The sequence below is a fragment of the Astyanax mexicanus genome, chromosome 6, assembly GCF_023375975.1.
Source record: "Astyanax mexicanus isolate ESR-SI-001 chromosome 6, AstMex3_surface, whole genome shotgun sequence".
NCBI classification, from domain to species: Eukaryota; Metazoa; Chordata; class Actinopteri; order Characiformes; family Acestrorhamphidae; genus Astyanax; species Astyanax mexicanus.
Window position 1 is genome coordinate 13,502,329 of NC_064413.1, and position 65,863 is coordinate 13,568,191.

The window sequence follows — 65,863 nt, forward strand, 5'->3', positions numbered from 1 at the left end:
ACTGACATTTCTTCCGGAGTCGTAATAGTAGAAATGAAAGGAAACACGATGAATTGTGCTGCTGGGATACATCACCTCAAACATAGTCAAGAGTGCAGCATTTTCTTCCAATGACATTGTGGCTTTTTTAACTGGTGGAAGTAAAGTCTCCAAATTGTCACTGTACTCGTAATTACCAAGTATGGAATCATCAGAAAGATGACTCAGGGTTTCCAACTGTTTAGATGTTATGACTGCCTTGAGCTGATAGCTTCCATTAAAAAAGCAATGAATGTCACCAAAAAACGGATCACTTAGTGAACATTTGCCAGCAACTTGCCAGTCAGTCAGCCATTTCCTCATCATGCAGAGTTCTGAGTCACGGTTGTTTGAATGATAATCTCCTAACACACCATTGGCCCTCTCAAAAGAAAAACACCAGAACCCATGCACTGGTCCATAATCCTATCCTTAAATGGAGGTGTAAATGCATATTCATGGTACACCATTCTTTGCCATATTTTCTTTCAAAGAAATTGCAAAATAACTTTAAACATCGATGTGCATCTTCTAGGTCATCATTTTGAATAACCCGACTGCAAAGTACTTTAGTGGCCGAGACAAACACTTTCCAAATGTTGTAATGTTCCTCACTAATAATATCCTTCAGTGCAAACAATGAATATACACAAACCCACATTTTCCACTGTGATGCTGTGAAACCCTCAAAAGCTGCCTCTAACTTAGAAGGAATACCAGAATCTACATGAGAAGGAATTCTCATGGCATCAACACGGGACTGGAGAGCAGAAAACCCATCTTTTGAGATCACTCCTGTCTCCCTCCAAACCTGCATTACACGTTTAGCTGTGCCTTCCAGCAAGTTGTGCATAGGATCAATAATGTGCATACGAACACAATCAAAGTAAGGCAGTTCCTGAAGAGAACTGTATCTAGCACCGTACAAGGCCTCAATTCTTTCTTTCTCAGCTTTGTTTTCTGCTGCCCTTGCTTTTTTAGCGTATTCACAATGGTCTCTATGATTCCGTGAGGGCCAACTTTCATCATTAAATCCTGCATAGCACACTTTGTTATCTGAAGTTCGTAAGAAATCTTTCAAACACTTGCTACAGCCTTTGGTGGCCATGTGGCCCAAAAAACCTCCAGTTTTCCTGGCTGCTGGTATATCACTTGCCAGACAAAGAATGGCTGCACGGTATAGTTGCTTCCCCATTAGTGAACTGTCCTTAAGGTACTGACCGTGCCACAGTTTGCACAGATCACCAACAAGTACATTTAAGAATCCATTTATATGCTTTTTGGGTTCATGTGGTCCAGGGATTATTCCAGCTACTATTATGTTTTCTTCTTTGAATCGCTCCTCTCTAGGTAAATTCATCACCACTAGATACATGACACCAACAGAATCATGAATGCTTTTATACGGCTGGAACCAGTCAACATTGAGCATCAATCCCATATTATTAGCTTCTGCTAGGAATGGCCTACCCTGGACATACATAAACTGTTTCCAAATTTGCCCATCATAAACATCCGTGTACATCCCTTCTTTTACTTCTCTTTCTCGCCAGCGTTCACATGATTCAATGAATCCAGGCCTCTGCAACATGTCCTCTAAAGATTTTGATATGCTTCGGTAACAAAATGTCCGTTTTGGGTACAGAAACTCTCTTTCACCTTTCCCAATGACAGTTTTCATCAGCAAAGCACCACACTGTTTCCGTAACTTTTTGTGTTTGTGGCCTGGAAAGTCAACATGAGAGCATTTTGCAGATTTCTTTCGAACAATTTTACCCCTTCCATCATGTATGTTCAGAACTGCATTCTCGTGACTGTAAACTGAGCTACAAACGGGGCATACTACATATTGAGCAAAATCATCTCTATTCATGCTCAGTCTCTTGCGAAACATGTAAAGAGAAGATGGAATGCTTGCTGCAATGCGTCTCATTGGTTCTACAGACAGAATAGAGGTCAAAATTAACATCACATGTCTAAGAATGGTTAAAACTGATTCGAATGCTCTGTCAGAAACTGTGAAGTGTGACTTCCACCTTGCAAGAACAAATAAAAGTCCTGTGATGAAAGGTATGTGGTCATCTTGCTCCATCTTGTCATCAGCAGGTGTGAACACACTGTCCTCAGGTTCCTCTTCACTCCATACCTCCATATCATCCTCCACCTACATAAAAACACATTACAATTAGTGCTGTCTGGCGATTAAAAAAATAATTATTAATTAATTGCATTCCTCACTTTCTACAAAGCAAATATTTTAAACTGTACAATTCAAATGAATTTTAGACAAGGAGCAAATAAATTAATAAATACCTGGCATAGAATTAAAAGCGCTCTGTAATGAACTTAAAAAGGGTAACAGATGCTGTAAATACTGTATATACTCTCTTGTATATCTCTTAGAATCTCTTAGGCCATTTTTTTAAATATATATACATGTTTGTTTTGAATGAAAATCACATGATTGTCATACATGTCAGAGGTTATATTTTAGAAATTCTAGGCTCAAGTATGTCTCAAGTAAGTTAGCGGCACATTAAAATCCATATTAAACATAAAAACGACACTGAAGTTGTTAAATGCTTGCTTATTTGGTACAAAGAATACCTAACTTGGTTCTGATTATTCATAAGTTCAAGATTCCGTTTACCAGCACAGGTCTTATTCTCATCAGCCTCGGAATGTTCTCCGCTGGGTATGTAAGGACGGAGAACACTCTTACACTGTGTGTTCTTGCTCAGAGTCCAGCTGATTTTAGCAACATTAAGATCCAAACTCAAGATGAATGTAGAACATTACATGGTGAATCTGGTACAAGCGCTGGTCATATTGGTCGTGACAGCGGGAACGTTGTTTAAAACACGAGCTAACAGGAGCAAGCAATCGTTTTTCAAAGGAGGATAGGTGAATCACGGTAAATATAATATTTAAGCTTTTATTTCAAAATGTAATAAATAAATAAAATATTTAATTAATTCAATCTACTTTTAATTAGTAACTTATTCAATAATTTATTCATAATATTGTCACAAACAATCCTACGTACCAAAAATGCCAGATAAAATATATTTGCAGTCATTGAACACACCTCAATAAGTGCAACTACTTGAGTGTAGTTGTGAACCCAGATCTTATAAGCCACTAGATATTAATGTCTATGACAAGTTTGTGTAAACGTCTGACCACAACTGCATATTTGCTTTTGCAGTCTTTTTTGCAGACCAAAATAAAATGGCTTAAAATGCTCTGCCTGGAACTATAATGTCCTTCTATCTTGCAGAACAAATAAATGTAATGAAATTATATGTACTTCACTGTCATGTTCTTGCTCCATCTCATCATTAGCATTAACATCAGATGCAAGGGTGCTTTCCTCAGGCTCATCTTCATTCTGTGTGTCGTCATTCTCTACCTTGAAAAAAAAATTAAATAAGATTTATACACTGCAGCTACCGTTGTTACTTCAGATGTTAACGTCAACTCCCTAAATGACATTACCTAACAAATTCAACTGTACTTTAATCATTTTTTATTTCCCACCAAGTTCATGTAATCTGCAAAATATATGTAAATATCCTCTATAGAATGGTTTCCAATTCAAGAAAATAATGTCCTACAGGCACACATTGTGCGATTTTAGAAATCGTGTGCGTTTCTGACAGCTTAATCTGCATGTTTGAGGGCGATTTAGAGGAAATGACTCACATGACCGCTCACCCATGCGACTAAAATTTCTGGCTTGTCAGACATCCTTCCTCCCCTCCGACTGCTCATTCACAGCTCGTTTGGGCAGTTAATCAGACATTGCTTCCTATCTCAAATTCTCACAAATTACGCACAACGAAGCTAAAATTTGGCCTGATTATAAAAAATCAGTCGCATCCAACCATGAAATTTTAAGCCTGAGCTGGTTGGTTCCAAGCTAACATGAAGAAAATACCAGACACATTATCAGCACTCTCAAGACAGATAACGTTGTGCTTAATCATAACAATAACAGCATGCATTCATGTACATATTATACTGTAAAATGTAACTCAAATTTACCTCAGACTCATAATTTTCCACTGCTGAACTCTCAATCTGTGTATCTGACTCCACCTAGAAAAAAAGAAACAAAATCACCAACAGCGTACAAAGGCCCTAGGTCTGATGTAATAAAACTACTATGAGATTTTTGGAGATATATATTCATTCTTACCTCCTTTATTACTGTGCTGCAATGTGGTGTGTGTCTAATGTTTTCACTGGAGAGATCTTGGTGACACTGTTTATAAGACAAATATGAGAAATAACATAAATCATCCACATCACTGGATAATGTTGTGTACAAGTGGTTTGAAATGCTTAATGCATGAAAGAAAATTATATTTCACTAGTGCTGGGCGGTATGACCAAAATTATAAATCACTATTTTTTCTATATTATATCGGTTTCACAGGGTTTTTTTTACATGCATGGCGTGATGTATTGACTTTCGTTGTATGGGTCATAGTCTATAGTTTACGACCCAGTTTTCATATTACTTTGCATAAATGTATCCAAAAACTACTCACTTCTCATTCTAGCACTTTCCTTCTGGTGACAGAAATACAGCTGCCGTTGGTTGGTTAGATTACAGTTCTTAAACAAATTAAGATAAACTAAGGTTAGCTCCACCATGGAATCCTAAAGTTAATTCTAGTGATGCTAGGTAGATAACCTTGTGGTGAAAATGGACAGGGAAAGTTCTGAACCAGAAGCTGACTGCAGATTTGTAAAGTTGCAAAATGAAACGGATGCTAAACAAATGTAGAAAAACTATGTAATGCTTGCACCTCTTGTATGAGCCCAAAACAGGCTGTTTATGGCTCTCTGATACTGACTGTGGGTTTAATAAGGTCATTCACTGGGCTCTAAGCACTGAGACTGGTTAACTAATTTAACTCTAGCCAGCCCCGGTGAGCTGCGGTAAGCGGCTAATGCTAATACTGCTCCAGCCTCAGCACTGGACAAAATATTGTATATCTAAGCTTACTGTAAATAAATGGAAGCGCGTTACTCGCCCAAATAAACAGTTTTCCGAGACCATTTTAGCCAACCTAAGCTATCTAACCTAACCTAGGTTAGCTAGCTAGCGTTAGCTATCTCAGGTAAGTTAGCTAACCTCTGCCTTGTTTATCCCAGCTGCACAAAGACCACTGATATGAACGAGAACACTCAATTTTTTTATTAATTGCCCGTTCCTAGTAAGCTAACCTAGCGGCTGTGATAATTCGCCGGCTGTATGACAGATACATTACCAGGCTAAAGTACCTAGCTAACTAGCTAGCTAGCTTACCTGTTGAGTAGAAAAGTGGCCAGCTCTGTATCGATCTTACCTTGTCAAGTGCATTTTCAGAGTATGTCAGAAGATTCCTTTCGTCCTGATGTCTATAATATGTAGACTTTGATACATAAGAATTGCAGTGAGGGCAAAATTTCTGTAAATATTTTCGTTTACGGCAAGAACTAGGAGAAGACATCACTGCGCGCAGAGAGAGAGAGAGAGAGAGAGAGAGAGAGAGAGAAAGCGCGCGCTGCGCACGAGAGAGAACTGCGCATGCGTGTCACAAGGCGCCAAAAAAAATCAAATTAGAAGGGTTTAGGCGGTCTCTGTGCGCTAAACTGTACTTAGGTAGAAATCACTTGTTTTATTATTTTATTTTTTATTTTTTTATTTTATTATTTTATTTTTATTTTATTATTACACATCCTAAAAGTTAAATGCGCGCAGAGAGAGAGAGAGAGAGAGAGAGAAAGCGCGCGCTGCGCACAAGAGAGAACTGCGCATGCGTGTCACAAGGCGCCAAAAAAAATCAAATTAGAAGGGTTTAGGCGGTCTCTGTGCGCTAAACTACTTAGGTAGAAATCACTTGTTTTATTATTACACATCCTAAAAGTTAAATTTTTAAGTTTAAAATTAATATTACTCTGAAGTATTTATGCTAGAGATGGAGCAATCACCATCTTTTCGACGCTACCCTCGCCCTTCCTCAGTTGGGCCAGAGGAAATGGCAGCGGCTTGGAGACGCAGCTCCCGCTACCAGGAGGCACCCACCCTCCGATCTCCAGGTCCTCCATGGGATAACGTTAATTCTTCGGATGGTGTAACATTGGATGATGTTTGGAAGTAAGTATACATATTTAAATAGCTAATAAAGGTTAATATTGCGATTAAGGCGCAGTATGTATGTTAGCTAGCTAGCTAATTAGCCATAGCTAGCTAGCTAGCCCAATACATCAAATGCAATATTGAAGAGGACAGAACAGAAGTGTCAAGCAATATAGCTACAAAATCTAAATATACAAACAAACAAATAAATAAATAAAAATAAAAAATTGAGTATATGAATATAAATATAAATTTCTAAAAGCTAGCTAGCTAGCCAATTTGTTAGCTTCCATTAGCAATAACTTACTAGTTTCCACAGTAAGTGTTCCTGCCAAAAAAATTGCTGGCTGGCTGCATTAAATACAATATTTATACTACAGTTTAGTGAAAAAAAAGATCCTGTTTATTATTTAAAGAAACATAGACAGGGCTAGGTTGTTGTTTTTCCGTTAGCTAGCTAGCTAGCTATCAAGCTAATAACAGTACACAGAGTAACATTAAACAATATAAAATCTGGTATTTCTGAAATCGTAAATAGCTACCTAGTTAAGCTATCTATAGTTGTCTGTTTAATGTCACTGACAGTTTAGTTAACCAGGTTAAGGGCTGACATAATTTATATAAGCACTGTTATATGTAAATATGTCATAGCTATATGTATGTATGTAACCTTATGTATGTATGTATGTATGTATGTATGTAGCTGTGTATGTAGCTAGCTATATAGAACTATTATTATTATTATTATTATTATTATTATTATTATTATTATTATTATTATTATCATGCATCATTATCATCAGCACATGTTAATCTAATGTAACTTACCTTGCTCCCTTAATGCAGATCCCTTTTTTTGGTCATTTTCATGCGATTTGCACTACTATGCTATCACACTGGATATCTTAAGTTTTACATATAGCACAATGACCAATCAGGGCTTAAACTGAAGTAGACACTTGGGACAAAACAGTAATTCACTTTCAAGAGGGAATTTTCATTATTTAGGATCTATTTGAGAACATTATATGCAGAGGAAAATGTAAAAAAAAACAAAAAGCGCCTATTATATTTTGAGTTTATAGTGTGTGTATGGATGTTGGTGATGATTAGCCAATCATTCTCTACATTTCCTGGTTTATTAGGGTCTTGTCAAACAAATTACAAAATTTGAAAACATTATTTTGAAAGCCTGGGAAAGAATACTGCATTATATATAAGGTGTCCACCAGGCGTCACCAAAGGCTTCAAAATCTCTCCAGAGCGCCCCAGTCTAATGTAGAGATTAATCTGTCTCTATAAAACAAGATTTTAATATTTTTTTGTTTCTTTGTGATAAAATAAATTAATGTAAGTCCATCTCAGGGTAATATTAATATTTTTTTGATGAAATGACACATAAAATCACAAAAAAACAGGCTGTTTTCAGTTGGAGATTTCTGGCGACTGGATTCATGTAGATGGCTGTAAATTTGCATGCAGGTAGTTAAAGTAGTTCTAATGAATATGAGAAGGTTAGTTGGTCGGTATGTTTAGAATATTTGACGCTTTTAAGCATTCTAATTTACATAGTCAGAACGGGCCCGCCGGCGGGCCCGCTAGAGGGCGCTTCTGCAGTAAGAGGTTAAAGATGCTTGGATGATCAGGGTGAAGATTAAAACTTGTGGTGTTAGACTCATGTCCACATTTTCTGTCTGTCACCACATAGTCAATTAACTATTTATTGCTATTTAATTCATTTCAAATTGCTAACTTGTTGTTATTTTAAATAGAGTCATGTCTGGGATTGTGACAAATATCCAAGAGCTAAAGGAGGAAGTCCGAAACAATGGAAGAGCAATTAGGGAGATGGAGGAAAAGCTCGATGGAGTCCTGTCTGTGAGAAAGAAACATGCTTCGTGTAGTGGCGTAAAAGTGCCTGGGGGCCTTTCTGTAAGTGAGCACATTATTAATTAATATTATCTATTATCTATTTTAATTCGTAGTCTAAGGTACATTCACGTTTTATGTATGTTTAATTCACTTTTTTTTTTAACCATAATTAGGCTGCGGTGCGACAAGTCCACAGACAGCTTGGGGAGGATTTGCAGTGGAAAGTGGGACCCAATGACTGGTACACATTTTGTTTATGACATGTTTTATGCAAGACTGAAAATACAGAAAGTACTGCAAACATTTCAAAGCACATGACTTTTTAAATTTGATGGACTATGCAGTATTCCTAAAGAAAGTCAAAGTACATGGCTGAAATGACAATGCTAAATGTTTGTTTTGATTTTGGCTTATTAAAATGCATACTGTCATTTAGGGCTGAACGATTTGTGCAAAATATCTAATTGCTGTTATTGCGATAGTGAATAAAAAATGCTTTTAGCCCAAAAAGACCAGTGTACCTGCTTCAACTGGCTTAAGGTTTGAACACAGCAGATTGTCAGTTGCCATGGTGGTCAATCATAATTTTTAAATAATATATCAATATAACAACACATTTCAGCCCCAAATGTACCCATTTAAAATTGAGGATACCCTTTTGGTTTAAGTAAATTTGCTGTGTATTTCTCAGAAAATGGAGCTCAAGGATGTGTTTCCCTAAACATTGTAACTTGTAAGTACTTGTAAGCTGCAAGTACTTCATAGCTTTAAACATGATTATTATGAGCATTTTCCAAAATGTATTTGTCACCTATAACCTTGAGGGATAAGAGAAACTTGTTGTATTTTTAAGTGGCTTTGACATAGAGCGCATATGTTCAGTAGGAGAGCAACTTTAGTTAGAGGAGACGTCTTTCATAATGTATATGGTATAATGAGTTTGTTAGTTACAAAATGAAACGCCAAAGAATGGCATTAATTGTGAGGATATTACATTCTGAATGTTTTTGGAACCCCACCTAAGAACCCCATGGCCATGTGAAAGAGTTTGTTTAGGGTTTTGTGATGATGTAAGGGACTTGACAGTTATCACAGTTTTACAATCAAAATTTTTATGTTTTTCAGCTTCAGGTCAAAACACAATGAGCAGGTGACAAAGTCAGTCACTGAAGCCATTAAGGACTCTGGAGATGCCTGGGGTCCAGACAGTCTGTTGAGAAGTAAGTGTGTAGAATATTGATGTATAATTGTAACTGAATATTTTTTATTCCATATTTTAAAACGTAATTAAACAAATTATTATTCATAATGGGTAATAAAGCCTTACTTTTGCAGTAAAATATATTACTCTAATAAACAAATAATTAATTTGCATCAATTATGTTAAATCTAAAAGTACTTGTAAACAGGGAATTAACAAACATTTGTAGAACATTTGTATAAAAGCATAGAATACACAAGGTTGTGTGCTATCATGAATATCATTAAAGCTGTGACATAAAAGCAGGGACCAAATCATTTCTGTGATGTTATTCCTGATAAAACACAACCTGATTGTCTAGTGCTTACAATTCCAGTCAGTTATTAGGTTATGTGTGATAATAAATTTTATGGTAACCTATATGTTTTGTTTGTTTTATTAAGAGGCATGCAACAGATACTTTGAAAATTTAAAGTCGCAGAAGAAGCTTGACCTGGAGGGCACAACAGATGTGAGCAAAAGGAAGAAAACCCTTACTAGTCGTCGTGACAGGGTAAGATTTTCCTGAATGCACCATAGTTAAATCAGATTACAAAGACCACTCTGAATGTGAACTTTTTATTTGGATTAGATACATCATTCGTGTTCACACAAACTCCCACATTCCAAAAATAAATATAAAAAAATAAAAATACAAAAATACAGTGGCCAAGAAAGTCCACCACAGTGGAAGTGGAAAAACGCACTGCATTATCGCAAAACACATGCACCAGAATGAAAACACCAGCACAACATTAACCAAACGTGCTGCAAATTCAGACACAACCTGTATAAACAGATAGCACATTCAACAAAACCATAACACCTGTAAACATTAACTGAACACGCTTCAAATACAGAAAACTCTAACAAACTTCCAAAACACACACAAAAGCCTCACAACACAACGGAAGTGTTTCCAGGGGGACGCTGAAAAGTGGACAGAACCATTTGAATGTGCTACTTTCTAAAGGTGGAATAAAATGTATAAATGAGAAAGTAGCTGACTTAACTTTAATTAATAAACATGTAGCATATTTAGTTCACCAACCATCACGTAAAATATCATTACTTTTTTTGAAAATCGAATTTATGGGGGCACACTCTGTTTGAGAATAAGGTGTACATCTACAGAGAAACACTGCAGATTACACTCAGACAGGGCGATCTGAGAGGAAGGAAGCCTTCTGCTGTCCCTCTCAGTCTGACATGTTATGTTTCAGCACTCACAGAATATGCATCAAGTCAGCTTCGTATTCAGTTTTAGTTTTTCCCAGTCCACCTTAAATGTTCCTGCAGCAAATGTTTACGGTGAAACAGAACTTGTAACAGGAACAAGTCTTATTTTTGCCCGCAAAAGCGCTGAGTTATCCGAAATTTGGGCACGCAGGTACAGGCGTGAAGTGCGTGCTACGATGGATTCACGTGTCCGTGTAAAGGTCCTTGCCGGACTGGATGTGAAAGACGCCATTCATTTACATGCGTTCATTTTCTAATTCTGACGTGCCTGTTTTTCATATGTTAAAACCAGACTCTGTGTGAAAGCCTTAAAATAGAAATCTCTATTGTGAGGATCATGTCAGAAATAAATCCCCTCTTTCTGCAGTATCTGGTTATATAGCAACTTGGCAGTAAAACGGACGTTTACAAGAGTTGTTGATCAGACACTGACCCAGGCTCAGTTTATCAGATATTAAATAATTTAAACTTAAATAATTTAACTGAATTTTTTAAATACATGATCTTTACTTATTAGAGGACATGTAATGTGTGTAACGTGTGTGTATGTGTGTGTATATATATTATATATATATTATATATATATTTTTTATATACACTCTTAATGCCCTTAAGAGTAGTGGAAAAACCTGGTTTCCTTCACCTGATGGTGTACAGCTTATTTTTTTTAAGGAGACATTATCTATATAATTGTTCCAGGTTTCTACAATAGATATTTAATTGAACAAAAAACCTTTGTTGTAATTTCTTTAAGGGTCAGTTTAATAATTTATGTAACAAACTGATACCGTGATAACCGTGATACCGCGGTATTTTCTGAGACGGTTATCATACCGTGAAAATCTCATACCGTTGCAACCCTAGTTTACACTAAACCATACTCTGATTTACAATATATAAAACGTCCCTCGAGCCAAATACAGTGGAATATATTTAATCTTGATTAATCTTCCGTTGTGTTGTGAGGCTTTTGTGTGTGTTTTGGAAGTTTGTAAGTGTTTTCTGTATTTGAAGCGTGTTCAGTTAATGTTTTACAGGTGTTATGGTTTTGATGAATGTGCTATCTGTTTATGCAGGTTGTGTCTGAATTTGCAGCGCGTTTGGTTAACGTTGAGCTGGTGTTTTCAGTCTGATGCATGTGTTTTGCGATAATACAGCACGTTTTTCACTTGCACTGCGGTGGGCTTTCTCGGCCACCGTATTTTTGCACCTAAAGCACGTGATCCACTTTGCAGGGTGGACCAGTTTGGACTTTTGAACTAGAGCTACAAGACCTGTGCGTCTCATTGAACATTGCCATTGAAATTGGTCTGCGTCATGCTACACAGTAGGTTGCACAGGAATTTTCATCCTCAATGCAACGTTCTATTGAATCAGTCAGGTTTTTACATATGCAATAATAAATCCGCATGGTACCACAAGCAGTACATTTTATACGCACAAAAATGCCTTTGGGTCTGTTGCTAAAGCGTGCAACATGCATGTAGCATGGCGGTTCAACAGTTTATTAAAACATTTTTTGTATTTAGACAAACAGAACTCCCTCACTTGACGCGCACATATAAAATACCATGTTGTAGAAGGGTCCCAACACCTCATTTTTGATTTGTGCATGTTTATAATATGAACTGCATGTATGAAGGGGTTGTCTTCTCATTTAAAAGTTTTTTTGTTTCCTTAAACTTTTTTGTTTTCTCCTAACATAGGTAAAATCTGTGGTTTGATGAGACAAAGTGAGCAAAGCTTTAGACATAAAGACAGCACATATTCTACTTAATTTATTCAGAGTTTTAAGTGAATAAACAGCCTCTTGAAAGGTTATAATCCCATTGTTATTCCATAAAGTAATACAGAAGAATAGTATAATAATCGTTTATTTTCTGATTTAGTGTCGATGTTACTCATATGCTATGTCTGTCTTTATTTCAGCTGTTCAAAAAACGAGTGAAAGTTGGCCGTGAAATTCTAAGCCAGGATGATTTTGACCATCTCCTTAATGCAGATCCCAACTTCATGTCAGATGAGGAAAGTGATGAAGATGACAAAGGGGTATTCATCGTGAAACCTCCAAGGTGGAGAGAAAAGAGGCTAACCGCGATTGTGCAGCAGTGCCAGCAGGTCTTGGATGAAAACCGTCGAACCGGTGTCATGCCATGCACTAGCCGACCTAGAAAACATGAGGGATTTTCCGCCCGAGAGGCGCCAGCGGCACAAGAAAAACAAAAATATGTGGAAAAAGTTTAATTTAAAAGTAAAAAACCGACTGAATATTAACCAAAAAACAGATAAAACTTACTTTTGCTGGGACTGGGACTGCTTGTGTTTTGAGACTTTGCAGTGCGTTTTTGCACTTGCAGTGCGTTGGGCTTTCTCGGCCAAAACAAAAATATGTGGAAAAAGTTTAATTTGAAAGTGAACACCATGGAAAAACAAAATAAAATAATAAAAAAAAACATTTTTGAAAAAAAAATCCATGACTGGTTTATTTTGTCTGCAAATAATATATAAAATGTATACTGAATTATTGCCATAGTAACCTATTTATATAATATGTTTGACATACATGCTATAGCTTACATCCTGTACCAATAAATAAAAAATATATAATAAAAATAAAATAAATAAAACAATTGTCTAATAAAGCCATGAAAACATTCCTGATATGAGGAGTCAGGATATGTGTGTATATGCCACAGTATCCTGTAAAATACGATGTGGTTATTTCCGGAAACGAGACATGTCGTGATAGATATACGGATTCCTGATATGTCGCGTGTAGAAATGTTCCCATTCCGGACTTCAGACACACTCCGTATTTGGAAGCAGTCCGTATATGCTCCTGATATACCCGGAAATGCACAGAATTTGAAACTTTCCGGATATAGATACCCCCAGATACGCTGTCTTTTTGCGTAGTGAGGGCGAAAGTTCCATGTCCCGGAAGGCTGCGGTGGCCGGGGGCTGGGTCCCCGCCCCTGGCGGCTGGGTGTCCCCAGCCCCGGAGAGCTCCACGGAGAGGAGGTCGAACTCACTCCCCACCGTGCTGCGAGGGCGTTTGGGCTCCCTGTCTCGGTCGCCCCCCGCGTCCCCGGCGGGCCGGACCCTGGAAGGGCCCGGAGACGATCCCGTGTCCATTTCCTCCATGCTGTCAGGGATGCCGTCCTCCGCCCAGTCCACAGACTGCCGGGCACTGGGGAGGTCGAGGGCCTCCAGGGCCTCGGCCCAGTTGAGGGGGGTCCAGACCCCATGACCGGAGTCAGGGCGCGCTCCCAGGGCGGGCTCGTCGGCGGTGTCCTCCGGGCCGGGCTGGGCCGCCGGATCTCCCGTGGCCGGGCCCTCCAGGGCCGCTCGGCCAGTCTCGGGTGGCGGGCGGGGAGCTGGGACCGGAGTGCTGGCTGCAGGCGAGTCCCGGCGCGGTGGAGGGTCGGAAGGACCCGCCGCATCCTCTACCGGCTCTGCCAGACCGGCCGCCGGGCCGGGTGGGGGGCCGGCTAGAACGCCGGCAGCCTTGCTGGGTCCCGGGCGGTCTTCGGTACTGCCGGCCGTTGGCGCCGTCCGCTGCGGGCAGCCCCGGAAGAGGTGCTGGTCGCTCCTGCAGATACTGCAGGCCTTAGGTGCCTCGCAGTCTACCGCGGTATGGCCGTCCTTCCCACAGAAGCGGCAGCGCAGTCCCGGGCACGCCTCCTTGGCGTGGCCCGGGCCTCCACATCGACGGCAGTACAGAGGCTGCCCCGGGTAGTGGAGGAAGCCGCGGTGGGGCCCGATAGCAAAGCTCCCCGGGGGGTGCAGGAAAGCCCCCGGGGCTGCCGGATCCGCCCGGAGCCGGACCTGGAACCGCCGCTTCCCGTTCCAGATGCCGTACCTTCCCCGGAGTCGCTCTCCCATCGACACGGCGCTGCAGTACCTGGCCAAGAAGGCGCGGATGATCCCGTCCTCCACGTACGGGTTGTAGAGGTGGACGGTGATAGGCACCTCTTCCAGGGCGAAGAGCGGGGAGAAGATGATGCCCCGCAGCAGGTCGTGGTCTCTCAGTCGGCTGCACCCCTCGAAGAAGGCCGAGCAGTCCAGGTAGGTGAAAAGGGTCACATCCAGAAAGCCGGCGCCAGAGAAGTCCTGGAGGCAGAAAATTTTGCTCTTTTCGATGCCCAGAAGCCCCTGCAGGACCCTCAGCACCAGCCAGTCCCAGCCAAACCGGTCCCTCACGTCCTGGGGGGCGTCCTTAGCCAGTTCCACCCTGACGGTGTTCTTAAGCCGCACCACTCGGGCCGGCATGGTCGCCTCCTCCGCCATCCTGCTCTTTTAGGCAAGTGCAGCCCGTCTTTAAAAAGACAGATACTACACTTGATCTTAGCCAAAAGGCCGAGAAGCGATAACCCGAATATCGCCACCTGGTTGCGGGGCCCTTCTTTTTACTATGTAGCTACTAAGCGGCGAAGCCAACAGATGTCCCACCCATTTAACGTCACCCTACTCTAGCCATTGTTCAAAGAGGTCTGTCTTTTACCATTATTCCTTTCAAACTTTTTTTTTTTTTTTTTTTTTTTTACCGTTTTCTTTTGTCATCATTCCTTCCTAGTCTATTCTTTTTTATTATTATTTTTTATTTATTGATTCATTCATGTTTTCATTCTCTCTCTCTCTCTCTCTCTCTCTCTCTCTCTTTTTTTTGGTACTGAAATGAGCAGCTTCGCTAAAAGCAAAGCTTTCAAAAAATAAGCAATACTCGTCAACGTTCCCCTCCACGGAAATCTTTAGTAAAAGGCGAAAGATTTATACGTGAATGAAGAGAAACCCGAGCTATACCCGCAACCCAACAAACCCCTCCGAGGTCCAGAAAGGGCCGAGGCAGCTGGAGGAAGGCAGGGAGCAAGGGCAGATTGAGAGGGAAGACAACCTTCAACTTTTTTGTCTTCTCCTCCAGTTAAAACGCACGAGTCCTGATGACGTCACACCTGAGCGGGACGGTTGTCCTTGCCTAAAGAGCAGAAGGGGACACAAAAGAACACAAAGAGACAAGCCAAACAACATATCGAGTTAAAGAAAAAAAAAGTTAAAAAAAAAAGAACAAAAACGGAGGGAAAACGGAAAACGCGCGAAAAAGACCCTCCCCTGCCAGCGAGTACAGAATTAAATAAATAAATAAATAAACAAACAGAAGAAGAAAACAACACAAGCATGCATGGGTTCACTTCAAAACACAAGCAGAGAAAAAACAAGACAGATCACAGGAACTGACCATCCCCCGATCAATTCCAGCCCTCTTGAGCACTTAGCCAACGACCCAGTCGTTTCTTCTTTCTTTGCACCGCTGTAAGGAAGGTGCACCGCTCCTGGAGGTACTGCAATACCAGGTCGATGCGTGGAGCAGAAGGAGCAAGCTCCTGTTCTGGCTCCCTGTTCTAAAAATCCATTTAATATGTAGCCCTCATATAGAGGGCATATCAGATATTAAACTGATAAGAACAGATTTTTTTTTTCTTTTTATCAGCCAGCGCGTTTATTTTTCATTTCCACAGGCTATACAACCATTTACACATTTGCAACCCACCACCAACACCCCAACATCCATTCCCCCAAATCCCCAAAGAAAACCAACCCACCACAAACCACAACCCACCCTATCCCCAACCTGCCCAAACAGCCCATATTCAGTCTACCCCACCCCCCACCCTGTCAGCGGACGGACGGAGCGGACGTAGACCCCCACCCTCCCCCGGAGAGAGAGCGAGAGGACCTGCCCGCGGATGATCATCCGCGGGGCCACCAGGGCCTCCCCATCACCGTCGGGCCCGCAAAGCCGGACCTCTCTCCCCTGCCCCCCACGCCCACCCTGATGATCCCTTCTCCGGGCTCCCGCCCCGCCTGAGAGACCGTGGCGTACCTCGCCTTAAAGGCGAGGAAGAGGTGCCTCATGTCCGGCCGCGGCTCCGCTACCCTGAGGCACTCGCAGCGCGTGCCCCAGAGCACGCACTTGGCCACGGAGACGGCCGTCCACAGAGGCCTGGCCTCTCTGCGGGGCACGGCGCTCAATCCATGCCCGTACAGAATCATTTCCCTGGTCGGGACGGACCCGGCACCGGTCGACCTCCACCATCCCGAGACCGCCACCCAGAAGCGAACCGCGACGGGGCAAGACCACATGGCGTGGTCTACGGTCTCCTCCCCGCCGCAGCCCATCGGGCACGCGGGGGTGTGGCTGATCCCGTGCCTGTGCAGGCGCTCCCTGACCGCGAGGCGGTCGAGGGCGGCCAACCAGTGCAGGTCCTTGCTGGCCCCGTCCAACCAGCAGGGGTTGTAGGGCCGCCCAACGTAAGTTGGGCGCCCTCGGCGGGCGTATCGTCGCGCCCTCCCCGGCTCCGTCCCGCCACCCGCGCGTAAAGGCGCCGGTGGTCGAGCACGGCGCCGTCCTCTGTGCACCACGGGTGGTCCTTCACAAAGTCGGCCGCCCTGGCGTAATGCCAGGGTCGGTCGACGGACCACGGCGCCATCCCGTTCCAGGGGATCGCCCTTCTCAGGGCGAACCCCAGCCAGAACCTCGCGAACAGGGTGGCGGGGTGTCCTCCTTTGCCCTCGACCAGCCTCGCCAGGAAGGCCACGAACAAAGTCGCGGCCTTCACCGGCGCGCAGAACACCCCTCTACCTCCCCTGGCGACCGGGAGGTACATGGTCGTCCTAGCGACCTGCTCGTACCTCCCGCCCCACACAAAGGTGAAAACGCACCTTTCGACCCGTCTTCCCGTCACGAAAGGGATTGGGAAGACGTAGGCCAGGTGGTTCAGGCCAGCCAGCAAGTCCGAGTTCACCACCAAGACCCTGCCGGACAACGAGAGATCCCTCTCGCTCCAGCGCGCCGCCCTGACCTGCAGCTTTGCCAAAGTGACATCAAAGTCCCGGTCCTTTCCCAGGAAGAGGGTGGCGTCGTCGGCGTAAATCGCCACCTTCGCGCTGAGACCCCTTCCTCCTGGGATGTGCAGGCCGCCGAAAGCAGGCTCTCGTCGCAGCCGCTCGACCAGCGTCTCGATGTACAGGACGTAGAGCAGGGGAGACAGCGGGCACCCCTGTCGTACCCCTCCCTTCTGCTCGACCTCGGCCGAGAAGTGGCCGTTTACCCCCACCTTGCTGGTGACTTCTGTATAAAGAAGTCGTACTAGGGCTAGGAAGCCCGGGCCCACGCCCATCTTCTGCAGAACTGCGAAGAGGAAGGCGTGGTTAACCCGGTCGAAGGCCTTCTCCTGGTCCAGACTCAGCACCGCCAGGGGCACCCGGCGCTGCTCCGCCCAGGCAATGGCGTCTCGTATGAGAGCCAAGTTCATACTGCCTGTGCGCCCGGGCACCCCGCAGGTTTGATCCGGACGGACCAGGGAAGCCATGACTCCCTTGAGGCGTCGGACCAGCACCTTGGCAAAGATCTTATAATCAACCGTCAGCAATGTTATAGGCCTCCAGTTTGCCAAGTCGGTCCTGTCTCCCTTCTTGTACAGAAGGGTGACATGCCCCTTCCGAACGGAGGGTGGGAAAAGTCCCAAACCTCCGGCCTCTGCGTACATGTCCAGCAGTTCCGGACCTATCAGGGGCCAAAAGCTCCTGTAGAACTCTACAGGCAGCCCGTCACCTCCGGGGGCCACGCCGCCTTTCAGGGAGAGCATTGCGCTCTCCACCTCTGCGGGGGTGACGTTTCCCTCCAGGAGGGCCCTTTCCTCTTCCGACAGCCGTCCCTCCACGGCGTCCAGGAAGGCAAGAGCCCCGGCTCCCGGTACGTCCCGGGCCTGGAACATGTTGGCGAAATAAGCCGCGGCCGCCACCAACATTCCGTCGGTGTCCTCGTGGAGCGTCCCGTCTTCCGACTTGAGCCCCGGGATGTGCACCCTAGCCTGCCTCTTCTTGACAGAGTCAAAGAAGAAGCGCGTAGGGCGCTCATCCTCCCTGATCCGTTGGTGCTGAGCCTGTCTGCAGTACCCGCGTGCCTGGGCCTCGTGGTAAAACCTCAAGGCCTCACTGGCTTCCCGGATCCGGACTTGATTCCGGTCCCGCCAGGCGGCTCGCAGGTCGCACGACCACCTCCGGATCGCCCGCTCTCTCCTCCGAGCGGCCGCGTTCGCCCACCACCGGCAGAGGGTGGCGACCTTTTCCTTCAGGTCTTCCCACCACTCCCCCGCCGTGGCATAGAGGACCTTCATCCTCTTCCATGTGGGGTAGAGGGTCCGGAAAACGGCGCAAAAGGCCGGATCCCGTAGGAGGGCGACATTCATCCTCCATACCCCCCTCCCACGCCCCCCCCCCTGCATGCGCAGGGCAACTCCCACGTAACAGTGGTCGGAGCCCCAGAACGGTCTGGACCAACACGCTAAGATGTCAGCTCCGTTCCGGACAAAGATGTAGTCCAGGCGGGAGGCGTCACCCCTGGAATTACACCAGGTGTGTCCTCCCCCATGGGGCTCGACGACCCTGTACGAATCGACCAGCCCGGCAGTCTGCACTATCCTAACTAGTTCCAACCCCCCGGCCCCTGTGTCGAGGTCCACGTTAAAGTCCCCGCCTACGACGAGGACCTTGTTCGTGAACAACAGGGGCTCCAGGTGGGTAAAGAACCCTTGCCGACCGGCCGGGCTGGCAGGAGCATACACTCCTATTGCCCTGAGGGCAATCCCCCTCCACTCCCCGTCGACGCAAATGATGCGTCCTGGCACCGGGGACTGAACGGTCAGGACCGAGAAGTCCCCGGAGCCAAACAAAATGCCCACTCCGTCCGCCACTCCTTCCCCCACCCCCCACACCGAGGGGCCCGCCTTCCACTGGGCCGAATATAAGCTTGCATCCCGCTGCGAGGTCAAGTGGCACTCCTGCACAAACAGGACCTCGCAGCGGAACGCTCGCAAGCTCCGGAAGACGGCCTCCCGCTTAACCCCGTCCCTGATGCCCCTAACGTTGAGGGACCCCACCGTCAGTCTACACATATCTAAAACGGTGGAGTCCCTCCCTCCCCCCTCCCGCCGTACCCAGAAAACGGATCCCCACCCCCCAACCCCACCCAACCCCGCAAAAACCCACCCCAACCCAACAAAGTCCCACACACCCACAAACCCCACAAAACAGCCCCATAAACCTCCCACCCACAACAAACCCACCCCAAACCAACACAGTCCCACAAAACCCCCCACCCGCAAAAGCCCACCCACAACAAACACAGTCCCACAAAATCCCCCCTCCCGCAAAAGCCCACCCACAACAAACACAGTCCCACAAAATCCCCCCTCCCGCAAAAGCCCACCCACAACAAACACAGTCCCACAAAATCCCCCCCTCCCGCAAAGGCCCACCCCCAACAAACACAGTCCCACAAAATCCCCCCTCCCGCAAAAGCCCACCCACAACAAACACAGTCCCACAAAATCCCCCCTCCCGCAAAAGCCCACCCCCAACAAACACAGTCCCACCAACCCCCCCTCCCGCAAAAGCCCACCCCCAACACACAGTCCCACCAACCCCCCACCCGCACAAACTCAACAAAGTCCCAAAAACCCCCACACACGCACAAACCCCCCACAACCCTACTCAGTCCAACAAGCCCACCCAACCCCAACACAGTCCCACAACCCGCCACCCACAAAAGTCCACCCACCCCAAAGAAGTCCCACAGTCCCCAACCCCTTCCCCAAAAACCCCTCCTCCCCTCCGAAACAAAGTCCCACTCCCTCAAAATACTCCCTACCCCTGCCCTATCTCTGAAAGGATACTGCATAAGGGCGGTCATTTATTTTTCCCTTTACCCTTCCCCCCCCCAGACCTCGTCCGCCTGGTGGCCACCCTCTCCCACCCCTCCTGACCTGCGTCCTCTGGGTCAGACGACGAGGAGCCGTCCAGCAGAGGCGGGGACCAGTCTGTGCTGGGGTCCTGGGGTGCGTCGTCCGCACACTGGCCCGGCCCCGGCAAAAGCACGCTGGCTGGGTCGAGGAGGTCGAACTCCCGGGCCTCCTCAACCTTGGACCTTTTGGCCTTCTGGCCATCCTCCTCAGGCTGAGGGTCCCGTTCCCTGGTGGGCGCGGGGACAGGGGGGTCTGACGCTGGCAGGCTGTCGGGGACGGCGACTGTCGCCCAACCGGGCCGCACGATGGGTGTACCGGGCTCCATCCCCTCCAACACCTCCGCCCAGTCCATGGGCGTCCAGGAGTCGGGCAGCGGTGGGGCCGGCCCGAGGCCTGTGGACTCGCCGGCGGGGCCCAGCAGAGTCTCGGCGACGGCGTCCTCTGGAGTAGGTGGCACCTCCTGCTGCCACTGCTGTCCCGCCGGCAGGTCCTCCGGGACCGACTCGGCTGGAACTTCCGCGGATGGTGGGGGAGGCGGTGGCTGCTGCGGCGGCGGCGTGGGACGAGGTGGAGGGACCCCTCCGTGGTGGGCGGTGGAGGGCCCTGGATCTCCGTCGACCTCGACGGCGGGCTTGGACGGGCGTACAGCAGGCACCCTGGCAGCCGGTGCAGCGATGGCCTCCTCAGACGGGGCTCGGTCCCGGTTGACGGTCCGGAAATCGTCCTCGAACAGGCTCGCATAGGTGCCCCGGCGGGTAGGGCAGGACCGGAAGAGGTGGCCCTCGCTCCCACAGAGGCTGCAGGTCTTGGGGGCCCCGCACTCAGCTGTCCCGTGGTCCTCCGCCTGGCAGAACCTGCACCTCCGCCCCGTGCAGGCCTCCTTCGTGTGCCCCGGGCCGCCGCACCGGCGGCAGTAGAGGGGCTGCCCGGGGTAATGGAGGAACCCCCGGTGCGGGCCGATGGCGAAGCTCCCCGGGGGGTGTAGCAGTCCCCCGGGGACGGCCGGGTCCACACGAAGCCGGACCAGGAACCTCCTCTTGCCGGTCCATATCCCGAACCTGCCCTTTACCCTCTCCGCCGGCGACACAGACGAGCAATACCTGCCCAAGAAGGCCTGGACGATCCCATCCTCTACGTGTGGGTTGTAGAGGTGGACCGTCACCGGAACCTCATCCATGGCGAAGAGGGGGACGCATCGCAGTCCCCGCAGCACCTCTTCCTCCACCCCTCTGCTGCAGCGGTCAAACAGCGCCGTGCAGTCCGAATAGGACGCCAGGGTGACGTCCATGAAGCCCGCCGCCGCGAAGTCCTGCAGGCAAAAGATCTTCGACGGTCCCAAACCCGCGAAGTCCCGGAGGATCCTCTGGACGATGAAGTCCCAGCCGAATCTCGCCTTCTCCGCAGCCTCCACCTCTGGCAGCAGCTCCAGCCGAACCATGTTTTTCAGTCGCACCACTCGGGCCGACGTTGGCGCTCTCCCGGCCATGCTCTTTTAGGCAAGCGTAGACCGTTCTTAAAAGAACAGATACTACACTTGATCTTAGCCAAAAGGCCGAGAAGCGATAACCCGAATATCGCCACCTGGTTGCGGGGCCCTTCTTTTTACTATGTAGCTACTAAGCGGCGAAGCCAACAGATGTCCCACCCATTTAACGTCACCCTACTCTAGCCATTGTTCAAAGAGGTCTGTCTTTTACCATTATTCCTTTCAAACTTTTTTTTTTTTTTTTTTTTTTACCGTTTTCTTTTGTCATCATTCCTTCCTAGTCTATTCTTTTTTATTATTATTATTTATTTATTGATTCATTCATGTTTTCATTCTCTCTCTCTCTCTCTTTTTTTTGGTACTGAAATGAGCAGCTTCGCTAAAAGCAAAGCTTTCAAAAAATAAGCAATACTCGTCAACGTTCCCCTCCACGGAAATCTTTAGTAAAAGGCGAAAGATTTATACGTGAATGAAGAGAAACCCGAGCTATACCCGTAACCCACCAAACCCCTCCGAGGTCCAGAAAGGGCCGAGGCAGCTGGAGGAAGGCAGGGAGCAAGGGCAGATTGAGAGGGAAGACAACCTTCAACTTTTTTGTCTTCTCCTCCAGTTAAAACGCACGAGTCCTGATGACGTCACACCTGAGCGGCACGGTCGTCCTTGCCTAAAGAGCAGAAGGGGACACAAAAGAACACAAAGAGACAAGCCAAACAACATATCGAGTTAAAAAAAAAAAAAGTTAAAAAAAAAAAAAAAAAAAAAAAAGAACAAAAACGGAGGGAAAACGGAAAACGCGCGAAAAAGACCCTCCCCTGCCAGCGAGTACAGAATTAAATAAATAAATAAATAAACAAACAGAAGAAGAAAACAACACAAGCATGCATGGGTTCACTTCAAAACACAAGCAGAGAAAAAACAAGACAGATCACAGGAACTGACCATCCCCCGATCAATTCCAGCCCTCTTGAGCACTTAGCCAACGACCCAGTCGTTTCTTCTTTCTTTGCACCGCTGTAAGGAAGGTGCACCGCTCCTGGAGGTACTGCAATACCAGGTCGATGCGTGGAGCAGAAGGAGCAAGCTCCTGTTCTGGCTCCCTGTTCTAAAAATCCATTTAATATGTAGCCCTCATATAGAGGGCGTATCAGATATTAAACTGATAAGAACAGATTTTTCTTTCGAAAAAAGTTTTATTGTCACCTTTACATTTTTTTTTAAAAACCAAGTGAACATTTTTACAATTTACATACATTTAAAACAATACATTCATGAAATTAAAACAAGCCTTTTTTTCATTTCCTTTTTTTAAAAATCCTTTTCACATAGTTCATTAAAACCACATTTCCCCCTCCCCATGTATTTTTTTATTAAACTCCATTAAAATTCATAATAAAACAAAACAAATGAAATCGAGTAAAATAAAATACATGATAAAACATCTCTTCTCACAACACTGACAACTTTTTTTGTGTGTGTTTTTGACATTGTCCTTTTTTTTTTTTTGCGTGTGTGTGTGTGTGTGTACGTGTTTTGGGAATAAAAGGGTCCATGTCCGTGTGGTTAAAAGGTTCATGCTGAAAAGGTATAAAAGGAATTGTAATAGTCCGTAAAAACGAGTAAAATTGTCCTTTGTGCAGAACCGGGGTGAGCCCCTATCAAGCAGGCACCACCCCGCTCCTCAGAAGAACGCCGCTGTCGTTTCTGGGCTCAGAGGAGATCCCCCCCTGTGCCCGCTGCTCCTTTTACTGTGTCCGTATTACCGGGGTGCATCTACGGGAGCCAGGAGCCGTGGTGGTCTGGACCCCCCTGCGTGAGACCCCGGCCCCCTCCTCCGAATGTCGCCGTGCGGTGTCCCCTGCAGCGAAGATGTAACCAGCGCCGACAGTGCGTGCAGGGGCACCGTCACGCGCTTCCCCACCAGCAGGTTGCGGGAGGTCCAAATGGCGGCCTTGACGTGGTTCAGGGTGGACCAGAGCGCTGCAAAGTCGGCTGCTGGTATCTTGTCGAGGCCCTGGCCCACCCCGTTTACCGCTACCCGGTAAACCGTCGGCAGGACCTCCCCTGCTGGCAGGCACGGGCATTGCAGGGGGCCGGTTAAGGCCCACAGGTCCCTCGCCACGCTGCACTCCCAGAGCACGTGCCGCACGGTCTCGGGCTCGCCACACCCGGGCCGCGGGCAGATGGGGTTCGTTGCCATGCCCCGGGAATGCATCACGGCCCTGACCGGGAGGATCTCATGGGCAGCCATCCACGACAGGTCCTTATGCTTGTTCTGAAGAGCGGGGTGGGCGGCGTTCCTCCAAACTTGTCTGGCCTCACCGAGTGTGAGGCCGGGAACTGGGCTCACCTCCTCCCGGTCCTGCACAAGAGAGACAAGACACTTGGCATTAGTTAAAACGGTGACATCTTCTTTTTCTAAAACATACTTGTTTAAAAACTTCCTGATAAAATCATATTCTTTTGGCAGATTAAAAGACACAGGTGTTCTAAGATCTGGGCTTAAAATCTTGAGGCGTTGCAAGTACGACCCCATCCAGAACCTCGCCATCACTGCTGTCTTGTTTTGTCTGGAGGGGTCTGTCGCATACTTTACGTGCAAAGCAGCGAACTTGCTCCCTAAAAACAGGTGGGGGTCTGGGAGTCCCTTCCCTCCGTTTTCCGGTCTTTTCTTCACCTCGGCCCTCCTCAGTCTCTCCCACTTGGACCCCCACAGAAAATAAAAGATCGCCCGGTCCAGACCTAAAAGAAATTGTCTCGGGGGACTAAAAACAGAACACAATAGTAACAGCAAGGGTAAAATCACAGCTTTAATAATTAAAATCTTGCCCTCTATTGTCAACTGTCTTAGTCCCCAAAATCCCAAATGCTGTCTAACTCTACCTAAAGCGTCAGTCCAGTTGCCCCGTCCACCACCCTCTTTGTCGAATTTGAGTCCTAAAATTTTAATATCAGTTACTTTAAAAACAACGTCCAGGTCAGTTGGTATGTTCCCTCTAGGCCCAAAGAGCTGGGCCTCGGACTTGCTCCTATTGAGCTTAGCGCCCGAGGCCCTTCCAAACCAGTCAGTCACGTCCAATGCTCTTTGGACCGATAAAAAGTCAGAACATAAAAGCGTGACGTCGTCCATAAAAAGTGTGCAGGTCGCCGTCAGTCCACCTGGCAAGTCTAGTCCTTTGATCCATTTATCCTTTCTCAAGATCTGCGCCAACGGCTCTATACATGCCACGTACAGAAGCGGAGATAACGAACACCCTTGGCGGACGCCAGAGCGTACACTGATCGCTTTTGTGAGGTGCCCGTTTACACGAATTTTGCTGCTGATGTCTTTATAAAGCAGCTCCACCCACTTAATAAACCTCCCTGGGAACCCCATTTTTTGCAGTACCTGGAACAGGTACTGGTGCGAGACCCGATCAAAGGCTTTCTCAAAATCTAAATTTAGAACTATGAGTCGGATGTTTCTGTCTCTCGCAAAACAGATGGCGTCTCTAACCAACACTAGGCTGTCTGTGATCTTCCTTCCGGGCACGGCGCAGGCTTGATCCGGGTGGATCACGTCCTCTAAAACCAAAGACATACGTCTGGATAAAATCTTACTAAAAAGTTTACAATCACAGTTTAAAAGGGTTATCGGTCGCCAGTTTCTTAAGTCGGTCTTGTCGCCCTTCTTATAAAGTAAACTAACTATACCTACTCTAAAACTGTCTGGAAGTCGGTCGAAGTTCTCAAATTCTTTAAAAACCGTCAAGATGTCAGTTGATAAAATGTCCCAAAAGGTCAAATAAAATTCCACGGGGAGTCCATCCTCTCCCGGGCACTTACCTTTTTTAAAACCTTTAAGACATTTAAAAGCTTCTTCACCTGTAAAAACTTTTGTTAAAACATCCTGACCGCTTATGTTTTTATCTAAAAAACTTAAAACTTCGTTCATTGTTTTGGGTTGTACACTTTTTTCTCTAAATAGTTCTTCATAAAATTCTTCTGTTGCCTTTAAAATCCCTCCCGTTGTTTTTTCCTCCCTCCCATCTTTTGTTATATTTACAATCCCTCCCCCCCTTGATAAAATCTTCTTAAAAAAATACCTTGTGCACTTCTCCCCTTCTTCCACTTCCTGCTCCCGACTTCTTAAAATAGTTGCTTTACTTTTAATTTCATTTAAAACCGACATTTCCCTTTTCACCTCTGTAACTTCCTCACTAAAATCTATGCCATTTGATAAAAGGTTAAAATACCGTTGTAGTCTCTTTTGCAGCCCCAACATGCGCCGTCTGTCTTTGTTTTTCCTCTCTTTTCCTATTTTCTTAAAAAAAGTCTTGGTCCTTTGTTTAACCATCTCCCACCACTGTGCCCGTGAATCGTAGCAGTCTTGGAGGGTCTGCCAGAGACTGTACTGCTCCCTGTAACTCCTAACTATCTCTTTATCTTGTAACAGGGAGCAGTTCAGTCTCCACAGCCCTCCCCCTACAGTCACACCGGTGGGGAAAGACAGGGTGCAGGAGAGCATAAGGTGGTCAGAAAAGAACATGGGGGATAATGTAGCATCGCTTGGCGGGCAGTCTCTCGTAAAAATGTAGTCGATGCGGGAGGCGCGGGCGCAATCACCACTAAACCAGGTGAAGCCCTCCTCCCCTGGATGCATTGTTTTAAAACAGTCGACTAATTTAAAATCCTTAACTAACCCTTGTAATAAAAACGATGTCTTATCTAGTTTAAAATCATCCCCCTTCCCTTTCCTATCTTTCCTAGTTAAAACACAGTTAAAATCCCCTCCCACTACTAAAGGTACCCTCCCTAGCATGTGGGGCTGCAGGTCCTCTAAAAGGTCGTACCTGTCATTTTTATCATTAAAACCATAAATATTTAAAATGTTGAAGTCCGTCCCTAAAAAAGTCAGGTTTGCTAAAAGAGCCCGTCCGTCTCTCACCACTGTGCTGCCCTTCACCAAGATATGGGGGTTTTTAATTAAAATGGCAACGCCGTCTGCTCTGTTGTAGTGTGATCCGCTCCAGAGAGAGGGACCCGCAGCCCATCGCTGCTCCCAATCTCTGTATGATTTCATAAACGGCAAAGCACACTCTTGTAATAAAAACACATCTGACTTTATATCTTTTAAAAAGGACAAGACGCTCTCTGCTCTAGTGGCGGCTCTCACACTTCTAACATTGATAGTTGAGATGGTAAGAGCCATGAGCATTTATGGTTTTAAAACAGGTACTTCATTTAAAAGAGACTACTGAAATAAAACAGGTTAAAAGGCATTTTAAAAGTTACTTAAAGTAACTGTGACACCTGCTCTTCCTTAATCTCCATTAATCTGGAGAGAGGAGGTGAGCTGGTGCCTCTTGCCTCTGGTTCCCCACAGTCACATGCTGTGGGGGCCTTGGGCGTCGATGATGTTAGCTTAAACTGGAGAAAAGAAACTTCATTTGGAGAACCAGCGGGCCACAGCCGGTTCAGGTCTTCTGAGGAAGAACTACCTGAACCCCGTGCGGCCCTCTGTTTCTTCTCCGTCAATATAGACAGAGGAGACTCTGCAGCTCTTTTCCCCACCTGGGCGTTTGGGAGGGAGCCGGTTGACTCACCCCCGCTGGAGGCCACTACACCTTCCTCCACCGTTACCATGGAGGAGTTGGTTTCCTCCTCCTCCTGCTCCACCACCATTTTGTTACCTTGTTCTGGCTGGAGGGGTGTGGCCTCCAGTTCCTGCTGTGACTCTGCCTGGTTGTTAGCCCCGCCCTCTGCAACATGGCCATTCCCTGAGGCCGGCTGGAGATTTGAATCTCCCGCCAAAACCTCAGGGACCGCCCCTTCCTCCTCCACTTCCTTCTCTCTCTCCTGCTCCTCTTGGCCATGCTGCCTGGCAGCCATTTTATTAGCCTTTAGCTTGTTGGCAAAAGATTTGGGGCAATCTCTGTAGAGATGGGAATTTTCACCACAAAGATTGCACCTTCTGCCATTGGGACACTCCTCATAAGTGTGCCCAATTTCTCTACACTTCCCACAAACAATTTCTGCACATGCCTCTGCAAGGTGCCCAAACTTTCCGCACTTGCGGCATAGTTTGGGCATGCCTTGGTAAAAGATGTAACCGCGATTTTCCCCCAACACTATCATGGACGGTATCTGTCTCAGGCCTAGGTAACTGCTCGGGTCTTCCCATTGTTTAATGGGAACTCGCCACGAGCAGTTCCAAATGCCGTCCTCATCCAGAACCTTGATAGGTGGGCTTTTAACGGTACAGAATCTAGCCAGCCATGTAACAATGTCTTCTCCAGTCACAGTTTCATTAAACATTCTGACAATCACCACTTTATGTGAATTATCAGAAAGTTTTTCCACCTTGAACATGGAGAACTGGTCCTTAACATTTTCAAAACGAGTCCAGAAATCTTTTAACAGGGAAGCAGAGCGGAAGCTAACGTCAAAACCTTTGTTTCCAGGCAGAGTCATTAAACAGTTCAAGTCAGCAGGTGTGAAGGCGAGGGCACCTTGAATTAGCTTCCTGGAGAAGTCCAGACGGGACATCCCCAAGAGCTTACCCTCCACCTCTCTGGATAATAGGCGCACGCTGTGGTGCCTCCGCATGCCGGCACGAGCAGCCGACATGCTGAGAGGCACCTGGTGGCCTTAGCTCCAGTAAAAAACTAAAACAATAAAGACAATAAATAAGTAAAATTCTAAAACAAGTAAAAGGGATTGTACTTACCTTAGGGTGTTGGGGTTTTCCCCCTTCAGCCAAGATGGAACGAAAGCCGTCAGACGAAAACCCCAATGAGCCCCAGACGAAGCAGGATCCGAGCCTACTGCCTAAGGCTCTTTCTCACCGAACAGGGACAAGTACAATCTTCTCTCAGGCGGCAAGGACCAGGGTCACAAAGACCAAGATCTCGCACCACCAGAGAGTCGACCGCTGTCTTAGCCAAAAGGCCGAGAAGCGATAACCCGAATATCGCCACCTGGTTGCGGGGCCCTTCTTTTTACTATGTAGCTACTAAGCGGCGAAGCCAACAGATGTCCCACCCATTTAACGTCACCCTACTCTAGCCATTGTTCAAAGAGGTCTGTCTTTTACCATTATTCCTTACAAACTTTTTTTTTTTTTTTACTGTTTTCTTTTGTCATCATTCCTTCCTAGTCTATTTTTTTTTTATTATTATTATTTATTGATTCATTCATGTTTTCATTCTCTCTCTCTCTCTCTCTCTCTCTCTGTCTTTTTTTTTTTTTTTTTGGTACTGAGATGAGCAGCTTCGCTAAAAGCAAAGCTTTCAAAAAATAAGCAATACTCGTCAACGTTCCCCTCCACGGAAATCTTTAGTAAAAGGCGAAAGATTTATACGTGAATGAAGAGAAACCCGAGCTATACCCGTAACCCACCAAACCCCTCCGAGGTCCAGAAAGGGCCGAGGCAGCTGGAGGAAGGCAGGGAGCAAGGGCAGATTGAGAGGGAAGACAACCTTCGACTTTTTTGTCTTCTCCTCCAGTTAAAACGCACGAGTCCTGATGACGTCACACCTGAGCGGGACGGTTGTCCTTGCCTAAAGAGCAGAAGGGGACACAAAAGAACACAAAGAGACAAGCCAAACAACATATCGAGTTAAAAAAAAAAAAAGTTAAAAAAAAAAGAACAAAAACGGAGGGAAAACGGAAAACGCGCGAAAAAGACCCTCCCCTGCCAGCGAGTACAGAATTAAATAAATAAATAAATAAACAAACAGAAGAAGAAAACAACACAAGCATGCATGGGTTCACTTCAAAACACAAGCAGAGAAAAAACAAGACAGATCACAGGAACTGACCATCCCCCGATCAATTCCAGCCCTCTTGAGCACTTAGCCAACGACCCAGTCGTTTCTTCTTTCTTTGCACCGCTGTAAGGAAGGTGCACCGCTCCTGGAGGTACTGCAATACCAGGTCGATGCGTGGAGCAGAAGGAGCAAGCTCCTGTTCTGGCTCCCTGTTCTAAAAATCCATTTAATATGTAGCCCTCATATAGAGGGCGTATCAGATATTAAACTGATAAGAACAGATACTACACTTGATCTTAGCCAAAAGGCCGAGAAGCGATAACCCGAATATCGCCACCTGGTTGCGGGGCCCTTCTTTTTACTATGTAGCTACTAAGCGGCGAAGCCAACAGATGTCCCACCCATTTAACGTCACCCTACTCTAGCCATTGTTCAAAGAGGTCTGTCTTTTACCATTATTCCTTACAAACTTTTTTTTTTTTTTTACTGTTTTCTTTTGTCATCATTCCTTCCTAGTCTATTTTTTTTTTATTATTATTATTTATTGATTCATTCATGTTTTCATTCTCTCTCTCTCTCTCTCTCTCTCTCTCTGTCTTTTTTTTTTTTTTTTGGTACTGAGATGAGCAGCTTCGCTAAAAGCAAAGCTTTCAAAAAATAAGCAATACTCGTCAACGTTCCCCTCCACGGAAATCTTTAGTAAAAGGCGAAAGATTTATACGTGAATGAAGAGAAACCCGAGCTATACCCGTAACCCACCAAACCCCTCCGAGGTCCAGAAAGGGCCGAGGCAGCTGGAGGAAGGCAGGGAGCAAGGGCAGATTGAGAGGGAAGACAACCTTCGACTTTTTTGTCTTCTCCTCCAGTTAAAACGCACGAGTCCTGATGACGTCACACCTGAGCGGGACGGTTGTCCTTGCCTAAAGAGCAGAAGGGGACACAAAAGAACACAAAGAGACAAGCCAAACAACATATCGAGTTAAAAAAAAAAAAAGTTAAAAAAAAAAAAGTTAAAAAAAAAAAAAAGAACAAAAACGGAGGGAAAACGGAAAACGCGCGAAAAAGACCCTCCCCTGCCAGCGAGTACAGAATTAAATAAATAAATAAATAAACAAACAGAAGAAGAAAACAACACAAGCATGCATGGGTTCACTTCAAAACACAAGCAGAGAAAAAACAAGACAGATCACAGGAACTGACCATCCCCCGATCAATTCCAGCCCTCTTGAGCACTTAGCCAACGACCCAGTCGTTTCTTCTTTCTTTGCACCGCTGTAAGGAAGGTGCACCGCTCCTGGAGGTACTGCAATACCAGGTCGATGCGTGGAGCAGAAGGAGCAAGCTCCTGTTCTGGCTCCCTGTTCTAAAAATCCATTTAATATGTAGCCCTCATATAGAGGGCGTATCAGATATTAAACTGATAAGAACAGATTTTTTCTTTCGAAAAAAGTTTTATTGTCACCTTTACATTTTTTTTTTTTTTTTAAAAACCAAGTGAACATTTTTACAATTTACATACATTTAAAACAATACATTCATGAAATTAAAACAAGCCTTTTTTTCATTTCCTTTTTTTAAAAATCCTTTTCACATAGTTCATTAAAACCACATTTTCCCCTCCCCATGTATTTTTTATTAAACTCCATTAAAATTCATAATAATACAAAACAAATGAAATCGAGTAAAATAAAATACATGATAAAACATCTCTTCTCACAACACTGACAACTTTTTTTGTGTGTTTTTGACATTGTCCCTTTTTTTTTTTTTTTTTTTTTTTTTTTTGCGTGTGTGTGTGTGTGTGTGTACGTGTTTTGGGAATAAAAGGGTCCATGTCCGTGTGGTTAAAAGGTTCATGCTGAAAAGGTATAAAAGGAATTGTAATAGTCCGTAAAAACGAGTAAAATTGTCCTTTGTGCAGAACCGGGGTGAGCCCCTATCAAGCAGGCACCACCCCGCTCCTCAGAAGAACGCCGCTGTCGTTTCTGGGCTCAGAGGAGATCCCCCCCTGTGCCCGCTGCTCCTTTTACTGTGTCCGTATTACCGGGGTGCATTTACGGGAGCCAGGAGCCGTGGTGGTCTGGACCCCCCTGCGTGAGACCCCGGCCCCCTCCTCCGAATGTCGCCGTGCGGTGTCCCCTGCAGCGAAGATGTAACCAGCGCCGACAGTGCGTGCAGGGGCACCGTCACGCGCTTCCCCACCAGCAGGTTGCGGGAGGTCCAAATGGCGGCCTTGACGTGGTTCAGGGTGGACCAGAGCGCTGCAAAGTCGGCTGCTGGTATCTTGTCGAGGCCCTGGCCCACCCCGTTTACCGCTACCCGGTAAACCGTCGGCAGGACCTCCCCTGCTGGCAGGCACGGGCATTGCAGGGGGCCGGTTAAGGCCCACAGGTCCCTCGCCACGCTGCACTCCCAGAGCACATGCCGCACGGTCTCGGGCTCGCCACACCCGGGCCGCGGGCAGATGGGGTTCGTTGCCATGCCCCGGGAATGCATCACGGCCCTGACCGGGAGGATCTCATGGGCAGCCATCCACGACAGGTCCTTATGCTTGTTCTGAAGAGCGGGGTGGGCGGCGTTCCTCCAAACTTGTCTGGCCTCACCGAGTGTGAGGCCGGGAACTGGGCTCACCTCCTCCCGGTCCTGCACAAGAGAGACAAGACACTTGGCATTAGTTAAAACGGTGACCTCTTCTTTTTCTAAAACATACTTGTTTAAAAACTTCCTGATAAAATCATATTCTTTTGGCAGATTAAAAGACACAGGTGTTCTAAGATCTGGGCTTAAAATCTTGAGGCGTTGCAAGTACGACCCCATCCAGAACCTCGCCATCACTGCTGTCTTGTTTTGTCTGGAGGGGTCTGTCGCATACTTTACGTGCAAAGCAGCGAACTTGCTCCCTAAAAACAGGTGGGGGTCTGGGAGTCCCTTCCCTCCGTTTTCCGGTCTTTTCTTCACCTCGGCCCTCCTCAGTCTCTCCCACTTGGACCCCCACAGAAAATAAAAGATCGCCCGGTCCAGACCTAAAAGAAATTGTCTCGGGGGACTAAAAACAGAACACAATAGTAACAGCAAGGGTAAAATCACAGCTTTAATAATTAAAATCTTGCCCTCTATTGTCAACTGTCTTAGTCCCCAAAATCCCAAATGCTGTCTAACTCTACCTAAAGCGTCAGTCCAGTTGCCCCGTCCACCACCCTCTTTGTCGAATTTGAGTCCTAAAATTTTAATATCAGTTACTTTAAAAACAACGTCCAGGTCAGTTGGTATGTTCCCTCTAGGCCCAAAGAGCTGGGCCTCGGACTTGCTCCTATTGAGCTTAGCGCCCGAGGCCCTTCCAAACCAGTCAGTCACGTCCAATGCTCTTTGGACCGATAAAAAGTCAGAACATAAAAGCGTGACGTCGTCCATAAAAAGTGTGCAGGTCGCCGTCAGTCCACCTGGCAAGTCTAGTCCTTTGATCCATTTATCCTTTCTCAAGATCTGCGCCAACGGCTCTATACATGCCACGTACAGAAGCGGAGATAACGAACACCCTTGGCGGACGCCAGAGCGTACACTGATCGCTTTTGTGAGGTGCCCGTTTACACGAATTTTGCTGCTGATGTCTTTATAAAGCAGCTCCACCCACTTAATAAACCTCCCTGGGAACCCCATTTTTTGCAGTACCTGGAACAGGTACTGGTGCGAGACCCGATCAAAGGCTTTCTCAAAATCTAAATTTAGAACTATCAGTCGGATGTTTCTGTCTCTCGCAAAACAGATGGCGTCTCTAACCAACACTAGGCTGTCTGTGATCTTCCTTCCGGGCACGGCGCAGGCTTGATCCGGGTGGATCACGTCCTCTAAAACCAAAGACATACGTCTGGATAAAATCTTACTAAAAAGTTTACAATCATAGTTTAAAAGGGTTATCGGTCGCCAGTTTCTTAAGTCGGTCTTGTCGCCCTTCTTATAAAGTAAACTAACTATACCTACTCTAAAACTGTCTGGAAGTCGGTCGAAGTTCTCAAATTCTTTAAAAACCGTCAAGATGTCAGTTGATAAAATGTCCCAAAAGGTCAAATAAAATTCCACGGGGAGTCCATCCTCTCCCGGGCACTTACCTTTTTTAAAACCTTTAAGACATTTAAAAGCTTCTTCACCTGTAAAAACTTTTGTTAAAACATCCTGACCGCTTATGTTTTTATCTAAAAAACTTAAAACTTCGTTCATTGTTTTGGGTTGTACACTTTTTTCTCTAAATAGTTCTTCATAAAATTCTTCTGTTGCCTTTAAAATCCCTCCCGTTGTTTTTTCCTCCCTCCCATCTTTTGTTATATTTACAATCCCTCCCCCCCTTGATAAAATCTTCTTAAAAAAATACCTTGTGCACTTCTCCCCTTCTTCCACTTCCTGCTCCCGACTTCTTAAAATAGTTGCTTTACTTTTAATTTCATTTAAAACCGACATTTCCCTTTTCACCTCTGTAACTTCCTCACTAAAATCTATGCCATTTGATAAAAGGTTAAAATACCGTTGTAGTCTCTTTTGCAGCCCCAACATGCACCGTCTGTCTTTGTTTTTCCTCTCTTTTCCTATTTTCTTAAAAAAAGTCTTGGTCCTTTGTTTAACCATCTCCCACCACTGTGCCCGTGAATCGTAGCAGTCTTGGAGGGTCTGCCAGAGACTGTACTGCTCCCTGTAACTCCTAACTATCTCTTTATCTTGTAACAGGGAGCAGTTCAGTCTCCACAGCCCTCCCCCTACAGTCACACCGGTGGGGAAGGACAGGGTGCAGGAGAGCATAAGGTGGTCAGAAAAGAACATGGGGGATAATGTAGCATCGCTTGGCGGGCAGTCTCTCGTAAAAATGTAGTCGATGCGGGAGGCGCGGGCGCAATCACCACTAAACCAGGTGAAGCCCTCCTCCCCTGGATGCATTGTTTTAAAACAGTCGACTAATTTAAAATCCTTAACTAACCCTTGTAATAAAAACGATGTCTTATCTAGTTTAAAATCATCCCCCTTCCCTTTCCTATCTTTCCTAGTTAAAACACAGTTAAAATCCCCTCCCACTACTAAAGGTACCCTCCCTAGCATGTGGGGCTGCAGGTCCTCTAAAAGGTCGTACCTGTCATTTTTATCATTAAAACCATAAATATTTAAAATGTTGAAGTCCGTCCCTAAAAAAGTCAGGTTTGCTAAAAGAGCCCGTCCGTCTCTCACCACTGTGCTGCCCTTCACCAAGATATGGGGGTTTTTAATTAAAATGGCAACGCCGTCTGCTCTGTTGTAGTGTGATCCGCTCCAGAGAGAGGGACCCGCAGCCCATCGCTGCTCCCAATCTCTGTATGATTTCATAAACGGCAAAGCACACTCTTGTAATAAAAACACATCTGACTTTATATCTTTTAAAAAGGACAAGACGCTCTCTGCTCTAGTGGCGGCTCTCACACTTCTAACATTGATAGTTGAGATGGTAAGAGCCATGAGCATTTATGGTTTTAAAACAGGTACTTCATTTAAAAGAGACTACTGAAATAAAACAGGTTAAAAGGCATTTTAAAAGTTACTTAAAGTAACTGTGACACCTGCTCTTCCTTTATCTCCATTAATCTGGAGAGAGGAGGTGAGCTGGTGCCTCTTGCCTCTGGTTCCCCACAGTCACATGCTGTGGGGGCCTTGGGCGTCGATGATGTTAGCTTAAACTGGAGAAAAGAAACTTCATTTGGAGAACCAGCGGGCCACAGCCGGTTCAGGTCTTCTGAGGAAGAACTACCTGAACCCCGTGCGGCCCTCTGTTTCTTCTCCGTCAATATAGACAGAGGAGACTCTGCAGCTCTTTTCCCCACCTGGGCGTTTGGGAGGGAGCCGGTTGACTCACCCCCGCTGGAGGCCACTACACCTTCCTCCACCGTTACCATGGAGGAGTTGGTTTCCTCCTCCTCCTGCTCCACCACCATTTTGTCACCTTGTTCTGGCTGGAGGGGTGTGGCCTCCAGTTCCTGCTGTGACTCTGCCTGGTTGTTAGCCCCGCCCTCTGCAACATGGCCATTCCCTGAGGCCGGCTGGAGATTTGAATCTCCCGCCAAAACCTCAGGGACCGCCCCTTCCTCCTCCACTTCCTTCTCTCTCTCCTGCTCCTCTTGGCCATGCTGCCTGGCAGCCATTTTATTAGCCTTTAGCTTGTTGGCAAAAGATTTGGGGCAATCTCTGTAGAGATGGGAATTTTCACCACAAAGATTGCACCTTCTGCCATTGGGACACTCCTCATAAGTGTGCCCAATTTCTCTACACTTCCCACAAACAATTTCTGCACATGCCTCTGCAAGGTGCCCAAACTTTCCGCACTTGCGGCATAGTTTGGGCATGCCTTGGTAAAAGATGTAACCGCGATTTTCCCCCAACACTATCATGGACGGTATCTGTCTCAGGCCTAGGTAACTGCTCGGGTCTTCCCATTGTTTAATGGGAACTCGCCACGAGCAGTTCCAAATGCCGTCCTCATCCAGAACCTTGATAGGTGGGCTTTTAACGGTACAGAATCTAGCCAGCCATGTAACAATGTCTTCTCCAGTCACAGTTTCATTAAACATTCTGACAATCACCACTTTATGTGAATTATCAGAAAGTTTTTCCACCTTGAACATGGAGAACTGGTCCTTAACATTTTCAAAACGAGTCCAGAAATCTTTTAACAGGGAAGCAGAGCGGAAGCTAATGTCAAAACCTTTGTTTCCAGGCAGAGTCATTAAACAGTTCAAGTCAGCAGGTGTGAAGGCGAGGGCACCTTGAATTAGCTTCCTGGAGAAGTCCAGACGGGACATCCCCAAGAGCTTACCCTCCACCTCTCTGAATAATAGGCGCACGCTGTGGTGCCTCCGCATGCCGGCACGAGCAGCCGACATGCTGAGAGGCACCTGGTGGCCTTAGCTCCAGTAAAAAACTAAAACAATAAATACAATAAATAAGTAAAATTCTAAAACAAGTAAAAGGGATTGTACTTACCTTAGGGTGTTGGGGTTTTCCCCCTTCAGCCAAGATGGAACGAAAGCCGTCAGACGAAAACCCCAATGAGCCCCAGACGAAGCAGGATCCCGAGCCTACTGCCTAAGGCTCTTTCTCACCGAACAGGGACAAGTACAATCTTCTCTCAGGCGGCAAGGACCAGGGTCACAAAGACCAAGATCTCGCACCACCAGAGAGTCGACCGCTGTCTTAGCCAAAAGGCCGAGAAGCGATAACCCGAATATCGCCACCTGGTTGCGGGGCCCTTCTTTTTACTATGTAGCTACTAAGCGGCGAAGCCAACAGATGTCCCACCCATTTAACGTCACCCTACTCTAGCCATTGTTCAAAGAGGTCTGTCTTTTACCATTATTCCTTACAAACTTTTTTTTTTTTTTTACTGTTTTCTTTTGTCATCATTCCTTCCTAGTCTATTTTTTTTTATTATTATTATTTATTGATTCATTCATGTTTTCATTCTCTCTCTCTCTCTCTCTCTCTCTCTGTCTGTCTTTTTTTTTTTTTTTTGGTACTGAGATGAGCAGCTTCGCTAAAAGCAAAGCTTTCAAAAAATAAGCAATACTCGTCAACGTTCCCCTCCACGGAAATCTTTAGTAAAAGGCGAAAGATTTATACGTGAATGAAGAGAAACCCGAGCTATACCCGTAACCCACCAAACCCCTCCGAGGTCCAGAAAGGGCCGAGGCAGCTGGAGGAAGGCAGGGAGCAAGGGCAGATTGAGAGGGAAGACAACCTTCGACTTTTTTGTCTTCTCCTCCAGTTAAAACGCACGAGTCCTGATGACGTCACACCTGAGCGGGACGGTTGTCCTTGCCTAAAGAGCAGAAGGGGACACAAAAGAACACAAAGAGACAAGCCAAACAACATATCGAGTTAAAAAAAAAAAAAGTTAAAAAAAAAAAAAAAAAAAAAAAGAACAAAAACGGAGGGAAAACGGAAAACGCGCGAAAAAGACCCTCCCCTGCCAGCGAGTACAGAATTAAATAAATAAATAAATAAACAAACAGAAGAAGAAAACAACACAAGCATGCATGGGTTCACTTCAAAACACAAGCAGAGAAAAAACAAGACAGATCACAGGAACTGACCATCCCCCGATCAATTCCAGCCCTCTTGAGCACTTAGCCAACGACCCAGTCGTTTCTTCCAGGTCGATGCGTGGAGCAGAAGGACCAAGCTCCTGTTCTGGCTCCCTGTTCTAAAAATCCATTTAATATGTAGTCCTCATATACAGGGCGTATCAGATATTAAACTGATAAGAACAGATTTTTTTTTTTTTTTGGGTCAGAAATCATTTCACCAGTATGTATTTTAACACTAGGTTACTCTTCTTTCATCATTCCCATAAAAAATTAAAACAAAATTTATTATCTAAAATACCCCTAAAACATAACTTAATACTAAATATGTAAAACTATCTAAATGAAATTAAAATATTTTTTCCTTTTAAATCCACTCCTCTAATACAAGTGTAGGCTGTGCCTGGGCAAACGAACAAATCAAAAAAAAGAATTAAAACCCCTTCTAATTTAAAAGGCAGAAAATCAATAAAACCAAAAGTGATTCATAGAATCACAGGATGAAGTCGTGTTTCTTCAACGGTGGGAACTACAGCTCGACGAGGCCCTTCCCCCTCTCCTTCGCTACGTGATACCCCCACCGGATGACATCTAACTCCATCCGAAAAGCCAGATCAGCGCGGATTTTCCTGTATATTCCCTCGGTTTCCAGGTTTGTCCCTCTACGGATGAGGTCAGTACGAGCATTCCAAAGCTCCCGCTTGGTAATGCTCACCACCAACCACATCCAGGACAAGAAGGGAGACCTGGTATCCTGAGGCCACCCTCTTATGACCTTTTCTCTGGTCAAATTGAACTGCGGGTCAAATGCTCTGCATAGGTCGGCTATCCTTGTCCAAATCACCTGAGCATACCCACAGTCCCAGAACACGTGGCCAAGACTTTCCTCATTGGCACATGAGGTTCTGGGGCAGCGCGGGTGTCTGGTGAGCCCGTGCCTATACAAAACATCCCTGACTGGCAACTTGCCATGAACACATTGCCAATTCAGGTCCTGCAGCCGGTTGTCTAACCCTTTTGGCTGAACTCTAGACCAAGTGTCCTTCTCCAAGCCCACCACAGAGCGAGTACCTCGGGCATCCAGAACAGCTTTATACAAAGCTCGGTGCCTAACAAAGGTCTCGGGCTTCAACCCCACCGGAAGCGACCTGTTCCGTTTTGCCAGGTGCTTATAGTGATCCGGTAGGGTCTCAGCCTTAGGGCAGGAGTTGGACCACGTACTCACTAGAGTACGCATTGGCCAGGACAGCCACAACCGTACAAAATATTGATGGGAGTGTTCTAGGGGAGCTGCCAGGCGTGCACAGAGCTGTGCAGAAAACAGACAATCCAGCTTAAGAGGGAAGTCAGGTACATCCCTCCCTCCCTTGTCCTTTCCCAGGTACATCACTTCCCTCTTAACATACTCATATCTACCACCCCAGACGAGACTAAAAACGTCTTTATTGAGCCCTCGCCGCATGCAGCGGGGCATGGGGTAGACATGAGCTAAATACAGCAGTGAGAGAAGGACATCTACTTTTAATGCCAATACCTTACCCAGAAAGGACAGGGACCTGGCTTTCCACAGCCCCATCTTGCGCCTGGCCAGAGCTAAACGCTCTTCCCAGTTGGCTCGGGCAGCCCCTTCTGCCATGAAGGAGACCCCCAAGATCTTCAGAGGACCATCGCTGAGGGCCAAACCCCCTACAATGTCCCTTCGATCTGTCCAACTGGCGAAGTACTTGACTACCGACTTGCCAAGGTTCAATGCCGCACCGGAAGCTCTACCGAACGCCTGCACCATGTCTAAGGCAATCCTGAGTGACCGGTCCGAGCATACGAACAACGTAGTGTCGTCTGCATACTGGGCCAGTTTGACCACTTTTCCTCCGCCCCCCGGGAGGGGGAGACCATCTATCTCTGGGTGGGATCTGATGGCTGCAGCAAGTGGCTCTATATAGAGCGCGTAGAGTAAAGGGGAAAGAGGACACCCCTGTCGTACTCCACTCACTTGCGGTACTAAGTCGCTCAGGTGGCCGTTGATGGAAACACGGCTTCCAACCTCAGCGTATAACGTAAAGAGCCATCTGAGGAACTTGGGCCAAAACCCTAGTGTTGTCAACACCCTCTCGAGGAAGCGGTGGTCTACTCGGTCGAAAGCCTTTCCCTGATCTAGGCTCACCAGCGCCAGCGGGACATTTCTGTCTTCGACCCAGGAGATGGCATCCCTGAGTAGGTGGAAGTTCCAGGTTGCCGATCTCCCTGGGACCCCACAGGTCTGGTCGCTGTGGATCAGGCACGACATGGATTTCTTCAGGCGCTCTGTCAGGGCCTTTGCAAAGATCTTAAGATCAACGCACAGCATGGTCGGGGGTTTCCAATTAGCTAGATCCTTGGGATCTCCTTTCTTGTATAACAAGGAGAGAGCTCCTGACCGCATGCTCTCTGTGAGCCTGCCCTGTCGGTGCACGTCCTCGGCTACCTCCACCATCACCGGGCCGAGGACATCCCAAAACGTAGAATAAAATTCTACTGGGAGCCCATCTAAGCCCGGGACCTTTTGCCGGTTCATTTTGCCAAGTACACCGGTCAGTTCTGTCAGACTAAAGGGGGTCTCTAGGCTGTCCCGAGCCGTGCTCGGAAGGCGTGTCTCTAGGTGCGACAAAAATTGCTCCCCTATTTCATGATCTGTGCTACGTTTATTAAAGAGATTAGAATAAAAACTATGTGCAACCTCCATCATCCGGGCCGGGTCCGAACAGGTCCTACCTTCCGAGTCTATGAGAGATGTAAAACATCTCTCCTCTCGGGCCTGCCGAACCCTTTGAAAAAAGGAGGCAGAACATGTTTCGTTCTCCTCTGCCATCTGAACCCTAGCATTAAACAGGCTATCAGCTGCCGACCTTTCGTGCAGTACCCTGAGCCCGGCTCTAAGGGCCTGCACTTTATCTAGGTCCAGCGTCCCTCCGTTGTTAAAGTTAATGTATTGTTCCTTCAATTGCTTCTCCAAATCCCTTACCCGCTTCAGCTTTTCGGCTTTGCGGCGTCTGCAATAGTGGTTTGTAAGAGCACGAATTCTCTCTTTGATGTGCTCCCACCATGCAGCTGGAGAAGCAAAGTCACCCTTGCAGTCTGACCAGACTGCGAAGTGATCCCTAAAGAGAGTCTGATACTCTCTTTCCTCCAGGACCTCCACGTTCAGTTTCCAATACCCTCTACAAATGGAGGGGGCGTTAATGGAGACTGTGGCCTCTACCATCATGTGATCTGAGAACCACCGTGGGGTCAAGGAGGCCTTTTTAACAACTATAGTGGGGGACACTAATATATAATCTAGGCGGCTTTGTGCCCCTCTAGTGTTATGCCAGGTACGGCCCGGATTTCCGGGGTTGCAAATTTTAAAACCGTCAGTAAGACTGAAGTCGCTGGACAACTTCTGGAAGTGTTTCCGGCTGACATCATCACCCCCCTCTAAATTTATATTAAAATCACCTGCCACTATTAAGTGCCTATTTGACACACAAAAGGGGGCCAGAACTTCTAAAAAGTTAATACGGGACGAGGCATCTACTGGAGCGTAGATGCACAAAACTCTAATGTTCTGGCCTCTCCAAGTGGCGTCTAAGCCCAACGCTCTGCCTTGATGGATGGTAAACGGGCTTACCTTCTCAAAAGTGCGGTCTCCAAGAAGGATTCCCACACCCGAGGAATGGACGCCACCCACGCTCCAGTAGGCCCTACCTCTTGCCCACTGTTGTGAGAAAAGAGCCTCGTCCCTCTGGTCCCGCAGGTGAACCTCCTGCAAACAGCAGATGGTCGGGGAGATAGATGCCAGATCCTGGAACACTGCTGCCCTCTTAACCGCGTTTCGAAGCCCTCTGACGTTGATGGTTAAAACAGTAAAATCTGCCATAAAAAGATAAAAAGGGGATTAAAACCAAGTAAAAGACAATTAAAACTCTTCTAAAACAGGGGAGCCCCTCTCTGAACCTCTCCTCTTGTCAACGGGGAGAGGAGCCACCCCCTCCAAGTATGCCGACTCGTTGGGGGGCCTCCCTGCCCCCGTACTCCTGCGGTGGTGGCAGGGTGTCCTCGGACCCAGATGGTTGTGGTGGGATATCCTCGGACAAGGGCAGGCTGGCTTCTTCTGGTTTGGGGGGCAGGGCTGAACGAGGAGGAGCTCCCACGGGCGCCGCCACAGGGGAGCCCGCCTTCTTCCTCTTCTTCGACCTCTCCTCTCGCTCCCTCGGCCGCTTTCCAGAGGGGATGGTGGGGGGCGCCTGCAAGTTGGGCCGAGGGGTCGAGCTCAGGGTGGGGCGCCTGGCCACGATGGGAGAGGAGGTGGCCACGGCCTCCACAGGTAAACTGGGCTCTTCTTCTCCATTCCCAGTAGCCACCTCCCTTCTTCTGCCCACCCCTGCCCCAGCCAGCACGGTGGCGTAGGATGGTGCCCGACTAGGACAGGAGTGGGCCAAATGTCCCTCCACGCCACAGCTCCTGCAGCGGCGGGGTTCTGGCAGTTCCTGGCCAGGTGCCCCTTCCCCAAGCAGTTCTTGCACTCCAAGTCTTTGCACCCCTCGGCCTGGTGTCCGTACTTGAGGCACCCCCGACAGAAGGTGGGCTGTCCCCTGAAGAAGAGGTACCCCTTGCTTCCATCCAGTGTAAAATTAGCCGGGGGGTACCTCAAACTTCCTTGATCTTCTTTGAAGGTTACCATAAATTGACGGCGCCCGTTCCAAATCCCCAGCTCATCCCAGACCATTCTTTCCCCCGGCTGGACCTCTCCGAATTGCGCTAAAAAGCAGCGGACAGACTCAGCCGATACAAAAGGATTAAAAACATGTACCGTGACCATCCGCCGGTTCAACACCCACATGGAGACCATAGTGTAATGTCTCCCCAGCGGATGGTCACCCAGGACCCGCCCAAGCCCCAGGACCCGCCCGTAATTTGCCTCAGACGCCAATGTGACATCAAAGAACCTCAGCGCATTGTTACGCTGGGCGCAGACGAGATCGTCAGGTTTTAGCCCCAGCGCGGTAAAAAGGACCTCCCGGATGTACGGGACCCGCTCAGTAAAGAGGGCCCCGCCATCCGGGTCCCTCCACTGGAACCGTATGGTGTGGGGCACACCTCCGTCTACCCCAACACCGGGCTCCAATGAAGGGGATATCCCAGCCGCTGGAGCTGCCGCCCGAGGCTCGTCCTGCCCCGCAGAACCCCGAGGTCCCTAGTCCATGGCGTCGTCCGCTCCTCCAGGCAAGTCCCAAAGCAGGCAGGTCCGTGGGCCAGTCCGTCCGCTCGCCAGGATTGTCCAGCCGGGCTGCTCTGCCGTCGTTGTCCGGGTGGGCTGAGGACTAAACTAAAAAGGATGAAAACAAATAAATAAAAAATAACAGGAGTTCAAGGGATCCCCTGCGGCAGCGGCGGTCAAGCCACCTACTGCTGCACATATGTTCACCCCTGAACTCCTTCTAAAACTAAGCCCAAGCACAGCCGACGTCCTCTTCAAGAAACTGATAAGAACAGATTTTTTCTTTTGAAAAAGTTTTTATTGTCACCATACATTTTAAAATCCAAGTGAGACATTTTTACATAAAAGCAAAGTGCACGAGATTTACATAAAACATACATTTTAAAACACATCATCAATCAAACCAAATAGACATCACATTCCCTTAAAATCATGTTTTCATTTTGCTTCAAAACCATTGTTTTCCCTTCCCCATGTCTTTATTAAACTCCATTTAAAGGCGTTGTTGCAATAAATATATAAATAAAATAGAGTACAATAAAACATGATAAAAAACACCTTCTTTACACCATTGACAACTTCATTTTGTTATATTTTATTTTATTTTATTTATTTATTTATTTTTTTCCACATTGCTGTCATTTTCTTTGTGTGCGTTTGTGTGTGTTTTGGGAAATAGGTCTATTGTTTTGCAAGTTCGTGTTTTAAAAGTTCATGAAAAAAACTGTTAAAAAACGGAATCGTGATAGTCCATAAAATCGGTTAAAATTGTCCTTTGTACAGAACCGGAGTGAGCCCCTATCAAGCGGGCTCCACCCCGCTCCTCAGAAGAGACGCCTCTGTCGTTTCTGGGCTCAGCGGAGATCCTCCCCTGTGCCCGCTGCTCCTTTTACTGTGTCCGTGTTAACAGGATGCATCTACGGGAGCCAGGCGCCGTGGTGGTCTGGACCCCCCTGCGTGAGACCCCTGCCCCCTCCTCCGAATGTCGCCGTGCGGTGTCCCCTGCAGCGAAGATGTAACCAGCGCCGACAGTGCGTGCAGGGGCACCGTCACGCGCTTCCCCACCAGCAGGTTGCGGGAGGTCCAAATGGCGGCCTTCACGTGATTCAGGGTGGACCAGAGCGCTGTGAAGTCGGCTGCTGGTATCTTGTCGAGGCCCTGGCCCACCCCGTTTACCGCTAGCCGGTAAAACGCTGGCAGGACATCCCCTGCTGGCAGGCACGGGCATTGCAGGGGGCCGGTTAAGGCCCACAGGTCCCTCGCCACGCTGCACTCCCAGAGCACATGCCGCACGGTCTCGGGCTCGCCACACCCTGGCCGCGGGCAGATGGGGTTCCTCGCCATGCCCCGGGAGTGCATCACGGCCCTGACCGGGAGGATCTCATGGGCAGCCATCCACGACAGGTCTTTGTGCTTGTTCTGAAGAGCGGGGTGGGCGGCGTTCCTCCAAACTTGTTTGGCCTCACCGAGTGTGAGGCCGGGAACTGGGCTCACCTCCTCCCGGTCCTGCACAAGAGAGACAAGACACTTGGCATTAGTTAAAATGGTGACAACTTCACTTTCTAAAAGATATTTCTTTAAAAAATTTCTAATAAAACCATATTCAGTGGGCAGGGTAAAAGAGACTGGGGTTGTAAGATCGGGCTTTAAAATCTTTAAACTTTGCAAGTACGACCCCACCCAGAACCTTGCCATCACCGCCGTCTTGTTTTGTCTGGAGGGGTCTGTTGCATACTTTATGTGTAAAGCAGCGAACTTGCTTCCTAAAAACAGGTGGGGGTCTGGGAGCCCCTTCCCTCCATTCTCCTTTCTCTTCTTCACCTCCGTCCTCCTCAGCCGCTCCCACTTGGACCCCCACAAGAAATAAAAGATCGCCCGGTCCAAACCTAAAAAAAAAAAACGTCTCGGGGGACTAAAAACAGAACACAATAATTAAAGCAAGGGAAAAAATACAGCTTTGATAATTAAAATTTTGCCCTCCATCGTCAACTGTCTTAGTCCCCAAAATCCCAAACGCTGTCTGACCCTAGCTAAAGCGTCAGTCCAGTTGCCCCGTCCACCACCCTCTTTGTCGAATTTCAAACCTAAAATTTTTATGTCCGTTACTTTAAAATCTACGTCCAGGTTCACGTCGATGTTCCCTCTAGGCCCAAAGAGCTGGGCCTCGGACTTGCTCCTATTGAGCTTAGCGCCCGATGCCCTCCCAAACCAGTCAGTCACGTCCAATGCTCTTTGGACCGATAAAAAGTCAGAACATAAAAGCGTGACGTCGTCCATAAAAAGTGTACAGGTCGCCGTCAGTCCACCTGGCAAGTCTAGTCCTTTGATCCATTTGTCCTTTCTCAAGATCTGCGCCAGCGGCTCTATACATGCCACGTACAGAAGCGGAGATAACGAACACCCTTGGCGGACGCCAGAGCGTACACTGATCGCTTTTGTGAGGTGCCCATTTACACGAATTTTGCTGCTAATGTCTTTATAAAGCAGCTCCACCCACTTAATGAACCTCCCTGGGAACCCCATTTTTAGCACTACCTGGAACAGGTACTGGTGCGAGACCCGATCAAAAGCTTTCTCAAAATCTAAATTTAGAACTATCAGTCGAATGTTTCTGTCTCTCGCAAAACAGATGGCATCTCTAACCAACACTAGGCTGTCTGTGATCTTCCTTCCGGGCACGGCGCAGGCTTGATCCGGGTGGATCACGTCCTCTAAAACCAAAGACATACGTCTGGATAAAATCTTACTAAAAAGCTTACAATCAACGTTTAAAAGTGTAATCGGTCGCCAGTTTTTTAAGTCTGTCTTGTCGCCCTTCTTATACAGTAAGCTAACTATCCCTGTTCTGAAACTGTCTGGAAGTCGGTCAAAATGTTCAAATTCGTTAAAAACAGTCAAAATGTCCGTTGCTAAAATGTCCCAAAAGGTCAAGTAAAATTCCACGGGGAGTCCATCCTCTCCCGGGCACTTTCCTTTTTTAAAACCTTTAAGACATTTAAAAGCTTCTGTACCATTAAAATCTCCTGTTAAAACCTCTTGACTGTTTATTGTTTTGTCTAAAAAATCTAAAACCTCTATAATTGTCCCGGGGAACACTTCCTTAACATTATATAATTCTTCATAAAAGTTCTCAGTTACTTTTAAAATCCCACCTGTTGTTTTTTCCTCCCTCCCCTCTTTTGTTAATTTTACGATTTCCCCTCCCCTAGATAAAATCTTCTTAAAAAAATAACGTGTACACTTTTCTCCTTCCTCGACTTCCTGTTCTCGGCTTCTTAAAATAGTTGCTTTACTTTTTATTGCGTTTAAAACTGACATTTCCTCTTTTATTTCTTTTATTTCTTTACTAAAATCAATGCCGTTGGCTAAAAGGTTAAAATACCGCTGTAGTCTCTTTTGCAGCCCCATCATGCGCCGTCTTTCCCTATTCTTTTTCTCTTTCCCAATTTTCTTAAAAAAGTCTTTGTCCTTAATTTCACCATCTCCCACCACTGTGCCCGTGAATCGTAACAGTCTTGGAGGGTCTGCCAGAGACTGTACTGCTCCCTGTAACTCCTAACTATCTCTTTATCTTGTAACAGGGAGCAGTTCAGTCTCCACAGCCCTCCCCCTACAGTCACACTGGTGGGGAAAGACAGGGTGCAGGAGAGCATAAGATGGTCAGAAAAGAACATGGGGGATAATGTAGCATCGTTTGGCGGGCAGTCTCTCGTAAAAATGTAGTCCACTAAACCAGGTGAAGCCCTCCTCCCCTGGATGCGTTTTTTTAAAACAGTCGACTAATTTAAAATCCTTAACTAACCCTTGTAATAAAAACGATGTCTTATCTAATTTATAATCATCCCCCTTCCCTTTCCTATCATTCCTAGTTAAAACACAGTTAAAATCCCCTCCCACTACTAAAGGTTCCCTCCCTAGCATGTGGGGCTGCAGGTCCTCTAAAAGGTCGTACCTGTCATTTTTATCATTAAAACCATAAATATTTAAAATGTTAAAGTCTGTCCCTAAAAAAGTCCTATTTGCTAAAAGAGCCCGTCCGTCTCTCACCACTGTGCTGCCCTTCACCAAGATATGGGTTTTTTTAATTAAAATGGCAACACCGTCGGCTCTGTTGTAGTGTGAGCCGCTCCAGAGAGAGGGACCCGCAGCCCAACGCTGCTCCCAATCTCTGTATGATTTCATAAACGGCACCCTGTTCTAAAAATCCATTTAATATGTAGCCCTCATATAGAGGGCGTATCAGATATTAAACTGATAAGAACAGATTTTTTTTTTCTTTTGAAATGCCAGCGCTTTATTCAAACTTCCACATATTTGCAGAACACACAGACAAAAACCTTGCCTTCCCACCACCAACTACCCCCACATAACTCCCCCCCCCAAACAGAATCCCACTAACCCGCCCGCAAATCCCTCACACTCAACACCTTCCCACTACCCACTCAAGAGCACCCACCCGCATAACACATTCCCACACCCCACTCCCCCCAAACACAGATCACAAAAACAAAACCCACCTTTCCCAACGGCAAACAAAACCAACCAAACCATAAAACCAAACCCCAAAATGAAAATGAGGAAACAGGGAGGCCGGGACCGCCCCCCACATCCCTTCCCTAATCCCACCGTACCCCTTCGCCCGTGAAAACCCACCCACCACCCCCCAGTCTCCGATCACCCGACAGTGCCACCCAGCGCGTCCGCAGAAGCGAGAGGGGGACAGAGGCCAGAAAAGCGCAAGGTCCCTCTTTGCCCCACTACCTGCGCGGCCACCAGGGCCTCCCCATCACCGTCATGCCGGCGAAACCTCCCCCCTGCCCTCTGCCTCCGACCCTGACCCTGATTATGCCCTCTCCTGGCTCCCGCCCGGCCTGCTCGACTGTGGCGAGCCTGCCCCGGAAAGCCAGGAGGAGGTGCCTCGTGTCGGGTCGCGGATCGGCCATGCGGAGGCACTCGCACCGAGTGCCCCACAGCACACACTTCGCTACGGAGACCATCGTCCACAGGGGCCTGGCCTCCCTCGGTGCGACACTGGCGAGACCCCGCCCGTACAACACCAGGTCTCTGGTGAGGGCGGTGTCCGAGCCCGTGGCCAGCCACCGTTCAGCGACTGCTCTCCAAAAGCGCGCCGCGACGGGGCATGACCACATGGCGTGCCCTACGGTCTCCTCCCCTCCGCAGGCCATGGGGCAAGCGGAGGTGTGGCTCACACCCTGCCTATGTAGGCGCTCCCTAACCGCGAGGCGGTCCAGCGCGGCCAGCCAGTCTTTGCTGGCCCCGTCTATCCAGGCGGGCTGCAAGGCCGCCCAGCTGACGTCCGGAGCATGCAGCGGGCGGATCGCCTCACCGTTACCGTCCCTCCACCTCGCGTAGAGGCGCCTGTGGTCCAGTACCGCGCCGTCTTGCGTGCACCAGGGGCTATCCCGCACGAAGTCGGCGGCCCTGGCGTAGTGCCAGGGTCGGTCGCAGGACCACGGCGCCGTGCCCTCCCAGGGGACCACCCTCCTAAGGGTGAACCCTAGCCAAAACTTGCCAAACAAGGAGGCGTGGTGCCCGACCTGGCCCTCCACCAGCCTCGCCGCGAAGGACACGAACAAAGCAGTGGCCTTCGCTGGCACACACAGCACCCCCCTGCCTCCCCTGGCGATCGGGAGGTACATGGTCGCTCTGGCGACTTGCTCGCACCTCCCGCCCCAGATGAAGGCAAACAAACACCTCTCCACCCTCCTTACCGTAACAAATGGGACAGGGAAGACGTACGCCAGGTGGTGCAGGGTCGGCAGCAGGTCAGTGTTTGCCACAAGGACCCGGCCGGTCAGCGAAAGATCTCTGACGCTCCAGCGTGCTGCCTTAGCCTGCAGTCTGGCAAGGGCCGCATCCCAGTTTTTCTGGGCGGCGTCCTCCCTCCAGAAAGTGACCCCAAGGATTTTTAGGCCACCCTCACAGAGAGAGAACCCCTAAGGGACATCGACTCGTCTGGCCCAACTCCCCACGTACAGAGCGGCCGATTTGGCCTGGTTGATGCGGGCTCCCGTGTCCGTCCTGCCACCTCGAAGTCCTGGTCCGAGCCCAGGAAGAGGGTGGCGTCGTCGGCATAAACCGACACTTTTGCGCACACCCCCCTTCCTCCCGGGATGTGCAGCCCCCCGAAGGTTGGCTCACTCCGCAGCCTCTCCACCAGCATCTCAAGGTACAGGACGTAGAGCAGAGGCGACAAGGGGCACCCCTGTCTGACACCCCCCCTCTGCTCAACCGCGGCCGAAAAGTAGCCGTTCACCCGCACCCTACTTACCACTCCTGTGTAAAGGAGGCGTACTGAGGCTAGGAAGGCCGGGCCACACCCCATCCTCTGCAGAGCTGCAAAGAGGAAATTGTGGTTGACCCGGTCAAACGCTTTCTCCTGGTCCAGACTCAAGACCGCAAGAGGTACCCGTCGCTGTTGTGCCCAGGCGATCGCATCTCTGATGAGGGCCAGGTTCATGCTGCCTGTACGACCGGGTACTCCACACGTTTGGTCTGGACGGACCAGAGAAGCCACAACTCCTTTGAGGCGTCGGACCAAGACCTTGGCGTAGATTTTACAATCCGCTGTCAGCAACGTAATCGGCCTCCAGTTCGCCAGGTCAGTCCTTTCACCCTTCTTGTACAGAAGGGTGATGTGCCCCGTCCGAACGGAGGGGGGCAAGGTGCCCATCCCTCTGGCCTCTAGGTACACCTCCACCAACTCAGGGCCCAAGAGGGGCCAGAGGCTACGATAGAGCTCCACAGGCAGCCCGTAACCCCCGGGGGCCACACCGCACCTGAGAGAGAGCATAGCGCTCTCTACCTCTGCGGGGGTGACTGCCGCCTCCAGAAGGGCCCTATCCTCCTCGCACAAGCGCCCCTCTACGGCATCCAGGAAGGGCTGTGCCACACTTCCTAGTGCCTCTCCGGCCTGGAACAGGTCCGCAAAGTGGGCGGCAGCTGCATCCAGCATACCGTCCACGGACGTGTGGACCTGATCCCCCCACCTGAGACCACCAATGTGGTCTCGCTTCTGCTTCTGCCTCACGCTACTAAAAAAGTAGCGCGTCGGACGTTCGTCCTGCCGCAGCCTCTGGCAGCGGGCCTGGACGCAGAAACTACGTGCTTGCGCCTCATAGTGGCCCCTGAGAGCCTCGCTCACCCGAACAAGACCCTCCCGGTTCCCCACGCGCCAGGCCGCATGGAGGTCCAGCGTCAAACACCTGACCTCTTCCCTAGCCCTCCTTACCTGCTCCTGACCCCACCACCGGCCTAGAGCGGCGATCCTCTTTTTGAGGTCTTCCCACCGCTCCGCCTGGGTCCCATACAGTGGCCTCAGCCTCTTCCAAGATGGGAAGAGAAGGCGGAAGACCTCGAGGAATGCGGGGTCTCGGAGGACGGAGGTGTTAAGCCTCCAGAACCCCCGGCCCCTCTGCACCCCCTCCACCAAGAGCTCCACCCGCACCAGACAGTGATCTGAGGCCCAGAAGGGGATCCGACCGCAGCCCAAGACCTGCCTCCCGTCTGCCACATAGAGGTCCAGGCGAGAGGCGTCCCCCCTGGAATTGCTCCAGGTGGCACCCTCCGCCCGTGGCTCCACCACCCTAAAGGCATCCACTAGCCCCGCTGCGGCCATCACCCGGACCAGTTCCTCCCCCCTCCCCCTATCCGGGTCGACCAGCACCCTGTTGGTGTAAAGCAGAGGCTGTAGCAGTTTAAAAAAGCCCCGCCTCTCCCCCACCGCGCAAGGAGCGTAGACCCCCACAATCCTAAACCTCTCCCCCCTCCACTCCCCGTCCATGCTAAGGACCCTCCCCGGCACCGGAGACTAGGTGGCAGTAACCGTAAAGTCCCACGACCTAAAGAGGATTCCCACCCGATCCCCCCTCCCGTCTTCCACCCCCCACACCGAGGGCCCCCACCTCCACTCCCTCTGGAACAGGCGGGCATCCTCGGAGGAGCTTAAATGGCATTCTTGCAAAATTAAAACATTAAACTGAAAGGACTTCAAACTGAGAAACACAGATGCCCGCCTGCTCCGTTGCCTCAATCCCCTCACATTGAGGGATGCCACAGTAAAATTACACATTAAACCTAGAAGAAAAACCTCCACACCCACCCAATACACAAAAGAAACCGGAACCCATCCCTAAACTCACCCAGACCCACCTCCCCCGGCCCCTGCCCACCCACTCTCCAACCCCCACATACCCACCCCAAGCCCAACAAAGTCCCACACACCCACAAACCCCACAAAGCAGTCCCACAAACCCCCCACCCACAAAAAACACCCCCAGCCCAACAAAGTCCCACACACCCACAAACCCCGCAAAGCAGTCCCACAAACCCCCCACACACAAAAACCCACCCCCTGCCCAACAGAGTCCCACACCCCCACAGACCCCACAAAGCAGTCCCGCAAACTCCCCACCCGCCAAACCTACCCCAAGCCCAACATAGTCCCACACCCCCCCAAACCCCACAAAGCAGTCCCACAACCCCCCACCCGCTAGACCCAACCCCCCAACACAGTCCCACAGAGTCAAACATCCCACAAAAAGGACCCCCGCCCAAGCACAGCCCCCCTCCCCCAAACCACCAGCCCTGCACCCACAACCTAAACTATACCCTGACCCCTTCCTGGCTAAGTGGGGGAAACGGTCAAGTCCCGTTGTCCTCATCCCTTCTCCTCCCCCCGGCCTTCATCTTTCGTGCCACTACCCTCGTCCAGCCCCCCTCCCTCTGTCCATCGTCCTCCACATCTCCATCCTCTGACTCCTCCTCACTACTGAGGGGAAGAGCCTGCTCTGACAGAGCACCTCCGGCAGTACAGTGGCTGGCCCGGGTAGTGGAGGAAGCCGCGGTGGGGCCCGATGGAGAAGCTGCCCGGGGGGTGCAGCAGGCCCCCAGGCTCGGCCGGATCCACCCGCAACCTGACCAGGAACCGTCGCTTCCCCGTCCAGATTCCGTACCGCCCCTTCAGCCGCTCCGCCGCCAATACGGAGGTGCAGTAACGGCCCAGGAAAGCCCCGATGACCTCTTCCGCCACGAACGGGTTATAGAGGTGCACCGTCACTGGCACCTCGTCCATGGCGAACAAGGGCACCAGGCGCAGCCCCCGCAGCACCTCTTCCTCCTCCATCCTCCGACTGCACTTATCGAAAAACGAAGTGCAGTCGGAGTACGACGCCAGAGTGATGTCGAGGAACCCGGATCCTGCAAAGTCCTGCAGGCAGAAAATCTTTGCTGGTGCCAATCCACAGAAGTCCCGCAGGATCCGGAGCACCACCCAATCCCATCCGAACCGCTGCTTTACATCAGCCGCCGCATCCACCTTCAGCTCAACTCGTACCGTGTGCCGAAGCCGCACCACTCGGGCCGGCCGGTGATCACTCGATTGGGCCATTCTGCTCTTTCAGAGTGTAGCCCGTCCTCACAAGGACAGATTTTTTTTTCCATGGGTCAGAAATTTTTCACCAAAATAATGTATATTCGCGGTTACTTATTTTCATGATTCCCACTAAAATCAATTAAGACAAATTTATTAACTAAAACAAAACAAACCAACAAAACAAACAAACTAACAAAAATAAGAAATATTAATAATTACTACATTTTTTTTTTAAAAACTTAACTTTTAAAAATCGCTGTGCCTGGGCCCATCTGTAAAAACAGATAAAAAGTTAAAATTGTTAAAAATGACATGAGAGGCCCCTCTTATTGCCCCTCACTCCTCTCCAGAGGACTCCTCCCCCTCCGAACTGGACGTATATTCCTCCTGGATTCGGAGGGGTGGTGGTGAGCTGTCTGAAATCCACATCACGGAGTCCTCTGGATCAGGGGACCGCGGTGTTCCCAGAGGGGCCTCCACGGGCCTCCAGTGGGGGTTCCCGCCTTCCTTACCTTTCTTTCAGAAGGTTTGTCTTTTGTTTGGTCCTGCTCCCTTACTCTCTTTGTTGCCGCTGATGTCTTCAAGGGAGCAGGACCAGGGGGTGCCTCCTTACTAGGCCGAGGGGGCGAGCCCGGGGCCGATCGCCTGGCCTCAGCCGGGGTGGAGAATCTAGGGGCCTGGATCCTGTAGATCTTCACGGCCCCCGCAGATGGAACTTCCCTCACCTCCGCCTGGTTCTTCTTCCCTCCCGCCCTCGCCAGGGCCGCGGTATAGGACTGCACCTGAAGCGACCTGTTCCATCTTACCAGGTGCTTAAAGTGATCCGGTAGGGTCTCAGCCTTAGGGCAGGAGTTGGACCACGTACTCACTAGAGTACGCATTGGCCAGGACAGCCACAACCGTACAAAAGGTTGATGGGGGTGTTCTAGGGGAGCTGCCAGGCGTGCACAGAGCTGTGCAGAAAACAGACAATCCAGCTTAAGAGGGAAGTCAGGTACATCCCTCCCTCCTTTGTCCTTTCCCAGGTACATCACTTCCCTCTTAACATACTCATATCTACCTCCCCAGACGAGACTAAAAACGTCTTTAGTGAGCCCTCGCCGCATGCAGCGGGGCATGGGGTAGACATGAGCTAAATACAGCAGTGAGGGAAGGACATCTACTTTTAATGCCAATACCTTACCCAGAAAGGACAGGGACCTGGCTTTCCACAGCCCCATCTTGCGCCTGGCCAGAGCTAAACACTCTTCCCAGTTGGCTCGGGCAGCCCCTTCTGCCATGAAGGAGACCCCCAAGATCTTCAAAGGACCATCGCTGAGGGCCAAACCCCCCACAATGTCCCTTCGATCTGTCCAACTGCCGAAGTACTTGACTACCGACTTGCCAAGGTTCAATGCCGCACCGGAAGCTCTACCGAACGCCTGCACCATGTCTAAGGCAATCCTGAGTGACCGGTCCGAGCATACGAACAACGTAGTGTCGTCTGCATACTGGGCCAGTTTGACCCCCTTTCCTCTGCCCCCCGGGAGGGGGAGACCATCTATCTCTGGGTGGGCTCTGATGGCTGCAGCAAGTGGCTCTATATAGAGCGCGTAGAGTAAAGGGGAAAGAGGACACCCCTGTCGTACTCCACTCACTTGCGGTACTACGTCGCTCAGGTGGCCGTTGATGAAAACACGGCTTCCGACCTCAGCGTATAACGTAAAGAGCCATCTGAGGAACTTGGGCCCAAACCCTAGTGTCGTCAACACCCTCTCGAGGAAGCGGTGGTCCACTCGATCGAAAGCCTTTTCCTGATCTATGCTCACCAGCGCCAGCGGGACATTTCTGTCTCCGACCCAGGAGATGGCATCCCTGATTAGGTGGAGGTTCCAGGTTGCCGATCTCCCTGGGACCCCACAGGTCTGGTCGCTGTGGATCAGGCACGACATGGATTTCTTCAGGCGCTCTGTCAGGGCCTTGGCGAAGATCTTAAGATCAACGCACAGCATGGTCAGGGGTCTCCAATTAGCTAGATCCTTGGGATCTCCTTTCTTGTATAACAAGGAGAGAGCTCCTGACCGCATGGAGTGGGTTAAATGTCCCTCCCCGCCACAGCTCCTGCAGCGGCAGGGGTTCTGGCAATTCTTGGCCAGGTGCCCCTTCCCCAAGCAGTTCTTGCAGACCATCTCCTTGCACCCCTCGGCCTGGTGTCCATACCTGAGGCACCCCCGGCAGAAGGCGGGCTGCCCCCTGAAGAAGAGGTACCCCTTGCTGCCGTCCAGATTAAAATTAGCCGGGGGGGTACCTCGAACTTCCCTGTTCCTCTTTGAAAGTTATCATGTATTGGCGGTGCCCGTTCCAGATCCCCAGCTCGTCCCGGACCATTCTCTCCCCCGGCTGGACCTCCCCAAATTTTGCCAGGAAAAACAAATAAATAAAACCAAAGAAGGAGTTCAAGGGATCCCCCTGCGGCAGCGGCGGTCAGGCCACCTGCTGCTGCACATATGTTCACCCCTGAACTCCTCTAAAACAATGCCCAAGCACAGCCAAGTCGTTCCTTCAACGCTTCGATATTAAACTGATAAGAACAGATACTACACTTGATCTTAGCCAAAAGGCAGAGAAGCGATAACCCGGACACCGCCACCTGCTTGCGGGGCCGTTCTTTTCACTACGTAGCTACTGAGCGGCGAAGCCAACAGATTTCTCAGCCACTTAATGTCTCCCTACTCAAGCCGTTGTTCAAAGAGGTCTGACTTTTTTTTTTTTTCTTTCTTTTATTGACCAAAATATGCAGCTTTGCTAAAAGCAAAGCCTTCAAAAAATAAACAATACTCGTCAACATTCTCCTCCACGGAAATCTTTAGTAAAAGGCGAAAGATTTATACGTGAATGAAGAGAAACCCGAGCTATACCTGTAACTCCACAAACCCCTCCGAGGTCCAGAAAGGGCCGAGGCAGCTGGAGGAAGGCAGGGAGCGAAGGAAGCTCGAGAGGGAAGGCAACGGTCGACTTTTTTGTCTTTTCCTCCAGTTAACGCGCCCGATTCCTGATGTCATGCCTGGGCGGGTACAGTCTCGGTTGCCTAAAGAGCACAAAGGGACACAAAACAACACAAAGAGACCAGCTAAACAACATATCAAATACAAATTAAAAAATGTATAAAAAAAATAGAACAAAAACGGAACACACTCGAAAAAGACCCTCCCCCTGTCGGAAACAACGTAATTCAATAAATAAATAAATATATAGAACAAGAACAACAACAACACAAACATGCATTCATTCACTTAAAAAAAAAACAAGACAAATCACAAGAACCGACCCCTCCCCCCTAACAAGTCACGCACTCTTCAAGTACTCAGCCAACGACCCAGTCGTTTCTTCTTTCTTTGCACCGCTGTAAGGAGGGTGCACCGCTCCTGGAGGTACTGCAATACGAGGTTGATGCGTGGAGCAGAAGGAGCAAGCTCCTGTTCTGGCTCCCTGTTCTAAAAATCCATTTAATATGTAGCCCTCATATAGAGAGCGTATCAGATATTAAACTGATAAGAACAGATTTATTTATTTATTTATTTATTTTTACGGGTCAGAAATATTTCACCGTCAAAGTTTGTACACTCGGTTACTCTCTCATCATCCCCGCTAAAAACACTTAAAACAAAACAAAACAAACCATTTAATCAATATGAAAAAAAGGTTAAAAAACAAATCTAAAAAACGCTTCTCTTTTTTGGCTGTGCCTGGGCCTGTAATTAAAAAGGTTAAAAAACTTTTAAAAGGATACGGAGGGAGCCCCTCTACTCTTCGGAGTACTCTCCGGAGGACTCTTCCCCCTCCGAACCTGACGAGACCATTATCCACCTATGGCCCTCCGGATCGAGAGCAGTTGGTCGTCCTGGAGGGGCTCCCTCGGACGCCGCCGGAGGGGAGGTGCCCGCCTTCCTCACCTTTTTTTCAGTCTTGATTGGGTCCTGCTCCCTACCCCTCTTGATTGCTGTTGATGTCTTCAAGGGAGCAGGACCCGGGGGTGCCGCTCTATTAGGCCGAGGGGGCGAGCCCTGGGCCGAGCACCTGGCCTCAGCCGGGGTGGAGAATATAGGGGCCTGAATCTTGTAGATTTTCACGGCCCCCGCAGATGGAACTTCCCTCACCTCCGGCTCGGTAAAGAGGGCGCCCTCACACGGGACCCCCATTCCACCACCACCGGGTCCCAGCAGAGGGGATATCCCTGGCGCCGAAGCCGGCGCCGGGGCCCCATCCTGCCCCGCAGAGCCCCGAGGTCCCGACTCCACGACGCTGTCAGTGATGGAACTTCCTCCGGCTGGTCCTGAAGCCTGCCGGTCCACCAGCTGGTCCGTCTGCCGTAGAGGGTCGTCCAGCCGGGGAAGGATCGTCGTCGTCACCGCCACCGCCGATGGTGTCTTCTTTGGCAGTGAGGTCCTTTTCTTCGTCATCCCAAAGGGGTTGAGAGCTAAACTAAAAAACTTTAAAAGAAATAAAAGAAAATAAAAAGGAGCTCAAGGGATCCCCTGCGGCAGCGGCGGTCAAGCCACCTACTGCTGCACATATGTTCACCCTTAAACTCCTTCTAAAACTAAGCCCAAGCACAGCCGACGTCCTCTTGGATCCGATCAAACTGATGAGAACAGATTTTTTATTTTTTTTGATTAAGCCAGTGCTAGTCGCCTTCCCAGCCATGGCGTTAATCAAGTGTGCTGCCCAAAAACAGCTCCCCACTGGGGATTAGCCGCAAAAGCAGCAGTATCTGTCGTCCCCAAAAGAGGACATCTCGCCTGATCTTAGCCAAAAGGCAGAAAAGCGATAACCCTTCTTTTTACTATGTAGCTACTAAGCAGCGAAGCCAACAGATGTCCCACCCATTTAACGTCACCCTACTCTAGCCACTGTTCAAAAAGGTCTGTCTTTTACTCTTTTACGTTATTCCTTTTAAACTTTTTTCTTTTACTGTTTTCTTTTGTCATCGTTCCTTCCTACTCTTATTTTTTTTCTTATTTATTGATTGATTGATTGATTCATTCTCTCTCTCTCTTTTTTTTCACTGAAATGAGCAGCTTCGCTAAAAGCAAAGCTTTCAAAAAATGAGCAATACTCAACGTTCCCCTGCACGGAAATCTTTTACTAAAGGCGAAAGATTTATACGTAAATGAAGAGAAACCTGAGCTATACCCGTAACCCAACAGACCCCACCGAGGTCCAGAAAGGGCCGAGGCAGCTGGAGGAAGGCAGGGAGCAAGGGCAGATTGAGAGGGAAGACTACCTTCAACTTTTTTGTCCTCTCCTCCAGTTAACACGCACGAGTCCTGATGACGTCACACCTGGGCTTTCCCATAGCGATTAGCATTTTAGCTAGTTAGCTTAGCAATGATTATATACAATGCTTACCAATTCGGGGATATTACAGCTCGTTTTCACGGTGTAAATGGCGCAGAGACTCCAATTTCAGCTCACAGTAAGTATTTCTAGTTATTAAGTTTTTCTAGCAATTTTACAACTTTACAGTAACTTTTACTCGGTTTTATTTCAGACCAAGCTGGAGAGATCTGAGCTGTGTGCTCCCTCTAACACTACTGCCGCCGACTGTGGTGAAAAATACCGCGAAGAGCTTCATGACTCACTGCACATACCTGCATTGTGCATTTTCATTGGCTAGCTAACTTTGTAGAAACTTATGAGCCAATCAGAAACAAAGAATAAAGATAACATTGTTTTAATTGAAAAAAATAAAATAAATGCTTTTCTGTCGTTATTTAAAATTAATATGTTTTAATCCTGATTTCTTTCCCAAATATATGAATGAATTATTTAGTTAGTTTAATTATTTATCTTGTCAATGACCATTTTACTTAAATTATATAACTATAAATATATTAGTTAGAGTAGAGTAGCGATAGAGTAGGCTGCAGCTGAATATATGTCTTTAATTTGCTGTTTTGTGATATTTTCTGCTATTTCTATGGTTCTGTCTTTAACTGTCTTCGCAGAGAGAGGCATCTCTCTGATTTTCTGCACAATTTCACTCTTGTTTCACTCTGAAATCTTAATGAATAACTCTTTCATATATTCTTCATCTGTGAACGGTTTCCTACGCCTGACTATTTCTTGAGAGGCAACAAAACTTGCATATTGTAGTTGAATTTGCAGACTTCACCCACTTCTTGAATTGATTTTGTCAGATCAGCCTTCCGCATCATTTCCGAAACAGCTTTTTTTCTCTCTTCTCCCTCCGGATATTTTTCAGGAAAGGCTCTGTGTTTATTTTGGAAATGTCTTGCCACATTTGACCTTTTATTGTTAGCCAGTCTTTTTCCACAGATTAGGCATACTGGTAGGCCACTCTCGTCAGATGAAAATGCAAATGAATCTGCCCAGGCATCATTAAATGTTCTATTTTCTTCAGAAATTTTTAGTTTCTTACGTTTCTCCATAGTTTTATTTTAATACTTCCAATAATCTTCCCATTTAGAACAAACAATAACCTTCCAATTAAGAACTAACTTCTAAAAAAGAACTAACACAAAATGCACTTAACTACAAATACTTAACTACAAATTAACAGAAGTCGCATTAGATCAGTGTTTCTTAACCTTGTTTCTGCATATTCTAGAGCTTTCTCTGCTTTAAAGGCACTTAATAAAGTAAGGGGTGGTATGATGTGTCTAACACACTGCTGGATTTACATAATGATTGGTTTTATAATCCACAGGGAGCTAAGGGAGTTTAACAGGTAAACTCAATAAATGATTGTTTATTAGCTGGTCAGTCTGATCTGCACAATTTTATGACAGGGATCAGGGTTAAGAGACTGCTTTAAACTACAAACAAAGTGGTGTACTAAATTCTGGCTATCCACTACATCTTCTAGATGACTAGTTAGCTAAATGAATTTTCGTCTATTATAACTTACAGTAGGCCTGCAATCCTAAATTAATAAACACACCTTGACCATCTATGTAGCTAATTCTAAAGTTCACAAGTCACAAGCTGTATTTTTTCACACAGTCATTTAATCTGTGTGTTTTGATTCGGAGACGACCAGCTATGGGAAACAATGTAATCACAGTTTACATGGTTAGCTCCGTTACCTTTCTTTTAGAAAAATCTCCGTATGAGTCACATGACTCAATCTGAGAAATGGCAGCTTAAGGGGAGACATCTGTGCACCATTAGAAGTTTTGTTCAGAATTACGACATTACGATTGCCTGCACGAGGAGATTGCTAGAATTAATGTGCTTCTCAAGCAAATGTTTGCCAAACATAGTAGCAGCCTGGAGGAAATCAGAAGAACAATTACGTCGATAGAGGGCAAGCTCACAGAAGTTCTTACCCGTCTTGGGAGGGCAGAGAGCAGACAGGATTCACTTGAGGAGTGCGTAAAAGAGATAAAAGAAAGTCCATCTGCAACTCGCGCCGAGATGTCTAGTCTCCAGCAAAATATAGTGGACCCACCGCAACAATCTATAATTTCCAGAGCATTGCAAAGGGAGAGACCCGGCAAAGTTCCTGTCGGATGTGATTCCTGAGATGCTCGGTCTGGAGTTAACGTCTGGGCTTTTGGTGGAGCGATGTCACCGCTTGTCAGCCACTCGTAAAGGGAGAAACAGACCGGATAGAATCCTCATCGCCTGGTTTCTTAACAGGCAGAACAAAAAGGCAATAACCAACGCGGCGAGAAAAAAGGGTGAAATCCGCTGGAATGGCAACCTCATCAGGATCTTTCTAGGACTACTCAAAAAGAAATGGTGTCTCTGCACCAAAGTGTTTGAGAATGCAAGAAACTACTCCATCAACACAAGATACCTTTCAAACAGAAACACCCTGTGGTTCTCTGTATCACTGCGGAGGTGAGCGGTGCTTTGATAACGCCCGCACCACGTTTAGCTTTATTTCCACCCTACAGCCAGAGGCTGAGTCTACCCGTACCTGATGGTGCACTGTGCCAGGGACATCCTGGATTTGATGTATGACCATTAGCCATGGTAGACCAAATTGGCTGTTTAGCAATAAAGAACTTAAAGGTAATGTAAATATTGTTAAGTGCAGGTTTTATGTGCACTACTTCAAAATGCGGTTCTACCAGCTTTATTGTTTTCCTATTTAGTGTATGTGAACTTGGTCTTATGTTTTAAGGTAAATTTGTTTTTCTTGATACTCTACATGTGTGTACAAGTCAGTTATTGACTTAATGATTGTTATAGACTTTGTTTAGTTTGTATTTTTGCTCACAGTTGCATTAATAATGTCCTTGTTGATGTCAGTTACAGTGAGGCCCATCTTCAATAACATTGGTTAGAGAGCTGTTTAGTCGAGTTATATAGACTGTTTAGAGTTAGTTGTCGTGATGGTGGCACTGCCCTTAAAGCTTGCAGATCACAGACCTAGTTGGTGTTTTTTTCGGGGCACCCAGAGAGTGGAAGCCAACTTGTTTATTTTACACTGTTTTGTTTTATATTTTTGATTATGTTGTTTGTTTTTTTGTTTTTATCCCAGTCACTGCTACTCCTCCTATTCAGTATCCATGTACCTTTTCATTCAGAGGATAAACACGTTTGTGGGGATTTGGTCATTTTACACACTAGGCTAAATTTAGAAGATGATAGACAGGTGGTCACCATACTGCTGTATTGTATGTTATGTCAGCTAAATTAGGAAACGTGCAGGGTCTGAGCATAGCCACATGGAACGTTAAGGGATTAAATCATTATTTTAAAAGATTATCATTGTTTTTATTTTCTCTGCTTTTCAAGGCTCGATAACTGAGGCTGTGTAAATACCGTGTGCACGCGTGTGAGCCTTGATTACAAAAGCATGCCTTGAATTAGTGGGAACAGGTTGAGTCTTAATTGCGTTAGTGGAACGGAACTAGCTGGAAGTGAATTGTTTGGCTAACTCAAGCGAGGACTACTCAAATAAGCGCCACTTTTGTAAGCTCCCTTCGTGGCACGGCCCCCAGGGCATCGGAGGGCGTGCCAGGCCGGCACTGAGGGTTAATTTGGCTAATTACTGACACCTGCTACCAACTCCTTATAAGCAACGCCAACCAGCCACTCGGCATTGGATCTTTGATGCTCCTGAGAGCGAATCTATCTTCTCGTCTCCACTCTCTAGTTTTCCCTGTCCTCCTTTCTCTCTCTAGTTTGGTGTAGCTGTGTAGTTCGGTTTCCTCCACAGCTCCCCTCCACCCCCCTCTTTCTCTGTGTCTGTGTGAAGCAGCTGTGAGGCTCGCGGTTTGCTCACCTTCTCTCTCCTCTCTGGTGAAACAGCATTTAATCCACAAGCACCTCAATTCAGTTTTGTTTTCTTTCGAAGCTCTATTGTTTCAGTTAATCCTCACCTCGCGTCATTAGAGGTAGCCGCTTCCCTGCGAGCTTTATTTACATTTCTTACCCTCTCTCATTCCCGCTATGCGTGACTTTTGTTTCTCTGCCCGTTTTCGTTGCTCCGCCCCTTTTCGGCGGCTGCATCCCAATCCACTCGCTGGTACAGCGGTACGAGTATTGGGCTGCGGCCCGGATTCGATCCCCGCATGGGTTGGGGTTCTATAATATGAATTATAATATATAATATTATTTTTAAATTTCCCTTTTTCTTGGGTTTACCTGCTTTGAGGTCTGCGACTAGGTCTGCTAATTGTGTGGTTGGAGCTGCAGTTTGTATAGCACTCCACCCCCCCTCTTCTTACATTGTGATTTGGTCTTTATACAAGAAACACATTTCACAGACAATGAGTGTTCGATGCTTTGCATGTGAGGAATCCCAGAACATGAAATGACCAATGAGTCATCAAATGATCTGACCAATGAGTCAGATCTTAGAATTTAAAATATATTTAAATTTACTGGAAAAATAGTCTCAGCATTACAGATATATATATATATATATATATATATATATATATATATATATATATATATATATATATATATATATATAAGGAATAGAAATTAATAAATATATATATATTAGAAAAGAGTAAAAGTACATCATTGAGTCAACACATAGTGTAGTAAAATCTCGATAGATCAACACATTCACAACCCAGAGAGAGGGAGAAATAAAGAAAGAGAGAGAAACTAAAGCCAGTCGAGGGTCAGAGAGAACCCCTCAGACTTCATTCAAGCAGTTATACCTTTATGCAAATGACATGTGATTGGACAGAACTTATCAATATGATTACGTCTGCAGAGTCCAGGTAACAGGTTGTTGTCCAGTCCCAATAATGGGAGTAGCTCCAGCTTGTCTGAGCAACAAGTTTTATCATAGTGTTCCGCTGTGTCCTTCATGAACACAGCAAACAGTCCTTGTGTTTCAAACAATATTTAAGTGTCCTAAAGTCTGTGAGAAGATGAAACGGAGGAAAAGAGTGGATGGAAAGATCTTCTGGCCTGTGTAAGACTTTAAGCAGTGTAGAACAGGCAAGCGCTGGCTATCTGAGGAGAGGTTCCCAGCACTTCACTCAGATAGCTAGTTGCAGTGATGCTTCTCTGCCACTCAGGATAACGTTCTCCTCACAGCTCTTGCTGTTGATGAAAAAAGTACAAACAACTTTCAAAGCCTTGTGTCATTGTGACAGTTAAAAAGAGAGCAAAGATCATAATGTTATTAAATAAATTAAGTGAACAATAAAAATAATAACCCTTCAGGATGAGCCAATATTTTTTGCAGATCTAGAGTGCAGTATAAATAGAATGGGCAATCATCCAGTCATTCTAGTGGGGGATTTCAATCAGGGCTTGGACATAGTGCTTGACCACAGTAGACCATCCACTTCTCAACCCCGAAGATCAAAGCGGGTTCTTGAAAATATATGCAAAGCTTTAGGTTTGGTGGATATATTGCACATTTTTAACCCTACATTTAGGGACTACAATATTTTTTCTCCCCACATCAAACCATTTCAACAATTGATTTCTTTCTCTTATCAAAGACATTAATGGCCATTGTTTTATCTTGTAAATTTGGGAATATAATAATCTCAGATCATGCCTGTGTGACACATCATGCAACCATTCACCCAAACTATAAAATCTCGTAGATGGAGGCTGAACTCAGGTCTGCTAATGAATGAAGCATTTAGAACAACCCTTAGTGCTGAGATTAAGATGTATTCAGAGATTGACCTACCTATGGCATCATCTGCAGCTGTGGCATAAGAAGCACTTTTTTGAGGGGACACATAGTACAACACTGCTTTCAAGAAAAAAAAAATACTACAAGACAGTAGGAATTAGAGCAGAGGATCAGTGTCGCAGAAGGTAAATTCAAAATAGACCTGTCCAATGAGTCCTTACTCTTACTCCTTACTTGTGGAACTAAAATATAAGTTTAATACTCTTCTCTCACAAAAAGTGGAATTCTCTCATTTCAGAGCCAGGCAGAGGTACTGTGAGGAAGGAGACTGGGCCGACAGATTACTTGCCAGCTACATAAAAAAACAGGAATCCTTAAGCACAATTTCGAGTATAAGAGATCAATGTGGGGGACGTAAAACATCTACAAAAGAGATTAACGAGTCTTTTTTATTTCTATACAAACCTTTACAGTACAGAGTTGTCAGTGGATGATGAGATTGAATCTTTTCTTTATAAACTCAGTTTACCAGTATTGACAACGAATCAGAAAGAGGAGCTTGACAAACCCATACCTGAGGAGAAAATTGTAGATGCGATTGCGCTCTTAACCACTGGCAAATCACCTGGCCCAGACGGGTTTACAGCAGAATTTTACAAGATGTATTGTAAGGAATTAACTCCCTATTTAATGAATATGTATGAAGAATCCTTTGCAAAAGGCTTTCTTCCTCCAACCTTGTCTGAGGCATCTCGCTCCTCTTCAAGAAGGGTAAGGACCCACATAACTGAGTTATCGACCAGTTTATCTTATTAACTGTGATGCAAAAATTCTAAATAAGGTGGTAGCAGGGAAAATAAATAAAGTAGTAGCAGCTCTGGTACTAAGTTAGCTTTATTCATCAGCGAAACTCAGCAGATAACATCAGGAGATTCATAGATATCATGTGGCATGTTCAGAATGAACAGGAGCCTGTAGCTGCCCTATCATTAGACGCTGAGAAGGCATTTGACCGGGTAGAGTGGCGCTATCTTTTGCTGACTTTGAAGGCTTTTGGATTTGGAGACGTCTTCATAAAGTGGATTCATATATTGTACACTGGGCCCAAAGCTGCGGTGGTAACAAATGGGCTTATTTCACCATATATTAGACTACAATGAGTCCACCAACGAGCCCCTTTATCCTGTTCTGTAAAGCGGAATAGTGTAAAGCACAGCAGAGAGTTGTAGCACGGACTATGTTATGTGTAACACACTTCCTGTTCTGGATGAAAATAAACCACCCGTGAGTTACTGAACTGCTAATCTGAGTCCGGGTCTCCTTCATGCTCACTCACAGTCTGCCAGTAACATAACATATCCCCCCTCCTCTTTTCTTTGGCATTAGAGCCTTTAACGGTAGCTATAATATTGAACCTGGACTTCCCTAGTATCCAGATTGGCCAAACTACCCATAAAATAATGCTGTATGCAGATGACATTTTAACCTTTATTTCTAGCCCAGAAAAATCTGTGAATTCTCTTTTAACTACTATTGATTAATTTTCCAAGTTATCAATTTATAAAATAAATTGGTCCAATTGTGAAGCCCTCCCCCTGACATCTTACTGCCCTAAAACAGCATTTTCTTTACAATTCCTATGACCTCAGAAAGGAATAACATATCTCTGTGTCCCGTTCCTCCAAATTTGTCAGATCTGAGCAGGGTTGACCAAAAACCTCTCTTGGATCATTTTAAAGCGGATATAGACAGGTGCCCCCCCTTTCTTTCATTGTGGGGAAAGGCCAATGTCCTTAAAATGAATTTTGCCCCAAGATTTTACTGCGTTATCCAGGCATTACCAATTTCCATTCCTTTGAAATATTTTCAGAATTTTGAAAAGCTCTGTTATGTTTTTCTTTGGAATGGTAAACAGCCTCGTATACGTCTAAATATATTACAAAAAACAGGGGAACAGGGAGGGCTGGGCATACCTATATTAGGGGTACAGTATCCCTATCTGCCCAGCCTATATGTTTCGGGAGATCCAAGTCCTTTGATTTCCTTGACAGACCATGACTCTGATTGGATCCAGACAGCTATTATGGTAGGCAAGAGGCTACTATTAAGACACTGGAAGTAGTCTCAGGCTCCTACTTTAAGAAAATGGTTTGAGTTATTAAATAGAGTGGCTATTTCAGGCTGATCGGGACACCTAATAAGTATTTCAAGAAGTGGCAGAAATTCTTTGACCTTATTGGAAATCAGTAAACCCCGCTTTATAGCGTATACCTGTCCAAATTATCAAATTACATCTGTTAAGATATTTTTATTTACAGCTGCTCTGACTAGCTGCCTAAACTCACAGCTCCTTGAATCGGCACCACGATTGGTTAGGAGACACACAGCGGTCAGTGGCCCATCTCCTTAATAGATATTAAGCTCCTGCACAGGCTGCAGACCTTGGGGCCCTGCAGTCGGCCAACCCATGGTGGTCTGAACCGCAGAAGCAGCAGCGCTTCCCCGAGAAAGCCTCCTTGCTGTGCCCAAG

At 47.3% G+C, this 65,863-nt stretch overlaps 1 protein-coding gene, 9 non-coding genes and 8 pseudogenes across 10 annotated transcripts; 1 reads left to right on the top strand and 17 right to left on the bottom strand.

Moving 5' to 3' along the window:
• The first annotated feature begins 5,822 nt into the window (after window positions 1-5,822).
• On the top strand, window positions 5,823-12,966 carry LOC111196955 (uncharacterized protein C14orf93-like). The gene is made up of 6 exons (XM_049480276.1): window positions 5,823-6,169; window positions 7,924-8,083; window positions 8,197-8,264; window positions 9,149-9,243; window positions 9,668-9,777; window positions 12,432-12,966. The coding sequence occupies exons 1-6, from the start codon at window positions 5,982-5,984 to the stop codon at window positions 12,744-12,746; spliced, it is 936 nt and encodes a 311-aa protein (XP_049336233.1). The 5' UTR covers window positions 5,823-5,981; the 3' UTR covers window positions 12,747-12,966.
• Window positions 12,967-14,770: 1,804 nt separating this feature from the next.
• Window positions 14,771-14,873, bottom strand: LOC125802680 (U2 spliceosomal RNA; annotated as a pseudogene).
• A 312-nt stretch (window positions 14,874-15,185) lies between these two features.
• Window positions 15,186-15,302, bottom strand: LOC125802689 (U5 spliceosomal RNA). The gene has a single exon (XR_007439739.1). It is a non-coding gene; the product is annotated as a U5 spliceosomal RNA (small nuclear RNA).
• Window positions 15,303-15,816: 514 nt separating this feature from the next.
• LOC125802616 (U2 spliceosomal RNA) lies at window positions 15,817-15,994 on the bottom strand (annotated as a pseudogene).
• A 5,779-nt stretch (window positions 15,995-21,773) lies between these two features.
• Window positions 21,774-21,869, bottom strand: LOC125802667 (U2 spliceosomal RNA; annotated as a pseudogene).
• A 294-nt stretch (window positions 21,870-22,163) lies between these two features.
• Window positions 22,164-22,280, bottom strand: LOC125802690 (U5 spliceosomal RNA). The gene has a single exon (XR_007439740.1). It is a non-coding gene; the product is annotated as a U5 spliceosomal RNA (small nuclear RNA).
• A 528-nt stretch (window positions 22,281-22,808) lies between these two features.
• LOC125802571 (U2 spliceosomal RNA) lies at window positions 22,809-22,983 on the bottom strand (annotated as a pseudogene).
• Window positions 22,984-29,037: 6,054 nt separating this feature from the next.
• On the bottom strand, window positions 29,038-29,154 carry LOC125802691 (U5 spliceosomal RNA). Its single transcript, XR_007439741.1, has one exon. It is a non-coding gene; the product is annotated as a U5 spliceosomal RNA (small nuclear RNA).
• Window positions 29,155-29,668: 514 nt separating this feature from the next.
• LOC125802658 (U2 spliceosomal RNA) lies at window positions 29,669-29,859 on the bottom strand. The gene has a single exon (XR_007439728.1). It is a non-coding gene; the product is annotated as a U2 spliceosomal RNA (small nuclear RNA).
• Window positions 29,860-30,167: 308 nt separating this feature from the next.
• On the bottom strand, window positions 30,168-30,284 carry LOC125802692 (U5 spliceosomal RNA). The gene has a single exon (XR_007439742.1). It is a non-coding gene; the product is annotated as a U5 spliceosomal RNA (small nuclear RNA).
• A 533-nt stretch (window positions 30,285-30,817) lies between these two features.
• On the bottom strand, window positions 30,818-30,993 carry LOC125802583 (U2 spliceosomal RNA; annotated as a pseudogene).
• Window positions 30,994-37,072: 6,079 nt separating this feature from the next.
• On the bottom strand, window positions 37,073-37,189 carry LOC125802693 (U5 spliceosomal RNA). Its single transcript, XR_007439743.1, has one exon. It is a non-coding gene; the product is annotated as a U5 spliceosomal RNA (small nuclear RNA).
• A 479-nt stretch (window positions 37,190-37,668) lies between these two features.
• Window positions 37,669-37,845, bottom strand: LOC125802668 (U2 spliceosomal RNA; annotated as a pseudogene).
• A 9,141-nt stretch (window positions 37,846-46,986) lies between these two features.
• Window positions 46,987-47,155, bottom strand: LOC125802672 (U2 spliceosomal RNA; annotated as a pseudogene).
• A 7,545-nt stretch (window positions 47,156-54,700) lies between these two features.
• Window positions 54,701-54,871, bottom strand: LOC125802651 (U2 spliceosomal RNA; annotated as a pseudogene).
• Window positions 54,872-55,036: 165 nt separating this feature from the next.
• Window positions 55,037-55,152, bottom strand: LOC125802832 (U5 spliceosomal RNA). Its single transcript, XR_007439884.1, has one exon. It is a non-coding gene; the product is annotated as a U5 spliceosomal RNA (small nuclear RNA).
• Window positions 55,153-55,647: 495 nt separating this feature from the next.
• On the bottom strand, window positions 55,648-55,840 carry LOC125802638 (U2 spliceosomal RNA). Its single transcript, XR_007439723.1, has one exon. It is a non-coding gene; the product is annotated as a U2 spliceosomal RNA (small nuclear RNA).
• Window positions 55,841-57,314: 1,474 nt separating this feature from the next.
• On the bottom strand, window positions 57,315-57,427 carry LOC125802840 (U5 spliceosomal RNA). Its single transcript, XR_007439892.1, has one exon. It is a non-coding gene; the product is annotated as a U5 spliceosomal RNA (small nuclear RNA).
• Window positions 57,428-65,863: the final 8,436 nt, after the last annotated feature.

Coding starts and splice junctions, on each gene's coding strand:
- LOC111196955 (XM_049480276.1), top strand. CDS start 5,982: ATGCTAGAGATGGAGCAATCACCATCTTTTCGACGCTACCCTCGCCCT. Junction 6,170..7,923: donor ACATTGGATGATGTTTGGAA/GTAAGTATACAT, acceptor TATTTTAAATAG/AGTCATGTCTGGGATTGTGA. Junction 9,778..12,431: donor TTACTAGTCGTCGTGACAGG/GTAAGATTTTCC, acceptor TCTTTATTTCAG/CTGTTCAAAAAACGAGTGAA.